The following is a 72,089-nucleotide window of genomic DNA, read 5'->3' as shown; positions in this document are numbered from 1 at the left end:
GAATCAAACAAAAATGAAATACATAGTAAAGGCTTCCAGAAACATCCTTTTCATCATTCTCAATTCAAGAAAAATCTGTGATCATATGGAATTTATAACATAAGGCAAAATGACACATCGGCTGATGGAGCCGCTTACAGGACTGACATTCTATACCCACGACTCTATCTGCAAAGTCTCTAACATCGACCAAGATACCATAGCATGAATACTCTGACTCGGCAACACTCCGGGAGCAAATGGAGCTTGCCAATTCCGCTGGAACATCTTCTATAATGGCTTCTACTCATCTGGGTGTACCTGCGCGGCATGAAACGCAGCCCCCGAAGAAAGGGGGTCAGTACGGAATATGTACTGAGTATGTAAAGCATGAAATACAGTAAAGCGGATCACAACTGAAACAGAGATTTACCAAAAACAAGTATAACTTTTAAAAACATCAATGTACTTGCCTTTAGAGATGAAAATCATGTATGGCATCATCATATATCACATATACATATAACGTGTCCCGACCCTCTAGTGAGGGACTCGGTGGATAAAATCATGCATGTCATCACCATATATCATGTATGCATAACGTGTCCCGGCCCTCAAGTGCGGGTCTCGGTGAATGGAGTCATCATATGTCGTCCTGGCTGCCATCCCCGTATCATCATATCATCATAAACATATGAATACAACATGTCCCGGCCCGCAAGTGAGGGACTCGGTGAACAATGTAGTGGAGTACGCACGAGAACATGTCCTGGCCCGGGACTCAGTGAAGGATACATTAAGGCATGCACGAGCAGAGTAGTGAGAAACTATATGCACATAAAACAACTTTAAGACTCGATGGATAAGTACATAAAGCGACACTTGAAGGATTACAAACAGGTTTCGGGTCAATCCGAGTTAGTATAAGAAAGTTATGGACATTTTAGTACAGAAACCTCTGCGAACGTTTTTAGAAGCTATTTTTGGAAAATCAAAACAATAATCACATCAAGTACCTTTCGAATATCGCTATGGATCAAATCAACATAGGACTTTTGGAACCACACACATGTATCAAGACACAGCAAAATAGTTTTCGGAAGTCAAGAACATTAGCCATCCTAGTGGTTCTAAGAATAGGAGTTTCTTTGAAATCATACATATACTTTGTCTGTTTGTTTCACAAGGATCATGCCAAAAGAAAGAAAGGGTAAGCCTTACATACCTGTTCCACGTCCTATTAGCTACGCTTAATTGTCCAAGCTCACTATCGCTAGTCTACATTCAAGAAGATTTACATAATCATTAGACTCGTCGTCATACGCTTGTCTTAGTCCTTCAAATAAATTCACTTATAATCTACCGAAATTTCAGCCGCATTTCCCTTGTAAATTCAACCAACCCCGAGAATTTAACTCGGCCAAATTATCAATCAACAATCCGAGAATTCAACCTTGCCAAATTATCAACAACAATACCAACAATCATATCTCCAACTTCAACAATTAATTCAAAATGCATTCTAACACTAGCAATCCTTTCTACACAATTCGACGGCATTTCATTTATATTCAATTCAACCACATATAATCAAGCCAACATCAATACTTACACATTTAAGCACTAGCCTGAGAGCTTCCAAACAAGACTCAAGAACATTTTAACAATCCGCGCAATGTTCAAAACGACCCAAACAACATACCACTTCACCCGAAACGTTCCAAATTCAACAAGAACAATAACAACACATTTCCTCTCTTCCAAATTCATAAACTACACCAACAATCTATACATTAACAACTTCATTCTCATAATTATAAGAAACCATACTAATGTTACATTAACTTCTTCAACAATCCCACAACAATTACAACTTCATTTCAAGCCATCAAATCTTCACTTTTATTATGGAATCCACAACAACAACAATCAAAATACTAAATAAAATCAATTCATCACATCCTACCAACATCACTCTTATTCGGCCACACCATACACATATATATTTCATGAATTTCATCCATTTCTACATACTACAACATTCACAAATCATCCATAACACATGTAAAAGAAGATTGAACCTTACCTTTGTCCACTTGTCTTTTTACTTGGCTAGGGTTTGTAGATCACCCAAATGAATGCTTGGATTGCTCCAACAACTACTCCATGTTGTTAAGGACATTCCAATTGGTTGGAATACTAGAAGAAAATATTTTTTCTTGATCAATTCCATGGACACAAATTTTTGGAACCATGGCCGAATGCCTCTTATTTTTTTTCCAAGCTTTCTTGAATTGGAAGATGAGTAATTTTTTTTGTCTTGCTTTGTAAGCCTTGTCCCTATTTATAGTTAGCTCCAACAAATAAAAAAGTGGACACATGCCCCCCACCCTTGGATTTTGTCAATTGGCCAAGACTTGGGTGGGACCCACACATACACCAAGCCACACGACCAACTTGGCCCTTTCATGAACTTTCTTGAACTTTTGTGAAATTCCCGTTTTGCCCCTAGCCTTCCTCAATATTACCATGAACCACCTTGTGAATTTCCCATTTTACCCTTAGCCTTTCTCAATATTTCCATACTAATAAACAACTTGTATATTAAAATAACTTTGGAAAATAGTCTTGCCCTTTGAAATATCCGAATGTACAAAATACGAGATATAACATCCTCCCCCCCCCCTTTGGAACATTCGTCCTCGAATGTTCAACTGGCCTTATGGGGTGTTATAATACTTCGGGAGGGTCCCTATTATAGTTGTCCTTTTCTTCCTGCTCATTCTTTATCTTTCACCCTATTTCCTCTATAATCGAATTCCTCGGTCTTTACATGAGTCCTCATTCCGTGCCATGGGTTTTCTAATCCACTGCTCCAACTTATTATCCTTGTCCTTCCCAGGTCATCCCTTCTCTGTTATTGTTTTGTCCTAATACCTTACCGGAAGTCACTTATTCGGTACGCAATCTTCTCACCTGGCGATCCAGTGTAGCTACAGGCTACTTCTCGTAAGATAGTTCCTCTATTGCCTGAATATCATTTGGGGAAAACACTCTGGAAGGGTCCCCAATCCTTCTTGAAACGATGTCCGATGTCAGATATATATGTTCTTAGGCTCAGGTAATATAGTCTTCGTCCTCAATCCTTGTATAACTCGGCTCTACCTATTCCTTTATGTTTTTGTCACTATCGCTTTTAATCTTACATTCTAGATATTCATCCAATCATGACTTTGTCGCTAATAAGCATAATGGTTATGTTCCTCTCCAAGGCCAGTTATACCAATGCCCAAAGTACGTATATATGTGATGTTTCTTCGCCATTTATTATTCTTCGCAGTCCCGTTACACTTATGGAAACTTATGATCCGAGTTCAGATAAGTTCTTAGCTCGCAACATCTTTGAGCTCTTGCTACAACTTTTTCTTTACATCCTTCCCTCACATCTCTCGACACGAGTATACTTGTCTTTGATTTCTTCATATTAGCAACCACTTCGTCAATCATTATTCCGTGTTAGCTCTCCGGTGTAGACTTCTTACAATTATAATTGGGCATTGCTTCACGTTAACAGTTCATATCATTCCATAGCGTATACTCTCATGTCTGCCTCATGGTACACTTATAGTCATTTCACTTCTACTTCTTTCGGGTATCCTCCTGATGTGCCGTTATGTTTTGAACTCTGGCTCCGAGCTAATAAATCTCCTCTGGACTTGAAAACGTTGTGATTCCTTTTAAGCCTAGTATAATATGTTCTCCCCCCCCCCCCCCTTTTAAGGGGCTCCTTATACGCCAACAATCTCCGAGTATCCTTGTCTACGATAATTACCTACCGCCCTTCACTTTCTTCTTAAAGCGGGGTTCCGTCATCGTATAATCTGGCCTGTCTATCTTCTTGATGCTTACACTCACGTATTTAACTAGATATTTTATAAGGGTATCCAATTTCGATGCCTTCTTTTTCGTCTTTCCATACCTCTATCTTTTGTGACTAACGGTGTCTTGGACTCACTAGTCCATGGAGACGTCGAGATTCGCTATGTCCTTTTTTGAAGTCTTCGATTATACTCTACTTCTTGTCTTTCTTTACAACTCTGTGCAGGACATATCGAAAACTTCTTATCATGAGTTTTCCTTTTATTTTCTGTCTATATCATCATTTTGTCAACATTTCCATACCCCTCCATTCACCATTAGTCCTCTCGCCCATTTAGCTCACTTACACGTAAGTCTTCTTAACCATGCACTTGTATTGCAGCTGTGCATCCATGTTGTCTCGAGCGTCCTGCGACTTTTTCTCTTAGCATAGAATCCTTACAGTTTATCTCCTTTCTATCCTCGCTCATCGAACCTTTGATTATATTTATGATGTTGTGATCGAGCGGTCTCCCATGCACGTCCCTTACAGTTCATTCCATTTCCTCTAAGATCAAATCTCTCAGACCTCACATGAATTCTCATTCCATACCATTAATTTCCCCAATCAACAGTGTCGACCCATCATCCTTGTTCTTTCCTTGATGCGTAATTGGGTTCCTATCGCTAACTCGTTAAGGTATCCTTCTTACTCCCATATGTTCTTCTTATTACTTCGACTAACCCGTTAGTATACCTTTACTATTGTCATCCTTAACCCTCCTTGGGTTTCTTCCTCCTCGAGTATTTTTCTTCTCTTGTTATTTGCAGCATCAGCTCTAAAGTTCATAAAACATTCCTTCAAACGCGCAGATCTGTTCTATTCTTAAGTTACCCTTTTGGAAAGCTCCTCCATGTCCGAGGCATCCGTGTTAATCTTACCCTACGCTTATCTCTTTATATACCTCTCACAGGCTGGGAACCTCTTAACATCGTCGCAAAGCCTAAACATTCTTTCTCTTACCTCACATCCCTTGTCATAGTCACTATTCCTTCAGCCCCACTTATTGAAATTGGTTCTCGAACCTCATACATTCCTCTTTTGTTCCATATTACCACACTTTATCCTTTTCGCGTACCTATCTTTGAGTTTTTTTACCCAAGTAGTCTCGTGCTTTGCCAGTAGTTTCTCTCGAGGACTTCACTCACTGGGGTTTCTTACCTTTCACCTTTTTCCGACATTTTGATCTCCCTGCCTTCCATTTACTCCCTCTCTTTCTTTTCCAAATATCGTTGTATTAGAATTTTCCAATCTTAACCTGTAGTGAAAGTAACATCGGCTTACCTTGTGACACTTGCACCATTTATTTTTGTTGTCACTTAAACTTCAGTACCCTTACTCGATTGATGCCTTCCATACCGTAGCACCGGTTGCTGGGACACACATGCCCACCGATACAATCACATGTGGGATATCATACGCATTCATATATATGTGTATATATAATTGCTACCATCTCGCCAACAAAATACTCCCAAACGCTATTCGAGCTTATCCTAATTCCAGAGCTGTGATGCACTCTCTGTCTCCTCGCCAGTCTAGTCTACCTCGTCCCACGCGACCTCTAATGGTCTCCAACTATCCTGTGTACTCTAGTTTCCCTTAGGCTACTCTAGCTTCTTATTTGTCTCTTATGCCTAAATCTATAAGATTTCTTACACACTTCCCAAGGGGTCACCCATCCCAATATTTCTCTCACCCTAGCACGCTTAACCTTGAAACTTCGATGAAATTCAGTGCATTAATGCTAATATAATCGCGTGCACCTTTCCGCATGGCCTTCATTACGTGATCTGGAGCAAGTCGAAGTCTTACAGATTCCAAGACATTTTCGTAACATGTCCATCCCTTTACAATTACTGTTTTACCCTTTTCAATCCTCAATATTCACCTTTCACTTATGTGTATAACTACCCTTCGTCGTAGATTCCTAGATTCCTGATGGTAGGGAGCACACCTTCATCGCCATTTCTTATAAATACTCGATTATCCATCTCCTTGGGCTTCTGCTCGCCACTCTTATATAATAATCTACAGCAGGACCCATTTGTCGACTTTCGCTGAATCCCCCAATAGACCTTGCTCCTACTACACTTGAAGATAACCCATTTTAATTCTTCAAACTGCTAATCGTCGTTCTCGCTATTATTCTTCCTGTCATGCCAAATCCATAACTCCTCTGAAACAATGCATCCCATTTATTGTCTATTTACAATATTTCCTTTCCACGCTTCTTCCTGTTAGGTGTACCTAACTAAATGACCTGATTTTGAAAAAAATTCTGACAGAGTCTCCTTTACAATTCTTACTTATCCAAAATCAGCACGCAGCAAATACCAGCAATGCCTCACAGGGCATACATACATACGACATATTCCAGCCACCCGGAGCTTCCAATTCCAGGTAACAGAACAAATATATCAAGACTTACCTCTATGACTTTCCATATCATCACTCACCTTCTTCCGTCGTATGTATGGCTTATATAAGGAATCTCATTTTCCTATAACTTGGCTCTATCGCACGATCTAGGACAGAAAGAAGGTCAACGATCCCTAGATGCCCTGCAGCCTCCTGTTTATAAATGTGGCCGGCTTCACACCCATAAACAGGACTCTACTGGACACGACTTTGCAGACAACCCCTAGGACGACCTGCTCTGATACCACTTTGTCACGCCCTAATCTCGCTAGGGTGTGATGGGCACCCGACCCCATATTCGGAGCCGAGCGAACCCGCTGACTCTTATTACATACATAATCTCTTTGGACTTCTAAAATCAAACAAAAATGAAATACATAGTAAAGGCTTCCAGAAGCATCCTTTTCATCATTCTTAATTCAAGAAAAATCTGTAATCATATGGAATTTATAACATAAGGCAAAATGACACATCGGCTGATGGAGCCGCTTACAGGACTGACATTCTATACCCACGACTCTGTCTGCAAAGTCTCTAACATCGACCAAGATACCATAGCATGAATACTCTGACTCGGCAACACTCCGGGAGCAAATGAAGCTTGCCAATTCCGCTGGAACATCTTCTATAATGGCTTCTACTCATCTGGGTGTACCTGCGCGGCATGAAACGCAGCCCCCGAAGAAAGGGGGTCAGTACGGAATATGTACTGAGTATGTAAAGCATGAAATACAGTAAAACGGATCACAACTGAAACAGAGATTTACCAAAAACAAGTATAACTTTTAAAAACATCAATGTACTTGCCATTAGAGATGAAAATCATGTATGCCTCATCATATATCATATATACATATAACGTGTCCCAGCCTTCTAGTGAGGGACTCGGTGGATAAAATCATGCATGTCATCACCATATATCATGTATGCATAACGTGTCCCGGCCCTCAAGTGCGGGTCTCGGTGAATGGAGTCATCATATGCCATCCTGGCCGCCAACCCCGTATCATCATATCATCCTAAACATATACATATAACGTGTCCCGGCCCGCAAGTGAGGGACTCGGTGAACAATGCAGTGGAGTACGCACGAGAACATGTCCTGGCCCAGGACTCAGTGAAGGATATATTAAGGCATGCACGAGCAGAGTAGTGAGAAACTATATGCACATCAAACAACTTTAAGACTCGATGGATAAGTACATAAAGCGACACTTGAAGGATTACAAACACGTTTCGGGTCAATCCGAGTTAGTATAAGAAAGTTATGGACATTTTAGTACAGAAACCTCTGCGAACGTTTTGAGAAGCTATTTTTGGAAAATTAAAGCAATAATCACATCAAGTACCTTTCGAATATCGCTATGGATCAAATCGACATAGGACATTTGGAACCATGAACACATGTATCAAGACACAGTAAAATAGTTTTCGGAAGTCAAGAACATTAGCTATCCTAGTGGCTCTAAGAATAGGAGTTTATTTGAAATCATACATATACTTTGTTTGTATGTTTCACAAGGATCATGCCAAAAGAAAGAAAGGGTAAGCCTTACATACCTGTTCCACGTCCTATTAGCTACGCTTAATTGTCCAAGCTCGCTATCGCTAGTCTACATTCAAGAAGATTTACATAATCATTAGACTCGTCGTCATACGCTTGTCTTAGTCCTTCAAATAAATTCACTTATAATCTACCGAAATTTCGGCCGCATTTCCCTTGTAAATTCAACCAACCCCGAGAATTTAACTCGGCCAAATTATCAATCAACAATCCGAGAATTCAACTCGGCCAAATTATCAACAACAATACCAACAATCGTATCTCCAACTTCAACAATTAATTCAAAATGCATTCTAACACTAGCAATCCTTTCTACACAATTCGACGGCATTTCATTTATATTCAATTCAACCACATATAATCAAGCCAACATCAATACTTACACATTTAAGCACTAGCCCGAGAGCTTCCAAACAAGACTCAAGAACATTTTAACAATCCGCGCAATGTTCAAAACGACCCAAACAACATACCACTTCACCCGAAACGTTCCAAATTCAACAAGAACAATAACAACACATTTCCTCTCTTCCAAATTCATAAACTACACCAACAATCTACACATTAACAACTTCATTCTCATAATTATAAGAAACCATACTAATGTTACATTAACTTCTTCAACAATCCCACAACAATTACAACTTCATTTCAAGCCATCAAATCTTCACTTTTATTATGGAATCCACAACAACAACAATCAAAATAGTAAATAAAATCAATTCATCACATCCTACCAACATCACTCTTATTCAGCCACACCATACACATACATATTTCATGAATTTCATCCATTTCTACATACTACAACATTCACAAATCATCCATCACACATGTAAAAGAAGATTGAACCTTACCTTTCTCCACTTGTCTTCTTACTTGGCTAGGGTTTGTAGATCACCCAAATGAATGCTTGGCTTGCTCCAACAACTACTCCATGTTGTTAAGGACATTCCAATTGGTTGGAATACTAGAAGAAAATAATTTTTCTTGATCAATTCCATGGACACAAATTTTTAGAACCATGGCCGAATGCCCCTTATTTTTTCTCCAAGCTTTCTTGAATTGGAAGATGAGTAATTTTTTTTGTCTTGCTTTGTAAGCCTTGTCCCTATTTATAGTTAGCTCCAACAAATAAAAAGGTGGACACATGCCCCCCACCCTTGGCTTGAGTCAATTGGCCAAGACTTGGGTGGGACCCACACATACACCAAGACACACGGCCAACTTGGCCTTTTCATGAACTTTCTTGAACTTTTGTGAAATTCCCGTTTTCCCCTAGCCTTCCTTAATATTACCATGAACCACCTTGTGAATTTCCCATTTTACCCTTAGCCTTTCTCAATATTTCCATACTAATAAACAACTTGTATATTAAAATAACTTTGGAAAATAGTCTTGCCCTTAACTTACCACGACTATCTTGAAATATCCGAATGTACACAATACGGGATATAACAACACACCTTCGTCGCCATTACTTATAAATACTCCGGTATCAGCCTGTTTGGATTTCCACTCACCATTCTTATATAATAATCTACAATAGAACTCATTTGCCGACTTTCCCTGAATCCCCCAACAGACCTTGCTCCTACTAAACCTCGAATGTAACCTATTTTAATCCTTCGGACTGCTAATCGTCTTTCTCGCAATTATTCTTCATGCCATGCCAAGTCCATAACCCCTCTAAAACAACGCATCCTACTTATTGTCTATTTACGATATTTCCTTTCCACGCTTCTTCCTGTTAGGTGTACCTAACTAAATGACCTGGTTTTGAAAAATTCTGGAAGAGTCTCCTTTACAATTCTTACTATCCAAAACCTGCACGCAGCAAATACCAACAATGCCTCACCGGGCATACATATGTATATGACATATCCCAGCCATCCAGGGCTCCCAATTTCAGGTAAAAGAATGAAAATATCAAAACTTACCTCTGTGACTTCCCATCTCATTACTCACCTTCTCCCGTCGATACTGTGTTTGCGCTGATATCAAAGGTTAGTGCAAGGAATCTCATTTCCTATGACTTGGTTCTATCGCACGATCTAAGACAGAAAGAAGGTCAATGATCCCTAGATGCCCTGCAGCCTCCTGTTTATAAGTGTGGCCGGCTTCACACCCATAAACAGGACTCTACTGGATACGAATTTGCAGACAACCCCTAGGACGAACTGCTCTGATACCACTTTATCACACCCTAATCTTGATAGGGCATGATGAGCACCCGACCCCATACTCAGAGTCGAGCGAACCCGTTTAGCTCTCGTTATGTTCATAACCTCACTGGACTCTTAAGTTACGAAGTGAAATGCATAATGCAAACTTGTCAAAAACTATTCTTTTCGTTGTTCTCAAATCTAGTAAATTCTGAAATCATATGGAATTTGTAACATAATGCATAATGGTTTGTCGGCTTGCAGAGCCGCTCACAAAATTGACATCCTATACTCGTGACTCTGTCTGTTTAGTCTCTAACATCAACCAAGATTCCATAACATGAATACTCTAACTCGGCAACACTCCAGAAAGAAGTGGAGCTCGCCCATCCAGCTGATACGTCTTCTAGCAATGTCCTCTACTCATCTGTGTACACCTGCGTGGCATGAAACGCAGCCCCCGAAGAAAGAGGGTCAGTACGGAATATGTACTGCGTATATAAAGCATGAAATACAGCAAACAAACCCACAAACAGAATAAAAAGTACAGAAAGTAAGTACACTATTCAGAATACCAAAACGCTTACTTTTAAAACACAAATCATGCATGTCGATGTCATATGTCATATCCGGCCCATTATGGGACTCGGTGAACAGAACATGGTCGCCACCCCGTCATTGGCGCCATAACACATCATACTCCAGAATAGGGAATAACTTCGTAAGCCATCACAACGCCATAACATATCATAACACCATAACACATCATACTCCAGAATGTATATACCACATCATACTCATGAATGTACATACATATAACGTGTCCCGGCCCTCTGTTGAGGGAATCGGTGAACAATGCAGTGGAGTACGCACGAGAACGTGTCCTGGCCCGGGACTCAGTGAAAGATATATTGAGGCATGCACGAGCAGAGTAGTGAGAAACTATATGCATATAAATCAATTTTTAAGACTCGATAGGCAAGTACAATAATCGACACTTGAAGGATCATAAACACATTTCGAGTCAATCCGAGTTAGCATAAGAAAGTTATGGACGTTATTCATGACAGAAACCTCTATGAACGTGTCATAGCAATTCGAGACAGCCTATGAAAATTAGGGACATTAATCCTTATAGAACTCTTTTAGTAACAGGAAATCTTTATGCTTTACTCGTTATTCAATCATACAATAAGCTCGACTATACTAAGTATGCTCGTGTCAAGAAGTGAATAAGAATCGTAAACAAGCTCGGAATTAAAGAATAGAGTTACCCCAAGGTGCGTGTCATACCTTACTTAGCTCTAGGACATGCCAAAAGAAAGAAAGGGTAAGCCTTACATGCGTTGTCCGCTTCCTAAGCTAATCTGAACTTAAGTCTCGGCTTTCCCAAAATCTACAACAACGTCAGAAGATAGCAAACATTAGCTATAGGTATTTAGGAACCCGATTCCAAGCTAGCAATTCACCTACAGAAATTTGGGCAGCAATTCCGCTATATTTTCAACCAACCCCGAGAATTCGACTCGGCCAAATCATCAACAACAATACGAATCAACCACATTAACAACTTCAACAATTAATTCAATGTGCATTCTAACATTAGCAACCCTTTCTACATAGTTTGACGGCATTCCATTTACATTCAAATTAACCACAACAACCCAACTCACAATCTTCCAAACTCAATAAGAACAACAACAACAACAACACATTCCTCGCTTCCAAGCTCATGAATTACACCAACAGCCACACGTTAACAACATCATTCATACAAATATAAGAAACCATGCTAGTGTCACATTACCTTCTTCGACAATCCCACAACGATTACAACTTCATTTCAAGCCATCAAACCTTCATTTTTATCATGGAATCCACAACAACAACAATCAAAATACTAAATAAAATCAATTCATCATACCTTACCAACATAGCCCCTATTCGGCCTCAACCAACACACACATATTTCATGAATTTCATCCATTTCTACATACTATAACACTCACAAATCATCCCTAACATATAGAAAAGGAGGTTAAATCTTACCTTTACCCTTTCACTTCTCTACTTGGCTAGGGTTGGTGAATTGCACAAATGAATGCTTTGCTTGCTCCAACAACTACTCCACGTTAAGAAGGGCCTTCCAATTAGTTGGTTGACTAGAAGAAAATTATTTTTGTTGATCAACTTCTATGGCCTCAATTTTTCTAGCCATGGCCGAATGCTACTATATTTTGTTTCTTGAAGTTTCTTGAATGGTGAAGATGAAGAATATGTCTTGCTTTGTAATTACTCATCTATATATATATATATATGTATATATATATATATATATATGTATATATATATATACATATATATATATATATATATATATATGCATAGCCCCTGAAAGGTGGACACATGCCCCCACTCATGGCTTGAGTTAATTGGCCAAGCCATGGGTGGGTCCCACTTGAGCCACACTGCCATGGTGGCTATGTCATGAACCTTCTTGAATTTTCTTTTCCCTTTTTGCCCCTAGCCTTCCTCAATGTTTCCATACCACTAATAACAACTTGTGTATTAAAATAGAACCGGGAAGAAAATAATAGCCTTGCCCTTAACTTATCGCGATTATCTTGAAACATCCGAATGTGCAAAATACGGGAGCATAACACCATAATATATATATACCGTACCGGGCCCTCTAGTGAGGGACTCGGTGAACAATGTCGTGAAACTGTGCACGAATACATATCCTGGCCCGGGACTCAGTGAAAGACATATTGAGGCATGCACGAGCAGAGTAGTGAGAAACTATATGCAATTTTAAAACATTTTCAAAGACTCAATAGAATAATCAACACGAATTACCATTTGAAAATCAGGACAATAGTCGTATCAAATACCTTTTGAATGTCACTCGGAATATATCAAACATCCCTTGACGTAAGTATATCACAAAGCCTTAAGGATCATAGTCATATGTCACTAGTTATTATAAAGTTCCTAAGAATAGGAACGGATATATATCGACTATTAACCAACGTACAGAAAACTGAAGAGGGAGGCTCAATCACTTGAGAATTGTAACATCAAGAAGTGAATAAGAATCATAAATATCACTCAAAGCTTATGAATGGAATTCCCCCAAAGTTCATATCGTTCATCACTTAAATCTAAGACATGCCAAAAGAAAGAAGGGACAACTTTACATACCTGTTGACGACTAATCGCAAAACCGTTCGCTTTGTCGCTCTTTTAGACTAGTTAACATAAAGGTAACGTTATCGTCACTAACTACACTTTCTAGTTCGTAAATCCATAGCCCATCACTTTATAGAACTTGTTCTTTAACCTATACATTCTCGTTTAGGGTTTTCCATTAATTAAGGGCTTAACGAAAACCGGGCAGCATTTCCACTATATATCCGCCTAACCCGAATTTCTAATTGTCCTCCTGTCAACAACAACAACAACAATGTACACATAAAATTCTCACAATTCAGCCCATAACAATTCTAACAACCCAACAACTTCTCTAAATTCACTTCAGCCCACAATTTCCTATAACATCAATTTCATGCATTTTCTTACTTCCAATTTCATCCAATCCAATTTTAATAATTCCATTATAATACTATTAACAAAATTACACCATAAAATAAGAAAATCTTACCAATTTTTTCTCGGAGGAATTTCTACGCTCAATTGCTCCAATTTTACAATTTCTTCTTCTCCAACTTAATATCCAATGTTGCTATCACCTCCTTGAACTTGTAATTCACCTTGGAATTAAATCAAAGAATTTTTTTATTTTTTTTACAACAGCCATGGCTGGCTGTGAACAGTAGCAGCCATGGCTGCTCCTTTTTTTTTTTTTTCTTTCCATCTCCATTTTTGTTCAATTGAAGTGTGAAAGTGATGACTCAATGAGTCATTCTTGAGTTATATATATAGGTCCTCTAAATACTACACGTGTCCAACCTAATAAGTCATCCATTCTTTTTTTTTTATTTAATTCGGGTGGGGCCCGCTAGACTTAATTAAATTAATTTAATTAATCACTACTTCCTACTTAGTAATCTAATCACAATTAATTAATCCCTAATCTCCAATAATATTTTTACACTAAATAAAATTTATAAACAATTTATGTTCTTAAAATTGCAAATTAAAAGATCTCTATTTCGTGTCCGAAAATGATTCTTCATTTAACTTGAGTCGACTTGCTTGCGAATAATTTGACGTATGAACATACGGGGTATAACATCCTTCACCCCTTTAGAACATTCGTCCTCGAATGTTAAACTGATCCTGAATTCCCAATACTTTCTCAAGTGTTCTCTTAGTTAATTATGCCCTTCACATACCCCTTCCGTTTGTCGACTCGCTTTAGTTCATTATAACGCCTTCCAGGTCTTTACATAGTCTTTCCGGTAATATTTCCTCTTTCTGTTGCTTCCCGAGGTAATAACTCCACGTCATTGTCTTTACTCTCCTCTTTACTTCGCAGTCCGTTGTCAGTTGTATTGCTCTTCCGCTGAAATCTTACTTTCTTCTTGTGCTTCTCCTACAGTTATCCCCTTAAGGTATCGTTTCTTTTATTTTACCTCTCAATCTTTAAATAATCTTTTTATAACGCGTAGACGTCCCTCGTCGGTTTATTAGATTTTAATACCCTTGGGGTATCGCATGCCTCTGGTAACCTGTAGACCCTTCACAGGTTTTACGAGTAAAACGAAATTTCCCAGAGGGTAACATTTTGTACTCTAATATCCCTGCTTTACTCCGCTGTGACAGTCCGTATTCTGGAACCCTCAGCATCATGCGTCATTTTCTGACTTTCTTTTAAAGGTCTTTAACTATCACTTGTTTTTACTTCTTGATCTTGATCTTTAGGGTTGGTTATCAAATAGCGCTATGGTCCCCTCATATTATGACTTCACTGTCATCCCGTAACTCGCTTGTTCTGATTGTCTCGATTAAATCGTTTCGTAATTTCCCTTAACGTAACTGGTAATACTTTAGGCATATTATCTCGTGTCGTTTCCTTATTTTTGACTCAAACTCTTCTATTAACTCTTTACTCAAATTGTTCTCTTAGTTTTCCTATCACGCATCATGTTGCAATCTTACAAGAATATATGTGGGTTCTCAAATCAACCCAAGAAATACTTTAGCGTCGCCTCACTAGTCTTTATGCAGACCTTACATTCTTCGCTTATCTCTTTCAATTGATATCAAGGCTCAATTATGGCTCTTGCCCTCAATACTAATTATACCTCTGTAGTTTTGCCTCAAACCACCTTACACCTTCCTTTCATGTATCCAAAATATCACAATCACGTTGTTAGTACTGAATCCTTATTCGCCTTATCAAGTACTCACTTGGTCTCATCCTTAGCATACAATTATTCATAGGTTGCATAACTATTCTTATACAGTTTGTACAAAGTATATCCAATCTTAGCCATAGTCCTTCTCTCTCCTGGTTCATCCCGTTTTGCATATCTTATTTGTACTAAAACTCAGTTGCGGTCTATCTTGTCACGCTCCTTTCCCTTCCTTTATTCGCCATTTGATTTTCTCATATCCTACTATAGGAGAGATTTCCTATCCTTTCTCCTTTGCTACTTATTTGTCACAATATCATTAGCCAATAACTCTGTTGTCAACATCTTAACCTCTAATCCAGTATAGCCTTGCTATCTTTTATAATATCTTTTAAGTTACTCGTTGCCATTTTCTTGTCGTATTCTTCCTTTTTAGGAGCATCCACCTTCTGATGTCATATTATCCAAGATCTTTACCAATAATTCTCTGCACTGTCTCAAATACTATCTTGGCTTCTATCTGTTTATTGTTGGCCTTCAAATCTCGCTAACTTGTTTCAGCAAGGGATCTCACTTAAAGTTTAAGTTTTCACATCAAATGTATTGCAGTGTCAGTTGATTTCACCTTACACTCGCATTTTTCTCATCCGCTTCCCCCCTTTAGGGTGTACCTACATCCTTATCTATTTATTTTCTGCTCTATGCCCCCATTTCCAATTTTCAAATTCATATGATTCTTTTCCAATACATTTGGTTACTGCACCACATCCATGTCTTCCTTTATATCCCCCATAACTTAGATTACCCATGTATGAAACCCCAACACAATCACAAGGCGACGAGAACTCTCGATATATAGTACAAAATCTTATCTGATGGTTGGTACTCGAGTAATATAATTGATGTAGCAATTTATCCGAAGTCACGTTCCATTCATTCCAATCAGTAATTAGCTAGTGCTTATCGTCGTTTTAAATTCTCCGTTCGGTAACACTTATATTCTAATGATAAGTGTCTCAAGCTTTCTCATAACACTATCTTTATCCCAACGGATATCATCTGTTTCTTTTAATATATTTACAATACATCAGTTGTTTCGCAAATCCGCAATCCTTGTCCTTTAAGGATTTCACCATTTCCAAGGTGAAGTCATACACATGCAGTACTCCTTTATGCCTCATGCTCTTTCACCCTTGTTGTATACCCAATGTTAACTTCTAACTTACTCAAAATCATATCAAATTCGTCTTAATAGTGGTCTTGTCTTATCACCTTCTCGTCATACTACACCTTAAGTTCATAGCTATATATTTCCCTTTTGTCCTATACTCATACTTAATTAATTACGTCCGTCTTGCGTGCTTCATTTAGTATTCCTTTCATTTCTCCAGTCTATGTCCATCTTTTATTCTGTACACGAGGATTCTTATGCTACTCTTGTATCCTTCAGAAAAACACTACTTCTACATAACCCCTTTCTTATTTCCATAGTATATTCTGTTCATCCCTATTTGTTCTTATCATACTAGTCATCTCTGGCATTCATTCTGTCCCGTTGCTCATCTTCCTTTAGTTTGGGCTTTCACAATTCTGTCGCTTATATTACTCGTTTTCTTAGCTATACGTCATAACACATCGCTATACTGTAATCCCACTCGCTTTCTTCTTATCTTCTTCTTTCAATTAACTCCTTCTCTTCCTGTGCTCGCTATCACTTTCGTTACCACTTGATCTCCATTATGAACTTTCCCTGTAGAACTTTGTAAGTCTTCCTTATTCGTTCTACATTTGCTTTTCCGTTTCACACTAATCACATCGTATTCTTTAGTTACTTCCTTGCTAGGCTTTACTCATTTCTATAGCAATCCTTATGGTATTCACATTACATCCTGTTCGTAATCCATCATATAACGTAACACTTCTTAATCTTATTCACGATTCTTACTATGTTTTAATTACACCATATGGACTAGGCGTACTTAACCCATCACTCTTTCTGATCAATCTTTACCCTTAATATCTCACATGCTGTCTTATCAATACCTTCATAATTTGTCATAACTCTTCCTACCCCGTACTTTTGTCTCAATCATACTACTACTCCTTTTGACTGTAAACTGGTCGTAATTTACCCCTACTTATCGGTTCACTTGATACCTCAATAAAATGTTCTGTTACGAGTTGCCACCTCTTTCTAAATCATCCCTTAGTATCACAAGCCCTTCCGAATCATCCTAGCGTCTCACCAACAACATATGAAATACATGATCCTAGACAGCCCACAAATTTAAGTTTTCCTTCCACAAATTCCATCTCCAACTAGTTGATTGAGAACTAATAAAATGTTACCATGAGGCATTCTCCAACCACCACCAGAAGAAAACTAGAATCCGACAAGCACCACAGGACTTCTAGTGCTTGATTCACATGGTTTACCTCCAGATTTATTCTTGAGTCGTGAACGAATCATTTAGATCATAAACTACTGGTTGTATGCTTTGTACTTTTCAATAAAAGTGAAACTTAATTACCGGACGTTTTTGCCCTTCAACATAAGCTTTTTCTAAGGTAAAAGTGTGACTGGAAAGCATTCTGGTCCATTCAAATGAATTCCAAACCTTGCTGCTCATATAGGCTTTTTCGAAATAAAATCTTTCAAATAACAATGGTGCCTCTTACGGATGACATGGAGGGTATCTCTTAAAGCTTTAATCCAGCATAATAAATTTTCCCTATCGGTATCGACTTTCAAGACATATTATGAACTTATATCCCATTCTTTTCTTTTTTCTATTTCTGCGAAAATTTGGGCAGAGTTTCCTCTGTATTTCTTACTATCCCAAAACCTGCACGCAGGAAATACCAACAATGCCTCACAGAGCCAACATATATACACATATATCATATCGTATCATAGCCACACAGGGCTCCCGATTTCCAGTAAAAAGTGTAAAGGTGTCGAAACTTACCTCACATATCGCACCTCGAGACGTACCTGATCCTTTAACAATCCGTCCTGTTATACCTTACTATCTACCTACTCTTTCATTCTTCAACTTTACATTTCAATCATATTTCAATATTCTTACCTTATCCAACATGCCTCTTTCGCACCGTTACTTACCTGTGTACTTTGTAGCTTCCAATATCGTCAGTCGCTTCCTTCTGTCGATGTCGTTCTTCAGCTGAAATCAAAGGTTAGTATAAGGAATTTCATTTCCTATGGCTGAGCTCTATCGCACGATCTTAGATATGAAAGAAAGGTAACATCCTAAATGTCCTGTAGCTTCCTGTTTATAGATGTGGTGCACAACACACCGATAAACAAGACTCTACTAGAAATGGTCTGTAGACACTCCGAGGTCTAACTGCTGTGATACCACTTTTGTCACGACCCAGCCCCATAGGCCGTGATTGGTGCCCGAACTGGGCACCCGTATACCAACCTATTACATATAACATCAAACTGAAACTACGACAATACAGAAACTTATAAAGGAACTCCAAAGTTCGTAACATCATCATATATATATATTTCCAGATCAACGGTCTCCTGAGGAGTCACAACTAATCATATCATGAAATAATACGCAAGCCGACAAGGCTTCCATCACATATCAATACCGTATGCATGCCGACAAGGCTGCTACTAGAGACGAACATCATACCACAGCTCATCGTATAGACACAGCTGAATAGAACCCATACACAACCCACACATATGTCTACAGACCTCTAAGGGTACGAATAGCGAAATATGACGGGACAGGGCCCTGTCGTACCCCTGGATAGAATATACATATATATATATCATAAGATTCAAACTAAAAGTCTAGACTCCGAAACAACGGAGCTCTCCAAGACAGCAGAAAGGGAGTCCTAAGCTGGCGGATCACCAAAGCGAGTATCTGCACCTGCTGGCATGAAACACAGCCCCCCCCCCCCCCCCCCCCCCGAAGAAAGGGGGTCAGTACGGAATATGTACTGAGCATGTAAATCATGAAGTACAGTAAACAGGATCATAACTGAAATAAGGAGTACAAAAAACGAGTACAATAACCAGAATACCAAAATGCTTGCCTTTGAGAAACACGAATTACCATTTGAAAATCAGGACAATAGTAGTATCAAATACCTTTTGAATGTCACTCGGAATATATCAAACATCCCTTGACGTCATCATAAGTATATCACAAAGCCTTAAGGATCATAGTCATATGTCACTAGTTATTATAGAGTTCCTAAGAATAGGAACAGATATATATCGACTATTAACCAACATACAAAAAACTGAAGAGGGAGGCTCAATCACTTGAGAATTGTAACATCAAGTAGTGAATAAGAATCATAAATATCACTCAAATCTTATGAATGGAATTACCCCAAATTTCATATCGTTCATCACTTAAATCTAAGACATGCCAAAAGAAAGAAGGGACAGCTTTACATACCTGTTGACGACTAATCGCAAAACCGTTCGCTTTGTCGCTCTTTTAGACTAGTTAACATAAAGGTAATGTTATCGTCACTAACTACACTTTCTATTTCGTAAATTCGTAGCCCATCACTTTATAGAACTCATTCCTTAACCTATACATTCTCGTTTAGGGTTTTCCATTAATTAAGGGCTTAACGAAAATCGGGCAGCATTTCCCCTATATATCCGCCTAACCCGAATTTATAATTGTCCTCCTGTCAACACATAAAATTCTCACAATTCAGCCCATAACAATTCTAACAACCCAACAACTTCTCTAAATTCACTTCAGCCCACAATTTCCTATAACATCAATTGCATGCATTTTCTTACTTCCAATTTCGTCCAATCCAATTTTAATAATTCCATTATAATACTATTAACACAATTACACCATAAAATAAGAAAATCTTACCAAATTTTTCTCGGAGGAATTCTATGCTCAATTGCTCCAATTTTACAATTTCTTCTTCTCCGACTTAATATCCAATGTTGCTATCACCTCCTTGAACTTGTAATTCACCTTGGAATTAAATCAAAGAAATTTTTTATTTTTTTTACAACAGCCATGGCTGGCTGTGAACAGTAGCAGCCATGGCTGCTCCTTTTTTTTTTTTCTTTCCATCTCCATTTTTGTTCAAAAGAAGTGTGAAAGTGATGACTCAATGAGTCATTCTTGAGTTATATATATAGGTCCTCTAAATCCTACACGTGTCCAACCTAATAAGTCATCCATTTTTTTTTATTTAATTCGGGTGGGGCTCGCTAGACTTAATTAAATTAATTTAATTAATCACTAATTCCTACTTACTAATCTAATCACAATTAATTAATCCCTAATCTCCAATAATATTTTTACACTAAATAAAATTTATAAACAATTTATGTTCTACTTAAAATTGCAAATTAAAAGATCTCTATTTCGTGTCCGAAAATGATTCTTCATTTAACTTGAGTCGACTTACTTGCGAATAATTTGACGTATGAACATACGGGGTATAACAATGGTGGTTCCAGCTCGAGGGAAGCCGGTCAGTCTTCTAGGCAGTATCAGGCCTATTCCGGCCACCCTGTGCAGTCAGCTGTGCAGGCTTCCTCTAGTAGGCTATCTAGGCAGAGAGCTTCTGAGAGCTCATTTTCTCGAACAGCAGACAGAGTTGTTCCAGCTGGGTCTTCAGTTTCGGTTTATCAGTCTCTACATACTAAGGCTTGTTTTATATGTGGAGCACTTGGTCATTATGCTCGTTAGTGTCCATCATCTAGGCAGGGTTATCAGCACCAAAGGGCCCTGACAGCTTCAGGTAGCTGCGGTGGTGCTTCTTCGAGAGGAGACGCTCAGTCAAGCCGCGATGGTAGGGGTGGGTCCTAGGCCAATAGAGGTGGGTCCCAGAGTTCAAGAGGTGGATCACAGTCTGGTTGTGGTGGGGCCCAGTGTTATTCATTCCCAGGTAAACTTGAGGCAGAGGCCTCAAATGATGCATTGCAGGTACCATTTCTGTCTGTCATAGCATCTGTCTTATTTTATCCTGGATCCACTTAATCATATGTGCCTGCATATCATGTTGTTGGTTGGGACTTAACTTGTGATAGCATAGCGGTACCTATTCACGTGTCTACTCCAGTCGGAGATTCTGTTATGGTTGATTAAGTCTATCGGACATGCTTAGTTATATGTATTGGTTATGACACGTGAGTAGACTTAATGATACTTGATATGGTGGATTTTGATATTATTTTAGGTACGAACTAGTTTTCTCCTTATCATGCGATCTTGGACTGTCATGCCAAGAAAGTCACTTTAGCCATGCCGGGCATCCCTAGACTTGAGTGGAGGGGTATTCCTAGCCCCGCTCTGAAGAATATTATTTTCCTCTTTCAGGGGAAAAAATTAGTCAACAAGGGGTGTTTATCTTATCTAGCTTATGTGCGTGACACTACTATTGCATCTCCACCCTTTGAGTCCATTCCCATTGTGAGCGAGATCGCAGAGGTATTCCCGTCCGATCTACCGGGTATACCACCCGATCGCGATATTGAATTCATTATTGACTTAGATCAGGGCACTAGACCTATTTCTATTCCGCCATATCAGATGGCCAAGTTGAGAGAGCTTAAGGAGCACGTGTAGGATTTATTGAGCAAAGGGCTCATTAGACCGAGTGTCTCCTCTTGGGGTACTCCTGTATTGTTTGTGAAGAAGAAAGATGGATCTATGAGGATGTGCATTAATTATTGCCAGCTGAACATGGTTACTATTCGAACAAGTGTCCTATGTCTCGTATTGATGATTTATTTGACAAGCTTCAAGGTGCTTCAGTGTTCTCGAAGATTGACTTGCGTTCAGGCTACCGTTAGCTGAGGATCAGGGCTGAGGATATTCTGAAGACAACTTTTTGGACGAGATATGGGCATTTTGAGTTTCTGGTGATGCCTTTTGGGCTTACCAATGCCGCGACTGCATTCATGACTTTGATGAATGACATCTTTAGGCCATTCCTTTACTCCTTTGTGATTGTATTTATTGATGATATCTTAGTGTATTCCAAGAGTAGAGAGGAGCATGAGAGACATCTTCGCACTATACTTGGGTTGTTGAAGAAGAATAGTTTGTTTGCTAAATTTTCAAAGTGTGAATTTTAGTTGGAGTATGTGGCGTTCTTGGGCCATGTTGTGTCTAAGGACGGGATCATGGTTGATCCTCAGAATATTGAGGTGGTGAGGGATTAGGCGAGGCCCACTACTGTGATGGAGAAACATAGTTTCGTGGGGTTGGCCAGTTAATACCGCCGATTTGTGAAGAGTTTTACTTCTATTGCTTCGTCGCTGGCCAGATTGACTCAAAAAGATGTTCCCTTCCAGTGGCCGATGATTGTGAAGAGAGCTTTCAAAAGCTCAAGACTCTTTTGACTTCAGCCCCGATTCTAGCATTACCTGTGGAGGGTAAGGACTTCTCAGTCTATTGTTGTTACACCTCAAAAAAATTTTGTGTCGTCGTATGGTGAATATACTAACGTATTGCAAGAAGTATGCGATGTTTCTATAAGTAAGAAGTAGTATTTAATGGTCCTAGTTGCGATTTCAAAGACATTTGAGGCAAGGGGAGAAAATCTGTTGAAGAATGTCTAGTATAAGTCATGTTTTGGAAAGGGATTTGCAAAGTACCGAGCTAACAATGATTTAATAATGTCTTGGGAAAAAGTTATAATGCTCCTTGGATTGTTAATGAAGTGTTAAACAAGTGCTAAGAAGGTTCCATAAGGATTGGAGAGCAAACGAAACGACGAGAACAGGTTCGGAGAAAAAGTGGATTATACGACCATTTATACGGTCTGTATAATGGTCCGTATAACCGTTACAGTGAAGGTCCATCACCGCTGGAGTTATACGGTCACTTATACGGACCGTATAAAATTATACGAACCGTATAAGGTACCGTATAATAGTTATAGACAGAATGATTTTTGGACAGTTTCACGGTCACTTATATGGACCGTATAAGTGTCCGTATAATACCCGGCGGGCTGAATAATTTGCAAGTATAAATACATGTTCCCACTCTTATTTTCTCATTCTTTCCGCTTCTCCATTTCTCTCAAGACTTCTAGAGGGTTCTACATATTTCATTAACATTAATTCAAGGCAAATCAAAGGTCAACTTCATCAAACCAAGGGAATCAAGTGTAAGGAAGCTCCGTAGGGTTCCTATAAGTCAAGAAATCTCTTGGATTGAAGCTAGGGTTTTTCTTCAAGTGAAGTATTTCTGTCCAAAACCCATTCCTACACAATCAAAGGTAAGTGTTATGATTACTTCATGTCATTTGGAATATTGAGGGGTTGAAAGACTTGGATTATGAAGGAAGGTAGAATATAGAGCTTAAATATGGAAGAAATGGTATTTTTTTTTAATAATAGTTGACATGAATCATAACTCTTGAGATATTGTGAGGATAATCTTGTTATAAATGACACTAAGAATATGGGAGAAACATTATATAAGGATGAACGTAATGTTGTATTATGACCATGGTTATAGATGCCCTTGAAATGGAAGTAGGAGAGTTGAATAATGTATGGTTGATGAAGATTGTTGATTATAATATTATGAGTATTGTTATTGATGTTTGGGAGCTGTTATATCACACGGAGAAAGTTGTAGAAACGAAGGAAATGTTGTCCGATTTTCATTAGCTTTAACCTAAGCTTAAGTATGCTTCCGAATATCTAATACTAGTATGAATTCCTTTGAATGTAGCATTACGAACTTGGAAGGAGACGTAGAGTCGACAAGTTAGAAAGACAAAAAGGTATGTAAGGCTAGTCCTTTTCTTTCATAAAGGCATGACTCTTATATTCTCATTCTCTATATATATTTCCATGACCTTCTTATATCCCCAAAAGTTGAGAGTTCATGGTTTTTAAGAGTTCTTTATGAGCTAGAGATGAGACATGTTCTATGATAACGATGGTGATGATAGTGCTATTTATGGGTCGGATAAACCTATTTTATGATTTGACTTACTTATCTTCCATGACTTTCTTACATTCCGGAAACCACGAGTCAATGTTGATAAGAGCCTCTTATAAGATAAAGATAAGTGATATGTTACGGGTATGATAACAATGATGATGAGTCTAAGTCTAAAGGTTCTAAAGTTCATGATATGATACTCTCATGCGGTTCATGCTATGAATATAATATGACATTTTACGAAGCTAACGATCCTTATTCGATTCTTTGATGTATTCATTATTGCTAAACCCACCTTATAATGTTAGTCCCTTCAAGGTGAGGTATGATCATTATGATTACTCCATAATGGAATCGGGGGTTCTCGACCTTACATTACCCCGATATAGTTATAGATTATCTTTGAGTGCTAACGCACGCTTTATGAGATGTATGTGATGATACGATTCCACCATACCTATATGGCCGGACATGTCACCGCTAATGCGGGCTGCTTATGATTCCACCGTGCCTACATGGCTGGACATGTCATCGCTAATGCGGGCTGCTTATGATTCCACTGTGCCTAAATGGCTGGACATGTCACCGCTAATGAGGGCTACTTATGAGTGAACCGTGCCTAAAGGGCCGGACATGACACCACTAGTGGGTGGCGAGCGATGGTTACCCGGACGCGGGTTAACGTTAATGGTATATGTGGTATGTATGACATGTGTCATCTTTAAAGGTTAAGCAGGTTATATCTTCATCCCATGTTTTTCATGATTTCTTTATTATATTAGTATTATGCATGCCTTACATATTCTAGTACAATGTTCGTACTGACGTCCCTTCTTCTGGATGCTGTGTTCATGCCCACAGGTAGACAGGGAGACGGTGCAGATTCATCGGAGCTATCAGGAGATTTACAGGAGCACTTCATTATTTCGGAGGTGCCATTTTGAGATATTATTTTTGTGTACATATTTGGGCACGACGGGGTCCTGTCCCGTCCTTAAGTCTAGTACACTAGTAGAGGCTCGTAGATACTTATGTGTGGGTAGTATGATCTCATGATTTCGTCTTTGTACATTTGTATATCATTTTGGGTAGCTGAGGGGCTATGTATGTGAATATAGACATGTCCTTGGAAGTGATAATGGTTTCCCTATGGCTAGATGTGTGAGAATAATAAATGCATGCAGGGTGATTAGTATGATGAGTGGTGCTCGGTAGTCAGTTCCGGGTACCCATCATGGCCCCCTAGTCGGGTCGTGACAATTGTGATGCATCCCGTGTGGGTTTGGGTGCCATGCTGATGTATGATGGTAGAGTTATAGCCTATGCTTCTCGTTAGTTGAAGATCCATGAGAAGAATTACCCTACCCATGATTTAAAGTTATTGGTCGTGGTCTTCGCTTTGAAGATTTGGAGGCATTACTTGTATGGTGGCCATTGTGAGGTTTTCATCGATCACCGTAGCTTTCAGCACATGTTTACCCAGAGAGATCTTAATTCCAGGCAGCGCTGATGGATGGATCTCCTAAAGGACTATGACATCTCTATTTTTAATCATCCAGGGAAAGGAAATGTTGTTGTTGATGCCTTGAGTCGCAAGGCCATGAGTATGGGGGGTTTAGCCCGTTTGGTTGTTTCTGAGCGTCCGTTGGCTATGGAGGTTTAGACTTTGGACAACAGTTTCGTTCGTCTTGATATTTCAGCTCCAGGCAGAGTTCTAGCTTGTGTGGAGGTGAGATCTTCCTTGTTAAATCGGATCAGGGCTCATCAGTTTGAGGATGTTTATTTGAGCAAGATTCGAGATAGGGTTTTGAGGAGTGAGGCAAAGGAAGCCCTGATTGATTCTGAGGGCACTTTGAGGATTAAGGGGCAGGTGTGCGTTCCTCGTGTTGGTGACTTGATTCAATTGATTTTGACTGAGGCCCATTGCTCTTGATATTCCATTCATCCGGGAGCGAGTAAGATGTATCGGGACTTAAGGCAGCATTACTGGTGGTGGCGTATAAAGAGGGATATAGCCGATTTTATGGCTAAGTGTGGGAATTGTCAGCAAATTATGTATGAGTACCAACGATCCGATGGAGTACTTCAGAGGATACCCATTCCCAAGTGGAAGTGGGAGAGGATTGTCATAGATTTCGTTGTGGGTCTTCCGAAGACCTTGAGTAAGTTTGATTCGATTTGGGTGATAGTTGATAGGTTGACTAAGTCCGCTCATTTCATTCCAGTTCAGATTTCTTATTCTATGAAGAAGTTAGCCATGTTGTACATTTGTGATATTATGAGGTTGCATGGGGTTCCCATTTCTCTCATATCTGATAGGGATAACATCTTCACTTCCTATTTTTGGAGAGCTTTTCATGATGAGTTGGGTACCCGAGTGGATTTAGTACAACTTTCCACCCCCAGACCGACGGACAGCCCGAGTGGACTATTTATATGCTCGAGGATATGTTGAGGGCCTGCGTTATAGACTTTGGTGGTCATTAGGATCAGTACTTACCGTTGGTAGAGTTTGCGTATAACAACAGTTATCACTCGAGTACCGACATGACGCCTTTTGAGGCTTTGTATGGTAGGAGATGTAGATCTGCAGTTGGTTGGATTGATGCATTTGAGGTTCAACCTTGGGGTACGAATCTATTAAGAGAGTCTCTTGAGAAGGCGAGGTTCATTCAGGCTAAGTTTTTTGGTAGCTTAGAGTCGACAGAAGATGTATGCGGACCGAAAGGTCCGAGATTTAGAGTTCACCATTGGTGACCAGGTTCTATTCAAGATTTCACCCATGAAGGGTTTTATGAGATTTAGGAAGAGAGGTAAGTTTTGTCCGAGGTATATTGAGCCATTTGAGATCCTTGATCGTATGGGCGATGTTGCTTATGAGTTGGCCTTGCTACCTAGCTTGGCAGGCATTCATCTAGTTTTTCATAAGTCTATGCTAAATAAATATCATGCCGATAGTACTTATATTGTTCGTTGGGAATCAGTATTACTCGATAAGAATTTGACTTATGAGGAGGAGCCTATTGCGATTTTGGATAGGCAGGTTCGAAAGTTGAGGTCTAAGGAGATAGCTTTTGTGAAAGTGCAACGGAAGAATCGTTCTCTTGAGGAGGCCACTTGGGAGATTGAGTCCGACATGCGTAGCTGATATCCTCAGTTGTTTGCCGATTAAGGTACTTTTCTGTTCTCCTTCTTTCGTCGCTCGAGAAACGAGCGATGGTTTAATTGTATCTGCTGTAATGACCCGTTTGGTCCATATAGTCTTTTCGGTACTTTTGACCCTTTCCCGAGCTTATTTAGCTCACATTTGACCTGAGGGGATTGTTGACATGCTTCTCGAGGTGTTTGGATATGATTTGGGTGACTTTTTAGCAAATCTAGGCTTAAAGCAAAAAAGAGTTGAGTCAAAGTTGACTTTTAGGTAAACAGACCTTTTTTGGGAATTCATCCATTCTGAGAGGTCCGGATAGTCTTTTAAAACGTGCGTGTATATTTGGTTTGGTTCCCAATATGCTCGGGTGCATTTTGGGACTTGGGTTGAGAAGTTGGTTTTGAGGTATCGGGAGTTGACTCGGTCAACAAGACATCCATTGGGAATTTCGAGGCCATAAGCACGTTCGTAGCGTATTTTATCTGTGTCTGTATATATGGTATGTGAGCAGATGACCTCGGGTGATAGTAAGTATTTCGGGTTGAGATTGCGAAATTTCGGGATTTTCTGGTGTCTGGTGTGCCTACTGTAGCAGCACCAGAACCGCAATGGTGGCACCTCTATAGCAGTGAACATGCCACAAAAGCAGCCTAGTGCTTTCTTGGTTGACCACCGCAGCAGTTTGAGGGGGCGCAACAGCGGGGCGGTGTCGCAAAAGCGGGCAGTTAATTTCATTAAATGAGTGTCAAAAGCCCTAAGTTCCTCATTCATTACTATTCCCAATATTGAGTTAGTGGGAGCTTTTCAAGACATTTCTTGGGGGAAATTCATTGTGGTAAGTCCCTTTACCTTCCTTTCCATTCCATGATTATATTATCACCTTAGGAATCTATTGTCATGCTAGTTTTATTAAGAGCTTGAGGATTAAAAAAGGGTTAAATAGGTTCATCATGTTAGGCTATTAAATCTTAATTTATTGATTGGATTAGCTTCATTAAGCATGAAATTGAATGATTGGAATTTGGGTCTTGAATAGAAGTAAGGCTTGAATGATGATTTTCTTAACCCTAATTTCATGATTCAGATATGTTTAGACTTTTATTATCTCGAGGCTCAACGGAAGGGGAAGACCAAGGTTTTATTTAGAGACCTTGCTGTTCGGCTCTCCAGGTAAGTTATAGTTTACCTTATGGTAAGACTTCGATTAGCGAAGCGTATGTTTAGATGATCTTGTCGGAGAATGCATGTAAACCTTTGGGTGCGAAGTTGGGTTGGATATTATCTTAGGATGGGCCTTGTTTATGATTTGGGGGCCAGCCACCCCATTGTACTGATTTACTTATCTTGTTCTATTTATTTATTGGCTCGTTGCCACGTTGAGATATTGAGAAATAATGACTAGTGTTATATCATGACTATGATATGGTGGTACTTTACTTGATTTAGTATTGAGATGAGATTGTGATTCCATTATGACTTATTATGTAACCTTATTATTGATACTACTTGTGTGCCCTGGGTGGTACTATTTGGATTGAATTGATACATTGATATTACGTTGCATCGTATTCATACTCATTTGCATGATTCATTGATACTGCATGGTTTGGTACTGATGATGGAAGTGAGGGAGTGTAGCCTCCGAGGTTTCTACTGGAGAGCATAAAAGAGAGATAAAAATCCGTGATCATTTATCGGAACATACTGAGTGTACATTGCCCGAGGTTTTTGTTATCGGGAACGATTGAGTGTACGATGCCCGAGGTCTTTGGCGGGATCGTGAGAGTGGTACATGGACTTTGCTGGTCCCCTATGGGTTGTGCTGCTGAGATGTGATGTTCTATCATCAGAGTACATGTGTACGATGCATATGCATTGCATTCATCATACATACATTGTTTCATTGCATTGTACCTTTGATCCTGATGACTTGTTGTGATACTATTGTGATGTAATATTTCGGATTGACTATACTGGGACTTGGCATAGTTGGGTTTAGATGCTATAACATAGGTGATGACTTATACTATGGGCATGGATTCGTGTTGATTTGTACTTGTTGGTTTATGTGTTTATCTTGCTTTCTTATCTTTATATACGTTAGCTAGTCTTAGTCGGCCTATGATACCTACCATTACTTGTTGTTTGTATTGACCTGCACTTGCTGCATTCTTTTAAGAATGCAACGTTCCAGGTGGGATCGACCTCTACTCCTCGTAGCTGATAGTAGTCGAGGATTGCTATTTCAGGTCTTACAGGGTAAGCATGAGGACGCCCGCCGCCTTGAAGACTCTTCTTTTATTATGTCTTTATTTCTGTCCCGAGACATAATATTTGAGACTATTGATGTATTACAATCATTCAGACTTGTAGTATTTAGTTAGTTGCTCTTGTATGACCATAACAAATGTTGGGATGTATTTCTCTTATTTCCGCATTTTCTCATATTATTATTGTGAGACTTACGCTATTCTATCATCTTCCACTTATTGATTTATTTATTCATGTTTTATGATTTGGCGATAAAGGTTCTCTTTCCAAGGTGGGAAAGGTAGGTGCGCTCGCGACTTAGTGAAATTGGGTCGTGACACCGTGAGGGACTGGAGGCTTGATGAGTTCAATAATATTGAGCAGGGTAATCTGTCTGTGGCTGCTTATGAGGCTCGATTCCATTTATTATCTTGCTATGCCCACTAGCTTGCGCCTACTGAGGAGGAGAGGGTTAGGAAATTCGTGAAAGAGTTGAACACTGCTCTTCAGTTGTCAGCTGTTCAGCTTGCAGCAATAGGTGCTTCCTCTCAAGAAGTGGTGGATCATCTTAGAACCGTCGAGTGTGTTAGACAGGATGGTTATAACAAGTACGTGGAGAAGAAGGCCCGAAGGGGTGGTAGTTTCAGTGACTCTTTCTCTAAGGGCCAGAGTTCCCAGGTCTATTTGGGACGCCCTGTTCAGTTAGCCATGTAAGATTCAGTTGGAGGTCGATCAAGGGCCAGGCAACACTATTCCAGTCAGCCAGGGGGTCTGCAGGCCAGAGTTCCAGATTATGGTTGCTATTCGGCTTTCTCAGCTTCTGTCCAGCGTCTAACGCTAGACCGCAGATGCTTTGAGTGTAGTAAGATGGTGCATTTCAAGAAAAATTGTCCCAAACTTAGGCAAGCTAGATAGGGTACTCAGTTTCAGGTTCATAGAGCTCCAGCATTAGGTAGAGAGGGATGATCTTATAGTGGTAACCGTGGTCAGTCTAGGCATGGTGGTCACACAGCTGGTAGAGGTGGCACTCAACCTAACAGAGGTGATTTTCAGTCCGGTAGAGGTGGACATCGGCCTGGCAGGGGCGGAGCTCAGACAGGGCAGGTTGATCGCAATAGTTCGTTGGCTACTGGCAGACGAATTCATTGTTATGTTTTTCCTGACAGGTCGGACGCAGAGGGCTCCGATGCCGCCATCATAGGTAACATCTCAGTCTGTCACCGGATGGCTTCTGTATTATTTGACCTGGGTTCTACATTTTCTTATGTGTTTACATATTTCTCTATGGGTCTTGATATGGTTTGTGATTTTCTTGATGCCCATATATATGTATCTACTTCAGTTGGAGACTCTGTGGTTGTAGATAGAGTTTTTCGATCCTGGGTTGATTTAGTGATTCTAGACATGATAGATTTGATGTCATCCTAGGTATGAGCTAGTTAGCTCCTTATCATGCAACTATGGACTGTCATACTAAGACAGTCACCTTAGCTATGCCTGGGGTGCCTAGACTTGAGTTGAAAGGTAACCTTAGTTCCTCCCCAAGGAAAATTATTTCCTTTGTTCGTGCAAAGAAGTTAGTGGATAGGGGGTGCTTGGCTTATTTGGCACATAGTCGTGATACCAGTGTTGACGGTCCATCTCTTGAGTCAGTCCCTGTGGTACGTGATTTTGCGGACGTGTTTCCCGCAGACTTGCCAGGCATGCCACCGGACCATGATATTGATTTCTGCATTGACTTAGAGCCAGGGACCCTCCTTATTTCTATTCTGCCATATCAGATAGCACCAGCACAGTTGAGGGAATTAAAAGAACAACTTCACGATCATTTGAGTGTCTTACAGTGGGGCGCTCTTGTTCTGTTCGTGAAAAAGAAAGATGGGACTATGCGGATGTGCATTGATTACCTTCAGTTAAATAAAGTCACCATCCCAAATAAATACCCCATCCCTCGTATTTATGATTTATTTGATCAGCTTCAGGGGGCTTCTGTGTTTTCGAATATTGATTTGAGGTCGGGTTATTATCAGTTGAAAATTCCGGCAGAGGATATTCCTAAGACATGTTTCTGGACTAGATATGGGCATTATGAATTTCTTGTTATGTCTTTCGGGCTTACTAATGCCCCAACTACTTTTATGAATTTGATGAATGGCATTTTTAAGCCATACTTAGACTCTTTTGTTATAGTGTTTATTATACTTAGACTCTTTTGTGATAGTGTTTATTGATGACATCCTGGTTTATTCGAAGAGTAAAGAAGATCATGGAAAACACTTGAGGGTTGTTCTCGGGTTGCTGGGGGACAAGAAGTTGTATGCTAAGTTCTCTAAGTGTGAGTTTTGGATTGCGTCTGTGTCTTTCTTGGGACATGTAGTTTCAAAGGAAGGGATTATGGTTGACACTAAAAAGATCGAAGCAGTGAGAGAATAGGCTAGGCCTACATCATTGACAGAGATTCGTGGCTTTGTGGGGTTGGTTAGTTACTATCGTCGGTTCATGAAGGGGTTTGCTTCTATTTCTTCGTATTTGACCCGTTTGACTTAGAAAGAGGTACCTTTTTAGTGGTTCAATGAGTGTGAGAAGAGGTTCCAAAATCTCAAGACTCTATTGACTACAACTCTTATTCTATCTTTGGCCATGGAGGACAAGGACTTTGTGGTTCATTGTGATGCTTTTTGTTCTAGTTTGGGTACTGTTTTGGTGCAGGAAAAGAAGGTGATTGCTTATGCTTCCAGAAAACTGAAGATTCATGAGAAGAACTATCCTACTCACGACTTGGAGTTGGCAGCTGTGGTTTTTGCGTTAAAGATTTGGAGACACTATCTTTATGGTGCCCATTGCAAGGTATTTACTGATCATCATAGTCTTTAGCATGTGTTTACTCAGAGGGATCTTAATTCTAGGCAGCAGAGATGGATGGAGTTGCTTAAGGATTACGATATTACCATCTTGTATAATCCTGGCAAGGCAAATGTGGTGGCAGCTGCCTTGAGTAGGAAATCAGCTAGCATGGGTAGTCTGGCTCGTTTGATTGCATCAGAGCGTCCGTTGGCCAGGGAGTTTCAAACTCTGGCTAACAGCTTCATGATGCTTGGTATATTTGATTCGGGCAGAGTGTTGGCTTGTGCTGAGGCGAAATCATCGTTTCTGGAGCAGATTAAGGCCAGACAGTTCGAGGATGCAAGTTTGAGTAAGATTCGCAATAAAGTCTTATGTGGTGAGGTCAAGGAGGCCATGATTGATGATGAAGGTGTCTTGAGAATCAAGGGGCATTTTTGTGTTCCCCGTGTTGATGATTTGATTAAGACAATTTTAGCGGAGGCTTACTGTGCTAGATATTCCATTCATTCTAGTGCTACCAAGATGTACCGTGACTTAAGGCAGCACTACTGGTGGGCTAAGATGAGGCGTAATATTGTTGAGTTCGTTGCACAGTTTTTGAAATGCCAGCAGGTGAAGTACGAGCACCAGAGACTCGGGGGTACGCTTCATAGGATGCCCATTCCAGAGTGGAAGTGGGAGAGGATAGTGATGGATTTTGTGGTTGTTCTTCCGATGACCTTGGGTAAGTTTGATTTGATTTGGGTCATTGTTGATAGATTGACCAAGTTTGCCCATTTTATACCGGTTCAGATTACCCGTACTGCTCATAATTTGGCCTAGATTAATATCCGTGAGATTGTTCGCCTGCATGGGGTTCCTATTTCCATCATATCCGATAGAGGCACGAATTTTACATCCCTATTTTGGAAGACTTTGCATTCCGAATTGGGCACTAGATTGGGCCTTAGTACAACTTTCCACCATCAGACAGATGGCCAGTCTGAGCAGACTATTCGGGTCCTAGAAGCTATGTTCCGAGCATGTGTAATTGACTTCAGTGGCCATTGGGATCAGTTCTTACCACTGGCAGAGTTTGCGTCTAATAATAATTACCACTCAAGCATTGATATGGCCCCTTTTGAGGCTCTTTATGGGAGGAGATGTAGGTCTCCTATCGGCTGGATTGATGCATTTAAGGTAAGGCCATGGGGTACTGAACTTTGAGAGAGTCATTAGATAAGGTTAAGGTGATTCAGGAAAAGCTCTTGGCAGCTCAGAGTAGATAGAAGGAATATGCGGATCGAAAGGTCCGAGATCTTGAGTTCATGGTTGGAGAACAAATCTTGCTGAAGGTCTCACCCATGAAGGGTGTGATGAGGTTTGGGAAGAAAGTTAAGCTTAGTCCTAGATTCATTTGTCCGTTTGAGATTCGTAGTCGTATAGGGGATATAGCCTATGAGTTGGCTTTGCCCCAAGGTTTGTCAGGTGTTCATCTAGTGTTCCATGTCTCTATCTTGAAGAGATACCATAGTGATGGTTCATTTATCATTCATTGGGATTCTATCTTGTTGGATGAGAATCCATCCTATGAGAAAAAGTTTATTACAATTCTAGAGAGAGAGGTTCATAAGCTGAGGTCGAAAGAGATAGCGTTAGTGAAGGTTTCATGGTAGAACCGTCCCGTTGAGTAAGCTACTTGGGAGACTGAATCTGATATGCGCAATAACTCTCCCTAGCTTTTCACTGAGTCAGGTACCTTTTCCCTTATTTCTCTTCCTTATCTGTTCGGGGATGAACAAGTGTTTAATTGGTATCTGATGTAACGACCTGCTAGGTCGTTATGGGGGGTGACTTAGTAAAATAGACCTCCGTTGGAAATTTCGAGGCCACGGGTGAGTCCGTAGCGTGTTTTTATGTATATGTGCATGTTTAATTTGCATCTGTATGGCCTCGGATTGGTGTTGGGATTTTTGGGTGAAAAACTAATGGAAAAACCAAAGTTGTTAGTCAATATGGACCGCTGCAATGGTTGTAGTACCGCTATAGCGAGTCCACCGTAGCGGGTAGGTGGTCGCCGATGTGGGAGCGGGAAAAGTTAATGAGGTCCGCCATAGTGGGACCTTTCCCGCTATAGCGGAACCGCCGCAGCGAGAAGGGAGGCAGAATCAGCATTTTACATTCTTTATTCTGAACTCATTCCCCACTTAACTCCAAAACAGTTCCCAAGAACACTTGTACCGATATTCTAAGGCTAGGGCTAAAATACTCCTGAAAGGTAAGTCACAACCCTTTACTTTGTTTATTCCATCATCATCTTAAGTTCCATGATTAGTTTAAGGCTCTCTAATGGTGAACGAAGGACTAAAGCCCTAGAACTTAAGATGTTACACCCGAAAATTTTCACGTCGTTTGTAAACCAACGTAAGCTCGGAGAGGTCATGGAACCCTTATAAGGTTAAGTAATACTCTTAACAAGTGTTAAGCAAGTGTCTAAAGGTTTAGGGATCAAGAAAATCGAAGAAAATAAGTTTGTCAAAAAATTGGGAAAAATTAGGTAGAATTTTGGACAGAAATTTTGGGTCAACTTCAGAGAGGTATATCTCCTGGTATATCAGGAAATATGAGGTGTTTCAAGAGCCTAAAATGAAGTTCGTTGAGTGTAGTTTCCAACGCAACAAACCGTTCGTCAATACGACATCGAAGTAAGGAGTTATGGGCGTTTTAAAATGGACTGCCAGAAGCCCGCGAACTTACGCGGAAATTCTAGAAATTATTTAAAAGCCCACCAATTTCCGCCCATTAGCCCCAAACCGAATTGGACTACTATATATACCCCTTAAGTCATCTAAATCATTTAATTGTTCACCATTTCTCATCTCCACGCCTCTCTATAACTTCCCACAACATTCATCAAATATCCAAATCCCCCTAAACATATCCCAAATCCTCTAGAACATTCCTCCAACTTCTACAACATGCACATATATTCCTACAAGTCTATATGACAATTTTGGTCATTTAATTTCATTTTTAGCATAGCCCCAAGTCCTAGGAAGTCCTAGAAACTTCTCCAAACATATTCCAACATATTTCCAAGCCTAAACTAAGGATCAAAGTGAAGATTAAAGTGGTTAAGGGTTTCCAAGTGAGGTCTACTCTTGTCTCCTCTTCTTGAAGATGTTTGGGTGAGTATTATTAAGGTGGAGAAATGTGATGTTTTACTCGTAGCTAGTGATGACACTGAACAAGGATCAGCGTACTTCGAATGCTGCTAACTACTGGCGGTGTTTTTTTTTTTTTTTTTGATGAATAAGTGTGTGTAAACACTTGGGAAATGGGGAGTTGCACTGAGGTTTTTAAAGGGAGTAAGGGATTTTGGTACGGTCCTACTTCGAATTCCCGCTAAAATTTAGCTAGAAAACTTCCCTAGCTAACATATTGCTAGGGATTAGCCACAGATTTATCCTTGCTAAACCACAGTCATTTGGAAAAAGAAATTTGGCGCCAAATTGGAATTCCCACTAAAAATTAGCTATAGAGTTTTCTAGGAAAATGTTCTAGGTAAAGTGTAGCTAGAAATTGGCCCTAGCTAATTCCTAGCTATATTCTGACTAAATTTTCAGTCGAATTTTTTTGCAAGAGAATGACACGTTTCTAGATAAACCCCTAGCTAGTGTTGAATATTAGCTACTGATCTAGATTTCCTAGCTAGAATCCCTAGCTAATAGCCTGTGTAAATTCATTATTCTCACGTCCATTAATGACTATATGAGTATGCACACCTTTCGCAGCACTTAAATATTTCAAACGAGCACAAGCAGCTATCACTTATAAGGGAAGCAGATTTGATGGGTGATGTTTAGGCATATTTATACGCTTAACCGCCATATCATTAATCTTGCATTACGAGCTAATATGTGTGTGTTTGTTGCAAATAGGTGATTTATGAGGGAATTGCATGAAAATCTGACTAAGTGCAATATAGACCAAGGCACAAGCCAAGCGAGTAATCCACTCACCATAGCACTAGCTCAGGGAGTGAAGGGTGCCTACGGGAAGAAATTTTACAAGTCCTAATCCGTTTTGGATGGGCTTTGGAGGGTTATTTCCCAACACTATAAAAGACCCTTTGCACGATTTTTACACAACCTTTGACCGAGGGAGAGCTTGGAGCCACCATGGAGGCCGGGGATTATTGGGTTCTACCTTTTATTCTCTTTACTACTAGTTTTTATATTTTTCTTTGGATGATTTGTTGTATTTTCTCTATGTCTATGTGGAGCTAAACTTCTCGTTCTAGGGTTATGGGTTTTTCATGAATGTTGTTATTCGACGAATATTGATTTTAATTAATTAGTTTATTGTATTGATTTATTTATTTAATCCCGAGCTTAATTATTTGGTTGCTTGATCAACAATCGAATACTATCTATGAATCTTAGATTGAACTCGAGAGAAGAATACTAAGATAACATTAAGGTTAAATAGAGCACGATCTCAACCATGGGCATCTGGGAGCGGATTTGCGTCTAGGATAGAGATATACCTAGTTCGCCTTGCTTGGTTGATATACAGGAAATATAAATGCATTTGTGTTGAGGTTCATGATCATAGAGATATAGGCATGAAAGTAATACAAATAGGCGGCTGGAGGACTCGGGAGATTCTTAGTCACAATATTAACCCTATCAATCAGTAAATCAGATATATTAAGAAGCTGAATCAATTGAAGAATACAACGTGATTGTTAGATAGCCATAGCCCTAGATCGATTTCATCTCATCGATAATATAAAAACCCGCTTTTTCTTTGTTGAAGTTCATCAATTGTTTTCTTTTTAGTTTAATTAGTTTATAATCACAAACTACGAATTTTATCTCTTGTTTAGATAATTAGCATTAGTTTAATTTAGTTGATTGTTAATCATAAGTCCCTGTGGGTTCGACATGCGACTTTAACAAGTCACTATATTACTTGTGCGACCGCGTATACTTGCGTGTGCGTTTGGGAGCAACATGTTTTTGGCACCGCTGTCGGGGACTTAGAAATTAAATTCTTTTCTAGATTAGGCTTTTCTTTTTATCTTTACCAGTTTTTATTTTATTTTATTTTTTCTTTGTTTTGTGTATTTTTATTACATGGCATTTTCATCTGGTCAATACTTGGCATCTGTGGAGTACAACTTTAAAATATATTCTGCTTAACATGATATGATCTCAAATTGTTTTGCTCACACAGCTAAAGAAAAGATTGAGTTCTTAGATGTTACACCTCGAAAAATTTTCTGTTGATGCACAGTGAATAGACTAACGAAGGGCACGAAGTATACGATATTTCAATAAGTAAGGAATGACATTTGATGATCCTAATTAAGATTTCAAAGACATTCGAGGTAAGAGAAGAAAGTTTACCAAGAGAAGGCAAGGCATACGATAGGTATCGAAAAGGATTTACGAGCCCCGAATTAATGATGACTTAGTGATGTTTTTTAGAAGAGTTATAACGTCCCTTAGATAGTTAATGAGGTATTAAAAAAGTGTCAAGAAGGTTCCATAGGAATTGGAGATCGAACGAAACGACGGAAACCATTTCAGGGAAGTGGAGTTATACGACCACTTATACGGTCCGTATAAGGGGTCCGTATAACTCCCAGCAGGGAGATGATTTTCTGGTTGTTGAACCACAACCACTTATACGGACCGTACAATGTTATACGGACTGTATAAGTGTCCGTATAGTACCCGACGGGCTGATTTTTAGTTTTTGTATAAATAGATGTCTTGGGTTCTTTTACTTCATTTTTCATCTTCTACAAGTATTGAGAGATCAAAAACCCTTCTCTAAGCACATTCCACTCAAGTTCAAGAGAACATAAAGATCAAAGACTAGAATCAAGTGTTCATGTGTTAGAAAGCTTCCAAGGGTTAGAGGACCACAAAAGATTCCATTGGAGGTGAACTAGGGTTTTGGTTCAAGTGAATTATTTCCACTCAAGGTTTATTCCTACAACATCTAAGGTAAGTTTTATGATCTTTCCATGTTATTTAAGGTATTGAGAAGTTAAAACACTTGGATTGTAGAAGGAGATAGAAAATGGGTCTTGAATGTGAGAATAGTGATGTTTGTGAGTAGTAGCTTGGGTTGAGTAATGATTCTTGATATGTTATGAATATAATCATGTTATAAATGACATTAATAACATGGGATAGACATTGTATATAAGTGAATGTAATAGTGTGCCATGACCATGGGTATGGATGACTTGAAGTGAATTGAGGAATATGGATAACGTAGGAGAATAAAGACTATTGTTATGATGTTGTGAATGTTATGATTGATGTTTGGGAGTTGATATATGATATGGAGGCAGTCGTGTAAACAAAGAAGATGTTGTCCAATTTTCTCTAGCTTTAGTCATGTATGCTAAGTTATCGCTTTCTAAGGATAGTATAACTCTAATGAAGGTAGAAACGTGAGCATTGAAGGGGAACGAGCAAGTGATAGAATAGTTGAACGGAAAGGTATGTAAGGCTAACCCTTCTTTCATAAGGCATGGTTCTTTGGCCAAATATCTAATCTTCTATGAGCCTATGATGTCCTCCGGATGATGCTATCTTCAAAAGCTACTAAGCTCATAATTCTTGATATGTTACGATTGTACTAAATTCCTCATATGATGAGTAATCCTCTAGGGATAGATGTAATGAACGACGATAGTAATGATGCTAATGATGCTTATGAGCTTTTATGTATATATGTCTATGTATGACTATTATGGAACCCCCTAGCTTATATGGTTGGGTAGAATATATATGTATGTAACGCACGCGCACCTCTGCAGTTGGGTACGGACAACCCTGAGCCTTGGTAGGGCCAGGTATGTATGATACCGAGCCTAACCATGGTCGGGTACGCGAAGCACCGAACCTTCGTGGTCGGGTATGCTATGTAAATTATATGTATATGAATATGAATATATGTATGAATATGAATATGTATATGAATATGATTATGGATACGAAATGTAATGAGTATGAATATGAATACGGGTATGGATATGGATGTATGTACACAATCACGCATTAGAAATGGAAAGTCCCTATGAAAAGCGAGTAAGTGTTGATGACGATGATTCTACTATCTCCCATCCTATGCTATTTCTTACGTTTTCTATTATGCTTTCATAATGATATTGATCATGCTTTACATACTCAGTACATTCTTCGTACTGACGTCCTTTTGTTTGTGGACGCTGCGTCATGCCCGCAGGTGGCCAGGGAGACAGACTTGATCTATAGCCTTATTACTCAGGGACTACATAGCGGAGCTCCATTTCATTCGGAGTTATAGCTTTTGGTACTTATTCTTTTGTGTACATATTTATGGGCATGGCGGGGTCCTATCCCGCCTATATGATATGACATACTCTCCTTAGAGGCTCGTAGACATGTGTATATGGTTAGATGTTTGGCCTTGTCGGCCTATATTTTGGATATCATTTTGTTAGCCTCGTCGGCTTATGTACATTGATATGGGCATAGTTGATAATGATGATATAAATGTATTGTTGTCCAATGGGATTAGTATGATTGATGGATAGAAAGTATGATATAGCTATGTGGCTCACCTAGATGTAAATGTGAAAGTATGATAAGAGGTGCCCGGGTGGGTTAGCACCAGGTGCCCGTCGCGGCCCTCCGGTTGGGTCGTGACATTAGATGAGGTTGAAAGTTTTTGTTTGGATGTTCACTACTTGAATGAGGATTTGAGTGCAAAGGTTGATGCATTCAACACTTAACAGTTTAGTGATGAATCATGTGTAACTGAAAAAGCACTTAAAATCCAAATTGAGGAGCTAAAAGTAAAGTATCAATCATTATACCATATTTTTCTTAATGATGTCAATGTTGAGACAAGTGCACTAGAGTCTTGTGAGGAAGTATAATAATATTATTTTTTATCACTCTAGCTTGTGTATATATGAGGATGTAAATAGTAATGCAATTCATGAATTTGTGCGCATTAGACCTCATTCCAATCATTTTTCTTAATTGTGTTTGGATAGTTAGATAATAATCAATCAATTTGAACCTTTGGTGGAATCAAAGGCTGAGGAACAAAGTGCCTATATTCTTGAATTTGTTGATCCAGAAAGACAGAATTACATCCATCATCAAAATGCTAGGTGTGGACTACTACATTGTTTAACTGGCTCAGTTGGATATACACCTTCACCCCTGAATCATAATCGAAAGCTTGAAGCAAAATTGAGGGTACAATATATAAGTTTGAGGTGGAGGAAAACGTTCGTTGGCGTCGTGCCGCGACGTTAAATCAAGCTCTTGTTGGGAGGCAACCCAACTTTTATTTTATTTTATTTTATTTTTTATATTGTTACGTTTTGTTTTGTTTTGTTTTTGTTTTTGCAGATAAGGGAAGTCTGAGTACCTGAAGTTGAAGCTGAGGAATATGTTTGGGTTTACGTGTGGGGTCGTGCCAACCCTTGACGTTGAGGATCATGTTGCTAGCTAGGCCCTAGCGGGTCTCAGGGATCATGTTGTAGTACTAGTTAATAATCCCCTCTCGGTTTTTGTTTTCCGTTCTTTTCCGAGAGATGTTATTTTGAACCGTAATAATTTAAAAAAATATATATTTTTAGGATTTTTTTTAGGAGTATAAAAGAGGAAGAAGATCCGATATGAGAGCCCATAATAAAAAAACCAATTGAATGCTAGGTGCTTGGGTTTAAGTACACTATTGACAACATGTGCAAGTCTCAAATTTTAGAAAATGAAATCGTGCTGAAAATTAATAACTTTTGTCAAAACGCCTAAGCTCTTCTACTCTTGGATAAAAATTTTGGCTTAAAAATGCTTGCATTAAATTCGTGTCATTGTTTGCTAAGTAGAAGATCAATGTGGATCCATCTTGAACCATGAGTGTGCCATGTGTAGTGAGTGTTTGTGTATATATTCCATGTCTCATTTTGATGTCTAGAACTTGCACGGTATGTCTACAAAGTGAAACGAAGCGTGTTGAATTAGGAGATGATATAGGCATTTCTTTGTTAGCCATAATTTTTTACTATCTATTTGTCTAGCCATATGTAATATTCTTAGTTAACCCCTTTGAGCCTTTAGCCTATTTTCTTTGGTAGCCATGTATTTAACCATCCCCTTTGTTGGTTCAGCCTGTAATATTTGATCTCGAACTCCTAAAGCACTTTAGAAATTTAGCTTTTGAGAGTAAATGGGAAATAGATATAAGGGGAAGTTAAGGTGGAAACTAGAGCAAAATAAGGTTGATGGTGCACTTGTTGAATACCTTAGTGTATGTTAATAGTAGGGAGCAAATAAAGAAAAGAAGAAAAATTTGCTCCTAGCTAGAGACGTATGAAAACATGAAAAGAGTGCTTAATGAAAAAAAGGGGGAAGACATAAGGGAAAGTGAAAAATAATGGTTGAAGAATTGACAAAACAATCGAAAGCACATATGGATGATAGTGTGTCTTAAAGTGTTTAGGGAGGTTAATCACTATTTACCCAAATAATTCCTACCCGTTAGTGTGCCGTGAAATTATGGCACATTTGATACCTTTTTACGAGAAGTTTTACTTGTTTTTTAGCAATTATGTGTCGTTTTGATATGTTATTATTGTTTTGCAGGTAATGGACGAGTTAAAGGACAAAAATATTGAAATTTCATGATTTGGCACTTGTTAGAGGAATTACGGATCGTATATATTTATACGGACCGTATTCCTGGTCGTGATTATTGGAAATTGAAGCAGAATGTTGAAGTTGAAGATGCTAAGTTACGGACTAGTTTTACAGACCGTATTTAATTATAAGGGCCATATTTCAGCTCGTATTTAGTGGATGCAACTGAGACAGAAAAGTCGAGTTTGAAGTTGATAAGGTACGACTAGGTTTCCCGGACCGTATGTTTTTATACGGCCCGTATAATGTGTTCGTGATTTTCATTGAAGACTTGAAAAATTCCTAACAGCATAAACTTATACGGTCCGTATTTTATTATACGGACCGTATTTAATGTTGTCGGGGATATTTTTGCAAAAGTGTAATTTCATGTTTTTGGAACCTTATAAATATTTCCTTGTAGGGTTTTATTTATTATCAGTTTTCAGACATTGTCTTTTATGACATAGAGCATTAAATACTTCATTGTTTTAGGAGCTTTTGGACATCAAGACAATTACTTTCATCTTATTTTAATCAATAGTAAGCGATTCTGAATTCTTTATTACTTTGTTCTTCGTTCTTCAATATGAGTAGCTAAACTTAATACTAAGGTTGTGAACCCAAAGATGGGTGTTTTGTGATTGGGAATTGAGATTGATATATGCATAATGGGTATTTAGGGTTTACATGCTCTTCATTGTTCATTGTTATTTGATGGTTGCAAACATTAACTTAAGCCATAAACCTTAATTTATCGAAAAAGGGCCTAAAAAACCCTCGAACTATTAGAATTGGTACAAAAATACCCTCCATCCACCTTTGAGCCCCCAAATACCCCGGGCGTCCACCTATGGGGTCTAATATACCCATGCCGTCCTCCTACAGGATCTAATATACCCCTGTCATCCACTAGGGGATCTAATATACCCTTATTTCTAACAACCTCATCTCATTTATGACATGACAACATTTAATTGGTTACCCATATAATTAACTAATCCAATTAATTTTAAATTTTGTTGACCAGATCGCAACCCACTTACCTGACAAACCCTACCCACCCCAAATTAAATGAGGCTAAAAACGAAGCAATTTTATCAAATTATTACTTATTTCTGCTGGAAACAATAAAATTTGTGGTACGCTACTGCTTAATTCAAGCACTAATACCAAGTTGCATAATAGTTTATTCGCTATTCGCTCAGTTATTCTCATCCAGCTAATAACCCTCTAAAAGGAAGAGTAATTTAAAAAAATAAAAAAAGGAAAAAATAGTTAAAATTAGCCAAGAAAATAAAACCAGTATGCAATAAGTGATGAGTAACCATTTCCTATAGCACTTACCAGGAAATACTTATGGTATACTTGGGGCGGATCGGGTTAGTCGAGTAGGTGGGTTGGGATCCTGTCAACATAGTTTAAAATTAACTAGATTGTTAATTATGGGGTAACCAATTAAATGCTGCCACATCATAAATGAAACGGGTTTGTTAGAAATAAGGGTATATTAGACCCCGTAGGTGGAGGGCAAGGGTATATTAGGCCACATAGGTGAACGATAGGGGTATTTGGGGGCTCAAAGGTGGATGGAGAGTATTTTTGTACCAATTCTAATAGTTCGAGGGTATTTTAAGCCCCTTTTCCATTAATTTATTTGGGAAGATAAACTAGGATTTGGTAAGAACTAGTAACAAGAACTTGGGGCATTAACCCTCGTTAAATAGATTCACTTAGGAATAAGAAGAATTTACTTGGCACAATTAATCGTTCTTCATATCAACTCTTTTATATTTAGGCAAATCACAAAGAGAAATAGTCCTTAACTATCGGGAAATTTTAGGAATTCATTAAGAGGTTAAGTGCATTCTTACAATGATCCATTAGAAGTATATCAATATCAATACCCACAGTATACGCTCTATCTAAAGGGGGAGACAACATTAGTTTCTTTAATCATATTCATTACAATCAAAGCAACTAGTTAATAAGCAACCAATCTTTTACAAATCAATGGAACACGAAATTAAGACCTCAAGAAAGTATCCAGCTACTTTAGTAACCTTTTCACACCCTATTCCCTGTGGGATTTTCCCCCAATCTTGTTGGGTTAATATATTTGACAGCGTCCGCTTTACACCATTTGTTAGGTGTAATTTGAGCGTATCACCCGTCCCCTAGCCGACATTACAACCATTTAAGTCCTACTTGATCCTATGCTCAATATGCTTTTGTTAATATAGTATCACATTATAGGCAAGCCTATGGTACGTTGTATGAGCATGCAAATTTCTTTTGTTGAAAGTGAGTGTAATTTTTTCTATTAATTGCCCTTGTTGTGTGCTAATTGCAAAATTTTGGGCAATTCTCTTGAAGGTGAGGGCACATAATTGGTAAGAGATTGGTGACATATTCGATTCCTTTGTTAGGCGGCAGGATCGTTTTTGCCTGTGTATTTACATGAGTGAGTCAGTTTTAGAGATTGGGTTGCTTCAATGAAGTTGTTGCCATGTTGATGTTGTGCGTGGGATCTTGCTCTTAAATGTCAAATATGTTGTAGTGTCCTTATTTTAATGTAGACCTGTTCAATTTGGTAGTGTTCAACATTCATAAGTGAAGTTGGGTGTGTTTAGTATTTTGTTCGAGCACGAACAAAGGTTTAAGTATGGGGTGGGTGATGTTAGGCGTATTTATATGCTTAACCACCGTATTTTACCCACGCTTTACCTTGTTTAGAGGACGGATTAAGCTAAAATACACCTAATTATCATTAATCTTGCATTACGAGCTAATACGTGTGTGTTTGTTGAAAATAGGTGATTTATGAGGGAATTCCATTAAAATCTAACTAAGTGTAGTATATACCAAGGCACAAGCCAAGTGAGTAATCCACAAGCCATAGCACTAGCTCAGCGAGTGAAGTGTGCCTACAAGAAAAAAAATTAAAAGTCCTAATCTGTTTTGGCTTTGGAGGATTATTTCCCAACACTATAAAAAGACTCTTTGCACGATGTTTACACAACTTTTGACCGAGGAAGAGCTCGGAGCCGCCATGGAGGCCGGAGATTATTGGGTTCTACCTTTTCTTCTCCTTACTACATGTTTTCTTATTTTTCTTTGGATGATTTATTGTATTTTCTCCATGTCTATGTGGAGCTAAGCTTCTCGTTCTAGGGTTATGGTTCTTTCATGAATGTTGTTATTCGAATATTGATTTCAATTAATTAGTTTATTGTATTAGTTTATTTATTTAATCCTGAGCTTAATTATTTGGTTGCTTCACCAATTGCATACTATCTCTGAATCTTAGATCAAGCTCGAGAGAGGAATACTAAGATAGCATTAAGGTTAAATAGAGTAGGATCTCAACACCGGGCATCTGGGAGCAGATTTGCATCTAGGATAGAGATATACCTAGTTCACCTTGCTTGGTTGACATACAGGAAATATAAATGCATTTATGTTAAGGTTCATGATCATAGAGATATAGGCGTGAAAGTAATACAAATAGACGACTAGAGGACTCGAGAGATTCGTAGTCGTAATATTAACCATGTCAATCAGTAAGATATATTAAGAAGTTGAATCAATTGAAAAATACAATGTGATTGTTAGATAGCCCGTAGCCCTAGATCAATTTCATCTCATCGATAATATAAAAACCTGCTCTTTCTTGGTTGAAGTTCATCAGTTGTTTTCTTTTTAGTTTAATTAGTTTATAATCACAAACTACAAATTTCATCTCTTGTTTAGATACTTAGCATTAGTTTAATTTAGTTGACCGTTAATCATAAGTCTCTATGGATGTTGACTCATCTCTGGGTTGTATGCGAAGTGACTGGCATTGCACGTTGAGTCATCTCTAGGCTGTGTGCGGAGTGAGAGACACATGGCCTTCGCGGGTCCCCCATGGGTTGTGCTGCCGAGACGTGATGTTTCATCATCGGAGTATATGTGTACGAGTATATGCATTGCATACATATCATATACATCTTATCATCTCTCTTGGTTGATTATGATATGGACTTGTGATTGAAATCTCTGAGACTAGGCACAATTGGGTTCAGATGCGTGATATGGTTGTGATTGATAGATTTGGAGTTGATATACTGAGACTTGGCATATATTTATATTGTATTTTGTTGTCTCTCTTATGTGTTGAGTGTAATTTAGATTGTAGTTGGATTTGATATGGATGGATTGGTATCTAAACTGTCTTATCTTAATCAACATCGGAATATGGATATCCGTCCTTAAACTCTGATGTGAACGGTTGCTCTATGACGTGTTGTGGTATGGTACGAGATGTGTTATTCTGATTCAGACACGTGATCAAGTTCAGTCTCTAGTTATGGCCTAAGGATTCGATTGTGTGGAGTTCCGATTAGACTCAATTGTCGAGTGGAGTCACGATTAGACTCGTTTATTATGGGGGTTCGTGAGAAAGGGGAAAGATAGTTTAGAGGGTTACAGGATCTCCATGCTTCAGTGTTGGGTGCTCAGAAGTGACAAAATGCATTAATGGCTTAACAATAGTGGTTTTCTTCATGATATGATTAGTTTAGAAAGGGAAAAATTACTATCTGCCGCGTTCTTCAGAATAGGGTTATGAGATGTACGAGGGTGGATTTTATATTTGATTGGGGAAGGTTAAGCGGGTTTCAGCGCCACAGAATGGTACTGATGGGAGTGCTCGTCTGGCTATAGTTACTATAGAGGATTGAATTTTGTGGGAATAAGTAGGCTAGGTTTGGTAGCGACTGTACTTGTAGGTTCACATGATATCTCGGGGATATTATGCCAAGGAGTCATTCTTGTTATTAACTCGTAGATGATAAAGCACTACTCTATTATTAAGTGAATGATATGGGCATATCGTTTGATCGATAAATTCGACTGAGTTGTAGTCTTCTGAAGAGTTAGGATTTTGTATGGCCCAATATAGCAGGGACTAAGCTTCCCCTTCTTACCAAATCTCTTGACACCCTTCATAGGCGAGACTTTAAGAAATACCCAGTCATTAATTTGAAACTCTAAATTCCTTCGTCTCACATCTATGTAAGACTTCTAGCGACTCTGAGGCGTTTTCAACCACTCCTGAATTAACTTGACTTTCTCCATGGCCTGATAGACCAAGTCTAGTCCTAACAACTCTACTTCACCAATTCAAACCAACCAATTGGTGATCTACATATGCGCCCATACAAAGCTTCATACGATGCCATCCCAATACTAGCATGGTAATTGTTATTATAAGAAAACTCAATAAGAGGCAAGTGATCTTCCCAATTTCCTTTGAAATAAAGGACATGCACCCTCAACATATCCTCATGAGTCTAGATGGTGCGCTCTGCCTGGCCATCTATCTGAGGGTGAAATATTTTATTGAGATTAGCCTTTGTACCCAATCCTTTCTGAAAGGACTCTAAAAATTTTTGCTGTGAACTGAGAACCGCGATCTGAAATAATGGACACTGGAGTCCCATGAAGTCTGACAATTTAATGAAGATACAACTTGGTAAAGTCCTCCGCTGAATTTGTGGTCTTAACTGGTAAGAAGTGTGTTGACTTCGTAAGTCTGTCCACAATCACGCAAATTGAATGATGCCTCCTAGCTTACCGAGGTAAACTTTCTATGAAATCCATATTTATCATCTCCCTCTTCCAAACGGGAATATCCATATTTTGGGCCAAGCCACCAGGCCTCTGGTGTTCGGCTTTCACTTGTTGGCAATTTGGACACTTAGCCACAAAATCTGCTACATTCTTTTTCATATCATTCCACCAATAAATCTCCTTAAGCTCATGATACATTTTTGTGGAACCTGGGTGGATAGAATACCTAGAATGGTGAGCTTCTAACATAATTCGCTCTCTGAGCCCATCTACATCTGGAACACATAATTTGCCTCGATGTCTCAAAGTACCGTCATCTCCCCCTTGTTCAAAAGTCATAATCTTATTCTTGTGAATCCCCTCTTTCAGCTGCAACAAGTAGGGATCTTTATACTGTTTCTCTTTAACTTTAATGACTAAGAAGGAAAGAGCCCTATTCTGAACAACCACACCGCCATCCTTGGAGTCCAAAAGTGAACTCCAAGACTGGCTAAATGGTGAACTTCCTTGGTCATGACTCTCTTGTCTGCATCAATATGAGCTAAACTTCCCATGGAACGCCGACTAAGAGCATCGGCCACTACATTTGCCTTCCCTAGATGATAGAGAAATCCATATCATAGTCCTTAAGAAATTCGAGCCATCTTCTCTACCTAAGATTCAACTCTCTTTGCTTGAAAATATACTGCAGGCTTTTATGATGGTGAAATTATCCACATGCACTCTATACAAGTAGTGATGCCATATCTTAAGTAAAAAAACGACAGCTGCTAATTCTAGATTATGAGTCGGATATTCTTTTCATGAGCCTTAAGCTGTTTAGATGCATGAGCCACAACTTTACTATGCTGTATTAAAACACATCCAAGACCAACTCCTGAAGTATCACAATAAACTATGAACCCTTCAGCTCCTTCTGGTAGCGTCAACACTAGAACAGAAGTCAATCTCTTCTTCAACTCTTTGAAACCCTGTTCACATGCATCTGAACATTGGAATTTGGCCTTCTTCTGAGTCAACCTAGTCAACGGAGCTGAGATAGAGGAAATCCCTCAACAAAATGCCTGTAATAACCTGCCAGACCCAAGAAACTTCTGATGTCTGATGCTGAGGTGGGTCTGGGCCAGTTCTTAACAACGTTGATTTTTTGAAAGTCCACTTTAATACCTTCGTCTGAAATCACATGGCCTAAGAATGCCACTGACTTTAGCCAAAACTCGCACTTTGAGAATTTTGCATAAAGCTTACAATCCTTGAGTGTCTGCAATACTATCCTGAGATGCTCTGTATGGTCAACCTCATTACGAGAATACACCAATATGTCATCAATAAACACAATGACGAATAAGTTGAGATAAGGCTTGAAGACTCTATTCATAAGATCCATAAAAGCTGCTGGTGCATTCGTCAACCCAAACGACATGACAAGAAATTCAAAATGACCATAACGGGTTCTGAAAGAGATTTTCAGAATATCAACCTCATTAACCTTCAACTAACGGTAGCCTGATTTGAGGTCAATCTTGGAATAACACTGAGCACCTTGAAGTTGATCAAACAAGTCATTGATTATGGGAAGAGGATACTTGTTCTTAATGGTGACCTTATTCAGCTGGCGGTAGTCTATACACATATGTAAGGATCTATCCTTCTTTTGGACAAACAACACCGGTGCGCCCCAAGTTGAGACACTTGGCCTTATAAATCCCTTGTCAAGAAAATCCTTCAACTGAACTTTAACTCCTTCAATTCTGCTGGGGCCATTCTATACGGCATAATAGATATCGGCTTAGTGCCGGAAAGTAGATCAATTCCAAAGTCAATATCCCTATCGGGAGGAACTCTAGGTAGATCATCTGGAAAGACTTTTGGAAACTCACTGACAACTGGTACTTACTGAAGAGTTGGAGTCTGGGCATCTGTATCCCTAACTCGGACTAAGTGGTAAATATACCCCTTGGAGATCATCTTTCTAGATCTAAGATAAGAAATAAATCTGCCCCTGGGTGCTACTGAATTACCTCTCTATTCTATGAGTTCATTGGGAAAATCAAAGGTTACTATTTTAGTTCTACAACCCACTGAGGCATAACAGGACTCTAACTAATCTATACCCATGATTACATCAAAGTCTACCATTTCTAATTCTACTAAGTCTGCTATGATTTGCGATGATAGACTAACACTGGACAACTCATATAAATATGTCTAGCTATAACTAACTCCCCAACTGGTTTGGCTACTTTAAAGGGTTCATGCAACTATTTATCCCAAACTTCTTAACAATATAAGGGGTTACATAAGATAGAGTGGATCCAGGGTTCATAAGAGCAAAAACATCGAAGGTGAAGACTGTTAGTATACCTATGATAACATGTCCGCGGGCCTCTGTATCCTAACGTCCTGAGAGTGCATACAGACGGTTCTGACTACCGCTCATATTTCCAGACTTTGCTGCCCCACGCCCCTGCTGGGCTTGGGAATTTCGAAGAGCTGCTGAATTAGTGGATTGAGCTACATTACTGTTACTTTCGGTATTCTGTCTTAAATCCCACATAAAATGACCTGGCTGACCACACCCAAAACAACCATCCATGCCCGAACGACATACTCCTAAGTGCTTCTTACCACAAGTGTTGCAAGTAGGGTGTTGGAAACCACGGTCGGTCACGCTGACCAGAGACTGTGAGCCTATTGTTCTGAAGTTTCGGCCTTTCTAATTAAGCTTGGACATCTGAGATGGGGCATTAGCTGTAAAAGGAGCAGTTCCTGATGACCTATTCTTAAAGAAATGACGGTTTTCACCTGCTTGACTAAAGTTACCAGGAGACTTAGCTCTCTTGTTGAACTCTCTATCTTTCTGCTTCTGCAGGGCTTCTTTGTTATGTTCCGTGTTTTCGTATAATTGGAAATCGAGAAATAATCAAGACTTGTGTATTATAAGGAAATATTTTGATTTTAGTAAATATGACTATGTTGGTTATGGAATCGTTAATGATTAAGACATCGGGGAAGGCCAAGGGTAAATTTGGAATTTCAGAAATTTGTTTCGGGAATTACAAAACGGGACGTTTATCGAATTGGGCCAAGAAAAATTAGAACACAAAATGAGGCCCAAAGTTAGTAGGGTGGCCGACCATATTAGCTAGGCACAAGCCCTTTTTAATGATCATGTGCCATGCACATGATCTATATTTGGATATATATCACTTAAGCCTCTTTGAATTATCAAGAATCAAGATCAAATCAAAAAAAAAGAAGGGGCACAAGAACAAAGCTCTCGGCCGAATAGGAGAAAGGAGAGAAAAAAAAAATTCGCAAGCCTTGTGTTTGCTCCAAAAATCTTGATTTTTGCATAGTTGTGAAGTACTCAAGACCCTCTTCAACGGGGTACAATTTGTTTGGCACAAGAGCGACGTTTGCGACAAGTCGGGTTTTCAAGAAAAGGTGAGAATTCTTCCACTTATGTGTTATGGAATTGATGTGAATGTGTTAAGAATTGAGAATAGACGAGAATCCCGTAACTTTGATGTGTGAATGAAGCCATGGGTGTGTGTATATTTTGCATTGTGGCCGTGAGCCTTAGGAAGGAGAAGGAGTGTGAATTTGATCTTGTTTAGTTTGTATAATGTGTCGTTGTGACCTTTATGTCATAAATGATTGATTGATGAATTGGATTGACGTTGGAAAATGATTTCGGAACGTTATCGGAAAGTATATACCTTTGGTATATTTGTGTATATCATTGTATATCGTTGATGCTAAAGACTTTAAATGTGACATGTAGTTGATGTTAATGAATTCGGAATGAAACGACGCAAGTTAGAATGTTCGTCGTGACTTTTGATGTTTTGAATGAAATATGGAAAATAATGAATTTCGGGAACTTTCGTATATGGTTTGGAATATATTTGGGATCTGATTGAATGATCTTGAATGAGTAAATGAATATAATGATGTGGATATAGATTTGAAGTTTTGGAAGTTTAAATGAAAAGTTGCCAACTTAGGTAATAAGGTGGAACTTTGAAGCTAGAGTGGTTTGATTATGATTTGTGTTGTTGTTGATGTGTGGGCTGTTGTTGTTGATGTATTTTGAGCCGAGCTAAGTCTCGGGGATGTTAGATTTATAGGGGAAATGCTGTCGAAATTTCGGTAGGCAAAAATGAAGTTAAAGGCATTTTTAAGCCTAAGAATCTCAATTGGTAACTTTGACCATTTGCAGATTTCAGACGAGACGGGACTTGACTTTTGGGAGAGCGTAAGACGTTTGTAAGGTATGTAAAGCTTCCCACTTCTTCGTTTGGCATGTCTTAGTGTGATAGGCGAATATTCGAACTTCCGGAGCATTTCTGCTCCTCGAAACCCGATCCACAAAAAAGTTACTATTCATTCAATTCAATTGAAGCCTAAGGGCTCTATTTTGGCTAGAATGCCACCAATCGTCCGAAACCTATCGAAATGTGGTCGGGTAACTTGGAAATGATTATGTATGAACTTTTGGCAACTAAATGTTCGTAAATTATGTTCGCCACCTCAATTTGACTCGAGGTGGACCCGCTAACCCCGAGACGCCCTATTTGTCTTATTAGGCTGTCCTTTTGAATAAAGTTTGATATGATACTTTCGGTTTTGGAACTTCCTCCTACGAGATATGTTTTGAATATTATGATATGCTAAGTTACGTTTTGAGCCATACGTAATATTTTGGAAACGTTTTGTGAAATGAAACTTTGTATCGACTAAGTATTCGATTATTTTGTACTATGAAATGACTTATGAGACTACTAAGTTTTGAAAGGCTATTTTGAAATATGAATTGCATTTGTTTGCTCACGACTCCGCTCGTGCCTTGTTATGACTTCGTTCACCGGTTCCCGGGCCGGTTATGATTCGTGCGCCTTATGATGATTCGGCCGTATGCTGTGTTGCGGTTCCCGAGGCTTCGCCATAGGGCCGGGTTCCGTTTGGAGTTATGCTGTGATATAGCTCGTGATGCGATACGCTCACCTATGTTTGTGTTTGTGATCGGGGATGTACGGAGATTTGAAACTTTCTGGTGTTATGCTGTGTGTGGCGCCAGCGTCGGAGTGGCGACCACGTTCTTAAGCGTTTGCATGATTTCGTTTGCATTATGTATACGTATATGACTTTGATACGGATTTTGACATACTGGGTTGTACTCCACTTTGTCATCTGATTTGCTTTCGGTTTTGGCCCATATTTCTGTACTCCGTGCTTTACATACTCAGTACATATTTCGTACTGACCCCCTTTCTTCGGGGGCTGCGTTTCATGCCCGCAGGTACAGACATTGGTGATCCTCCACTGTAGGCTTCACTTTCTGCTATTTTGGAGTACTCCTTCTGATCCGGAGTCCACTTTTGGTACAGACTCCTTTTGCTATGTATATGCTCTGTATATTTGACGATTTGGGTACGGCGGGGCCCTGTCTCGCCATATGTCTTTGTTTTGAGTTCGTAGAGGCCTGTAGTCATATATGTGGGGCGAGGGTCCTATATATGTTTGTTTGATTTTGTTCTTTGGTCTTAAAACGGTCCGTTTGTTTTGATGGCCCTAAATGGCCCTTATGCTTATATTTGCACTTCTGACCGGCGATGTCTATTCCGCCACTCCGTTTGGATTTGATATGACATTTTGATTTGTGCGACCGCTTAAGACATATTTGATAAAGATTCAGTTTGATATGACTTTTATGAATTTTTAGAATATGCTCGGATTTGGTAAATGAATATGCGGTTTGGTCTGGGTACCCAGATAGGGTGCCAGTCGCGGCCCACGGGGCTGGGTCGTGACATTCTTCTTCCTTCAACCTAGTCCTGTTACCTTGCACAAATGCTAGTATCTTCAAAATAGTCATCTTGTCATTCTGAACAGCCATATTGGCTTCCCTATGCAATTCGGGTTTAAGCCCAAGTGCAAACCTTCTAACCGTGGCTCTCATATCCGGGACCATGTGAGGAGCATGTCTGGATGAGATAATAGTCTTGAACAGTCATGTCATTCTTCCTTAGATTCTCAAACTCAGTAGCCTTGGCTTCCCTGACCTCAATTGGCATGAAGTGCTTAATAAAAGCGTCTGCAAATTCATCCCAAATAGCGGAAGGTGCATCTTCCTCTCGGGACAGTTCTCATGTCTCATACCAAATATGGGCCATATCTTGCAGATAGAAAGCTCCAAATTCCACTGCCTCTGTATCGGTAGCATGCATCACACGAAATATCTTCTGGAGTCCATCAATGTAATTATGCGGGTCCTCATCCTTCTTTGACCCTGTGAACACTGGCGGTTTCATCCGCAGAAACTCTTGAGTCCTAGAACTGTACGACCCATTACTAGCACCTGAGCTAGGGGTCGTTTCTTGTCACTTAGCCTGGTTTGCCAAAATCTGAGTAAGCAGATGAATAGCTCTTCTGACGTCCGCGTTCGAAGCATTGGGAGGTGTAGCTGTAGCATTAGTTGTGGCAGTTGTCTGAGCCTGACTGTTCTCTTCTGTTGCTGCATCAACTTTAGCCTTCTGGCTAATAGCTGTATTCCTCTTGTTGTACTTTCTTTTCGGAGCCATTTCTGAAATACGTAATCCACACGAGTTAGAAGAATTCCTAAAAGTACTGCTCTAACTACCCGAACTAGAGTATGAAAGAAGTGAAACAAATCCTGAATGTCTTAGTGGTCAATTGTTTATATGTGTGGGGCCCTCACACATATAAAGGCAACCCCACTAGACACGGCTTCATAGACTCCCTAAGACACTTGAATCTAGTGTTCTGATACCAAGATTTGTCATGTCCCGAACTATGACCTAGGCATAACAAAACACTCGGTGCCTAACTGCATGTGACCAAGTGAACCTATAGGCTGGCTGAATAAACATGTGATATCAAAACATGTAATAATAAGAAAATAAAACCAACACATGTTGATCTACTAAAATGTATGACTGGAAACATATATAAATACGGAAATACTGATTATGTCTGAATGTCTGAATAAATAGCCCACAAGGCTACAACATAAAAGACTGCTAAAATCTAACTAACTAGACTAGATTTATAAAGACTCTAAAGATAAATATCTAAATTCTAGGAACACTGAAGTAGGATAACACCCCGGAGGAACTGGGGCTCACTAATAGCTGATACGAGTGGGTCCTAGCTAGCTGGATCGTCGACCTGTATATCGTTGCCTGCATTGCGAGATGCAGGCCCCAAGTAATTAAAAGGGACATCAGCACATTTGAATTGTACTGGTATGTAAAGAAACTGAAAGAAAGAATATAAGTACTGAAACTGAAACTGGACTAAACAAGAAAGCAAGAGTCTGAAGTACTCGCTATTCTGAATGAAGAATCACCTGTAAAACTGTAAATATAACTGTGGCCTAGGGCCCAAATAATGTTCACAAAAATTGTGGCCTCAGGCCCAAGCAATACGTATGCATAAACTGTAGCCTAGGGCCCAAAAATACAGATACAGGTGTTTAACATTAACAATTTACAAGACTGAGACTAGCTATAGCTGATAGCATGATAACTATTTCTGATTATCGGACTCATGCAAATAACTAGTTATACACTGACTGAGACTCATGTGATGTTAATACACAAGTCTATAATGATTACGTACTGAGTTCATGATATTCAAAGTGATCACCATGAACGAATTATGAAACTATAACCCTAGAAGATAGCAGTTCTTAACTGGCTAAACTGTGTTCTGAGTCAAATTACTGATAAGCATGTAGAATGAGGCATAGGGAGAATCATAAACGTTCCCGAATGTAAAGACTTAGCCTCGCATACCTTAGCTGCTTCGAAATCCACAATAAAAGTCTTAACTTTGAGAAGAATTCAAAAATCTTGTGTCTCAAACCTTGAATATGGGTTTTCTTGAAAACCCTAGGTCACGAACAATGATTCCCTAATTAGGTTAGATGAACATATGATTTAATCCACTTGGAACAGGTTAGGATAGCTTACCTTAGTGTTCTTGATGGTGGAGGAGAAGAGCAGATTGTGCTAGGGTTTAGGGACATGTAGAAATAAAAATTAGAACAGAACCCAGATATTTATAGGTTCTAGTCCGTATTGACTTTCACAGGCTGAATTACGGTCAGTAATTCAATTTACAGTCAGTAATTCTTGGACAGTAATTTTTTATGTCTCAAAATAGAATGCCTGTTGACACCTAATTTTTGACCTCCCCTAGTTTGTTTTAATTGCTCAAAGTACTTGAATATTAAATGGGGTAATAAGTTGTTTTTCTTTTAAAAAAAAAATAGGATGATTTTATAAGCTATGCAGATAATATTTTACCTTTACTGTTTGGTAAAATAATTTTTGTAATAAACCATTTGGAAATTACTTTACAGCACATAGGGCCACAATTGAAAATAGGAAATTCATGCTTTAATTCAATTAAGTCTAGGCCTGTGAGTTCAATGTTTCGTGAAAAAAATATTTTTGCTTTTAAATTAATTGGTTGCTTAGCCTTTAATTAATTTGCTTAGTAAATCAGTCCCTTTAAATTTTTACATACTTATTAATTTTCATTTTTTGTTCCCTATATATATACATTAATATAGGTTCATTAATATATATTCATATGTATAATATATACATATATATGTACGTTAGTATATTAATATATTTGTACACACACACACACACACACACATATATATATATGTATACACAAAATTGGGCCGCCCCTCTCTTCTTTTAAATGGGACCGAGTCTAGCCCAACAGGGCCAGACCTGGCCCAAGTTGTTTTCTAAAGGGGCAAAGCCCCATCCCCATTTCTCAATTGGCAAACAAATGACCCTTATAGAGTTGGAAGGGTTTCCTCCTAGCCGCCGCGGGGCCACCTTCTTTTTCCTCTTATCATGTCGCTATTTTTGGCAAAGATTCAGAGCTTGTAAGGCTTTAACAGGCCTGGTGGGTCGATTTGTCATACCCCAATCCTGATAGGGCATGACGAGCACCCGGTCCTCATCAGAGTCGAGCGAACCCTCAGACATCCGCTCTATCAAAACCTGTCATTTCAAAAACTTTTAAGAACATAAAACTTTTCCAAATAGAAATCATCTAAATTATATACTCTTTTAAAGTACACAAATGACTCAACTGACATCACTCTGTCGACATCTCGATAAACATACCACAGGACATTGTCTGCCGAAGTTTCTAAGAAGTAAACTGAACATTATGAGTCAGTACAGCTCCAGAATGAGGTGGAACTTGCCAATCCCAGCTGACGTCCAAGCATCCTAGATATACACTTAACCTGCCAAACAATCTGGGGCTGCGGACATGAACGCAGCGTCCCCAGGCAAAATGACGTCAGTACGGACAATGTACTAAGTATGTAAGGTGGTAACAAGTCATAATCATAATTTGACTTAGGAGAGAAGAAATCACAATCTAACTGAACACCTGCAGCCTTCGCTGGAAGAAACATAAATATGCACACGAAGTCTCAACACAATCTTTAAGTAAATAATGCAATCCAACACACATGCCGCTTCCGACATGTTAACAGAATGGTCCTTTCGGACTGCCGCTTCCGGCTAGTATCACAATAGTCCCTTCGGACGGCCGCTTCTGGCATAATAATGATTTCCCCTTCGGGCAGTAGCTTCCGGCTTTATAATGATGGCCCCTTCGGGCAGCCGCATCCAGCTTAATAATGATGGCCCCTTCGGGCAGCCGCTTCCGGCTTCATCACATCACAATCATTTCAACACATACTCAATCCACAAATATCAATTTCAATCATATCATAAGTCACTAATCCATTCATCACAATCCAGTTATTAGCCTTAGTCTTTCATAAAAGGTATCAAATTTGTATCTCACTAAACTCAGGAGGGCATACTTCCAGGTTTGAGGGTAGAATTGTTATGAAATTCTTACTACCTATATTCTACTCAATTTTATCTTATTGCCTTACCCAAAGAATAAATGATCATGTCAATACAAAGGGATAATACTATGGAATGTAAACATAAATCGTAAATGAAATGAACTAGTAAAATCTCGCACCCCCTTCGGAGTGGTTTTGAAAATAAAATTTTATGTTTCCTTTAGTATAAAACCCATTTCCTCGAAATCGTTAGTAGAACCATATACACAACTCAACTTGGCGCCTATGGGTGTTCCCTTCCGAACAAAATAGGAGTATAATATCAATAAGCCATCACAAGAAGCATCTAGACCTTACTTGCCTAAGAATGGAATCATATGGGGTACATATAGAATGAATAACAAAAGGATCATGCCAAAAGAAGAAAGGTTTGCCTTACATACCTGGAAGCTTACATTTCACTTTTCAACTTACTTCTTGCCTTGCAATCTACGTAAGATCATTCATAGTCTCGTCATCTACATATAAAACCATTCATACTATTGTTAGGCCCGTTGTTATATACTCATCCTAAGCCTCCAAATAAATCTTTCTAGAATCTGCCGAAATTGCAGCAGCATCTCCTCTGTTTATATGCCTAGCCTAAAACCTCAATTCAACAACCAACAACAACAACAACAATACCAACATCAACAACAATATTATCAACACCAAAATATTCCATAAACACCCCACACGATGTCTGATCCAATTTCTCGACCCATAAATTCATTATACACTCATGTAGTAACTTTTCCATCGTAGATAAGCTTAAATCAATACTAATGAGGAAAGATTCATACCTTTCACCCGCTGGAATTGCAATATCTTCGATTACTACCTTGAATCCAAGCCAAGTTTCGCCGCAATTCGATATTATAATCGCAGCCATGTGTTGTCCGAACTTATATTCGGGGATTTCACTTCATTTGCGCTAAAATTCTACAGACGGAAGTTGGAGGATTATTCTAGAGAATTTGGAAAATTTTGAGAAGTGTTGGGCAGAAAAATGAGGGGTAAAACCCCTCTTATAAGATGCCAAATCCGGGGGGTCACTGTAGCATGTCGGTACTGTAGCAGTATTGTAGCATGTGTTTCTGTTCTATCAGCCTAACTTGTAACGTCCATAATTCTCCACTCCAATGTTGTATCGACGTGCGGCTTATTGCGTTGGAAAGTAGACTCGATGAAATTCATTTTAGGATTTTGAAACACCTTAAAACTCCTCATATACTAGGAGATGTTTTTTCTCCATGTTGGGCCAAAATTACCCCTCATATTCTCTTCCAAGTTCCAACAAATTTAATTTCCTTAATCAACTTGCCCTTCAATCCTTCCATATCTCACTATATGCACTTAAACCCTTATAACCTTAAGTTAAACACATATATAGGCTCACATACCTCCTGAACGGTAACTCGAATCTCAACATACGAACTACGGGGTGTAACAGATTTGTTTGCTGGGTTCTGTGGCTTGAGTTTTGGGTTTGGAGGGGAAAAATCTCCAAGTTTAAATCTCGATTAGAGGCTTCACTTGGAAAAGGTAAACCTCTATTTCATTTAGCTTGCTTATTTATGAGTATTGAAGCTGTTAGTATAATTATCTTTTGATTTGAGTTAGGTTTATACATGTTAGGTTAGGCTACGTCTATTTATGTTCTTGTTTGTTGTTAGTCATGTATTTTAATATTTGCTTAGCTTCCAGTTAAATGTGATTAATTAAAGTTCATTTAGGCTTAATATGTTAATTTAGGTAATAATTAGAAACTAGGTGATAATTTTTCTCTTTTTTAAACTCTGTTTGGTATTTTTTTTTTCTGATCCATTAAAAAGATTTGTTTGCTTGTCAGATGTTTGATAATAATAGGATATATGGTTAGTTAATTCATATAGGTTGGACTAAGAGTACCATGATTCACCCTTAGCTAATTGAGGTTTCATTTTAAAAAGGCAGTTGGTTTTTTTATTATGTCCCATCTAAACTAGAGTGTCCTTTAAGCTAAACTTTTAAACTAATAAGGTAAATAATGGGATGAACTGAGAGAGGTTTTGTTTAATAGCTAAAGTTGAGTAAAATTTGGCACACCTAGAGTAAGTTAGATGTCTAATTTAAATGTTCTTTCATAAGTGTTTGAGTGAAAAGAGTCTAAGCTTTGTTGCTTTTCCAAAAAATGTTCCTGGGATGATAGTCTGCTAGCTTAGGGGAAGGTTAGATGTATATATATGGTTTGGACACAATGACCTATCTCTGTATTTGCAAATGTGTTAGCTTTTGTTAAATATCTTTGTGCATGTTACTTACTTTGTTTAAGTCTAAAACTTAGTAATAGTTTAACGATTAATAGAATCTGAATTAGTAGTGTTATATCCCGTGTTTTCACACGTTGGAAAAATTTAGGAATAATCTTGACTTGTAAGAAATAAGGTCATAGTTGATTTTTATTGAACATAGGAGTTGCGCATGAAAGAATAGTGTCGTGGAAGTGTGGGATAAGGCTAAGGGCAATTTTGGAATTTTGGAAAATTAGTTTCGGGAATTACAAAACGTGGGCTATAAATTATTGGGCTAAAAAAATGATGAAATTGAGGCCCAAACAAGGGACCATGGCCGGCCAACATGGCTTTGGCCCAAGCCCATTTACATGGTCATGTGCTTGACCATGTGACCAATTAATAAAAGAATACTAAGTCATATTATATTCATTAGAGAGCTAAAGAAATTAGAAGGCAAGAAGCAAAGCAAAACAAGAGAAAAAAAGGGAAGAGGGTTTCGGCTTGGCCCTAGAAAAATTACCACCAAAAATCTTGCTCCAAGAATTTTTCTCTTGTTGAATTCTTACTAATTCAAGGTCCCTTTGCAACTTGGTGTAGTTGGTTTGGAAGGAAGAAGTCCTGTTTCTTCAAGTTGACCCTATATTCAAGTGAAGAAGATTGAGTAAAAAGGTAAGAATTTATCCCTTATTATTGTGTTATGAAGTATTGTTTGTGTTGTAGTATGTAGAAATGAGGTGATTGTATGGAAAAATGGAAGTTTGCAAAGTGGGTATGGAATATAGAATTTGGCCGTGTGTGTGTCAATGTGTAAGTGAAATGAGTTGAAATTTATGTTGTATTCTAGTTGTGTTATTGTGATGCTTGTAATGTAAATGAAAGTAAAATGATATAAGTTTGCTATGAAATGGAGCGTAGAAGTTTATGTCGTTTTAGAATGATTTTACGACATTATGGGAATGAAGTTATTAGGTTGTAAATTATGATGGGTGTTGATGAATTTGGAAATTGGAAACATGTTATGAATATGTATGCCAAAGATTAGAAGTTTTGAGGGAATTATGACTTTGACGGAAAGTTTGTATATTATGTATATCGTGTGTATAACTTGAGGAAACGATATGAAACGCTTCTAAACTATGTTGTGATGATCTAGTTTGATAATGAATGTGAAATCATTGAAATTGGTTTGGAAATTGAAGTTGAAATGAAGATGATGGCATTATGTCGGCAAGTAGAACTAGTGGTACCATATTGTGTTTCTAATGTTTGTTGTTGATGTTAATGTTGTTGTTTGGGTTGTTGTTGATGGTTGTGAGCCGAGTTGAATTCTCGGGGATGCTATATGTATAGGGGAAGTGCTGCCGAAATTTCGGTAGACAAATATGAGTTGAATTGAATTCGTAGCATCTATAACTTACAATTGGTAAACTTGACCATTTGCAGATTTTTGACAAAACGGGAAGTGAGTTTGGAGAGGCGTAAGGAGCTTGAAAGGTATGTAAAGCTACCCCGATCCTTCTCTTGGCATGCCTAAGTGTATTAGAATCGGATTCGGGCCTCAAAAGACTTTCTGCCCATCGGAATCCGCAAGTGAAAATATCACTTTTCCTTTCAGTATGATTAAACTCTTTTGGTATGCTTTCTTGGAAATTATGCAAACTTTCTCTAAACTCCATGGAAAGCTATAGAACGTCCGTAGAACCTTTGTAGGTGACCCCATAAGCTTAAAACATGTAATTTGAGCCCACCGCCTTGCTTGTCCCGAGGTGGGCCCGCTATTCCCGATTTTGCCCTTATTGTACTTAAGTCCTATTTTCGAGCGGTTTTTGAAAGAAATGTTTGACTACCATTCTAATTACCTAACAAACATTGTTTTAAATATTCCATTAAGTCTGATAAATTGTTTTTCCACTCGAAACGACTTCAGAAAGGTTATACTCTGTAATTCATTATGATATCTGAAACTCGTTTACTATGATTCCTTCCGTCTTCATTGGATCGGTTTGTCTTTGATATGCCTCATCGAGTCTATGGAAACATTTATGATATTTTAATTGCATTAGTCTCTCACTACTCCATTCGTGGATGCCCCAATGTTTCCCACACTGAGCCCGGGCCAGGATATGTTGTCAAGCGTAATCCCCTGCATTGTTCGCCGTGCCTCGATGTGAGGGGGCAGGTATACCTGTACATGGGTTTGTGGAGTATGTTGTGCCATGTACACATGTTCTGATATGATTTGCTATGGCCATCTGATATGATATATTATGTTACGGGGTTATGCCCTATTCTGATTCTTCTGTGTTATGGCACCAGCGTCGGGAGGGTGGCCACGTTCTGTCTGCCTAGTACCTTGGCAGGGGCCGGATTTGATATGACATATGTTTCTGTACACACTCTGCATGTTTTGAAAATATGTGTTTGATACTTTGGATTTTCTGCTCACTTTCTGTATGTTCTGTACCAGTTATGATCTTGTTTCTGTAATTCAGGCTTTACATATTCAGTACATATTTCGTACTGACCCCTTTTCTTCGGGGGTTGCATTTTCATGCCGCGCAGGTACCGACGACAGGTTTGCTAATCCGTCCGCTTAGGATCTTATTCTGCTATTTTGGAGCGCTCTTTTATTCAGAGCCATCTTTTGGTATAGTCTGTCACTTCTATATATGTATATTCTCGTTCATGGGTACGGCGGGGCCCTGTCCCGTCATATGATTCTGTCGGTCTGTTTAGAGGTCTGCGGACATGTTTGTGGGTTGGGGGTCTTTCTGTACAGTTGTGTACTTATGTTGTGTTTGGGCGATCCCATTCGCCGCGGCGGCCAGTCCGCATATATTTAAATGTTGCTTTGTTGACCCTGTGTGGCCTTTGTTGGTATTTTCTGCGTGCAGGGTATATGGGATAGTCCGTAAAACAAAGGAAACTCTGCCGAATTTTTTTTTGGAAATTAACTAAATTTAAAATAAAGCCTTGTCAGCTTCTGCTATATATTAAAATGCGTTTGATACAATTTGAGATAGCATTTGATAGATGCGTTCCGGTGCCCAGATCGGGCACTAGTCACGGCCTACGGGGTTGGGTCGTGACAAAAGTGGTATCAGAGCGGTTCATCCTCGGAATGTCTACAGACCGTGTCTAGTAGAGTCTTGTTTATCGGTGTGTTGTGCACCACACCTATAAACAGGAGGCTACAGGACATTTAGGATACTACCCTTCTTTCTGTCTTAGATCGTGCGATAGAGCTGTGTTATCAGGATGATTCCTCCCTAACGAATTGTTACATTTGCAGTTATGCCTCCAAAAAAGGCGACAGCGGCCCAAAAGGCCAAGGCAGCAGCTGTGGGAGAGACTAGTCGGGCCCAGAGGGTTACCAGGGCCCATGCCCATATTGCTCCTGATATTTTGCCCCCGACAGAGGGCTCTTCCACACCGCCACACGTAGAGGAGATTGGAGCAGCAGCGGCTGCAGGTCGAGGGGCGGCCCCACCGCCAGCTCCCGCAGTTCCAGTACCTGAGCCCCCAGCTCCACGGCCAGGCACTGAGGATCAGACTATGAGAGAGGCAGTCCAGCTATTGACCAGACTTGTGGCGGGACAAGTTCAGGGGCAGGGATTGGGAGGTGACCGAGCATATAGGCGTGACAGTTCGAGAGCTCGTGAGTTCTTGACTTGTGGCCCTCCAGAGTTCTTCGGGACAAAGCCTGAGGAGGATCCTGAGGAGTTTATCAGGAAGATGCGGCGCACCTTATAGTTGATTAATGCTTCCGTGACAGAGTCAGTCACATTGGCTTCGTACCGGTTGTATGATGTAGTGGCTAATTGGTACGAGTCATGGGAGTTATCCAGAGGCAACGACGCTCCCCCAGTAGTTTGGGATGATTTTTCTCAGGCTTTTCTTAGCCATTTTCTGCCTCCGGAGTTACGGCGGGCCAAGGCTGACAGATTCTTATTGCTGAGACAGAGGGGTCGCAGTGTTCGAGAGTACAGTATGGAGTTCGACTCATTGGCCCGATACGCACCTGCTGTGGTAGCTACTATGGCTGACAGGATGCACATGTACATTATGGGGCTGGACCGTCATTTTGTCGACAACTGTTTGGTATTGGCTGCTCAGCCCGGCATGGATATTGCCCGGATTCAGGCGCACGCCCGGGGCATGGAGGACCGGCATAGGGAACGTCAGCCTGATAGGAGTCATGATCGGAGACAGCCCAAGAGGGCCAGATCATCTGGGTATTCTGGAGATTTTCGGGGCAGACAGCCTCAGTAGCCGCAGCAGCCTAGCAAACATCCATCCCAGCCAGCACAGAGCGCACCTCCACAGCCTATAGATCGCAGATTTGATAGCCCAGGGTATTCAGGAGCAGGTCAGAGCTCCAGGGCTTCAGGTTCACGGACAGATAGGGGTTCTTGTCAGACGAGGCCACCTAGGCCTCAGTGTTCTTATTGTGGAAGATACCATCCTGGGGAGTGCTACAGAGCCACCGGTGCATTGTTTTCTTGTGGCTGTCAGGGCCATTCTGTGAGAGATTGCCCGTATAAGGGTAGTTCGGGTGGTGCAGCGCAGCCTACCGGATCAGCCGCCGGGTCATCATCTTCGTCAGTGGCTATGCGCCCTACAGGGCCGGGTATTTCAGCACCGGCAGGTCGCGGCAGGGGCCGTGGTGGAGCTTCTGGTACTAGCGGTCCTTCGAACCGCATTTATGCTTTGTCCAGACGCCAGGACCAGGAGGCATCGCCTAATGTCGTTAAAGGTACATCATTGGTCTTCTCTCGGTCTGTGTATGCATTGATTGATCCAGGTTCGACTTTGTCATATATTTCGCCCCTTGTTGCTAGTAAAATTGGTATAACGTCCGAGCCTATAGAGCCATTTGAGGTAGCTACACCGATCGGGGACTTTATTGTAGCGAAACAGGTATATAAAGACTGTTCTGTAACTGTATGTGGCCGAGACACTAAGGCAGATCTGGTGGAATTAGATATGATTGAATTTGATGTTATTATGGGAATGGACTGGCTAGCCTCCTGTTATGCTAATGTTGACTGCCAAAATAAGGTAGTTCGTTTACAGTTTCTTGGGGAGCCAGTTATAGAATGGGCAGGTAATACTGCATCGCTGAAAGGTAAGTTTATTTCATACCTTAAGGCGAAGAAAATGATTAGAAAGGGTTATATTTATCATCTGGTTCGGGTACAAGACTTGACAGCAGAAACGCTGACTCTTCAGTCAGTTCCCGTGGTTAATGAATTTCCAGATGTATTCCCAGATGAGCTTCCAGGCCTTCCTCCAGAGCGGTAGATAGATTTTACTATTTATTTGCTTCCAGATACTCAGCCGATATCTATTCCCCCGTACAGAATGACACCGGCAGAATTGAAAGAACTGAAAGAGCAGTTGAAGGATCTGTTAGAAAAAGGCTTCATCAGACCCAGTACTTCTCCTTGGGGAGCCCCGGTATTATTTGTGCTTAAGAAAGACGGGTCGCTGCGTATGTGTATTGATTATCGGCAGCTGAATAAGGTAACTATAAAGAATAAATACCCCCTCCCCAGAATTGATGACTTGTTTGATCAGTTGCAGGGCGCCAAATATTTTTCGAAGATAGATCTTCGGTCAGGCTATCATCAGGTACGGGTACGAGAGGCTGATATTCCTAAGACAGCATTCCGGACCAGATATGGGCAGTATGAATTCAGAGTTATGTCTTTTGGGCTGACTAATGCTCCCGCGATATTCATGGAATTAATGAACCGGGTATTCAGGCCGTTCTTAGACATGTTCGTAATTGTATTTATCGATGATATCCTGGTTTATTCTCGGTCCGAGGCAGAGCACGTAGATCATCTGAGAGCGGTACTTGGGGTACTTCGGCATCGGAAATTATATGCAAAATTTTCTAAATGTGAATTCTGGCTGGCTTCAGTGGCATTCTTGGGACATATTATTGCAGCTGATGGTGTCCAGGTGGACACACAGAATATTGAAGCCGTGAAGAATTGGCTTAGACCCACAACGCCCACAGAGGTACGTAGTTTTCTGGGATTAGCAGGTTATTATAGAAGATTTGTGGACAAGTTTGCTTCGATTTCAGCGCCTTTGACAAGGCTAACTCAGAAGGGAGCCAAGTTCCAGTGGACTGATGCTTGTGAACGAAGCTTCCAGTTGCTGAAAGAGAAGCTGACTACAGCCCCAGTTCTGACTCTTCCAGAGGGACCCGATGGATATGTTATTTATTGTGACGCTTCTGGCGTGGGATTAGGTTGTGTATTGATGCAGCACGGCAGAGTTATAGCTTATGCTTCCCGGCAGCTCAAAAAGCATGAAAGGAATTATCCTACCCACGATCGGGAGCTTGCAGCGGTAATCCATGCTCTGAAGATATGGAGACACTACTTATATGGAGTTCATGTTGATATTTACACAGATCATAAGAGTTTCCAGTATATTTTTAAGCAGAAAGAGCTTAATTTGCGGCAGCGGCGGTGGCTGGAGCTATTAAAAGACTATGATGTGGATATTCTGTATCATCCGGGCAAGGCTAATGTTGTTGTAGATGCACTTAGCAGGAAATCTATGGGCAGCTTAGCAGATTTACAGCCAGACAGGAGAGAGATAGTACGTGACATTCACCAGTTGGCTAATCTTGGGGTTCGTCTGGCCGATTCTGGCGGTACACGGATTTCTGTCCGAGGGGTTTCTGAATCATCTATTAAGGAAGATATCAAATGGCATCAATATGAAGATCCTGTTGTAGCTCGATACAGAGACACTGCCCATGAAAAGGAGAAGACTCCGTTCGAGTTTACACCAGACGGAACCTTACTATACAGAGGCAGGTTGTGTGTACCTGATATTGCAGGACTTCGGCAGCAGGTTATAGGCGAGGCACATTATGCTCGCTATTCTGTTCATCCTGGATCTACGAAGATGTACCATGATCTTAGGTGCCTATACTGGTGGGATGGTATGAAGCGGGATATCACAGAATTTGTCGCCTAGTGTCCAAATTGTCAGCAGGTCAAAATTGAACATCAGAAACCGGGTGGACTGTTGCAGGAAATGGAAATTCTGACGTGGAAGTGGGAGATCATTAATATGGACTTCATTACAGGTTTGCCTCGCACTCCACGGAAGTATGATTCCATCTGGGTTATTGTTGATAGGCTGACTAAATCAGCCCATTTTCTCCCCGTCAGAACTACTTACTCCGCTGAGAATTATGCCAGGAGTTATATTAAAGAAATTGTGCGACTTCATGGAGTTCCTATATATATTATCACTGACATAAGTGCCCAGTTCACGGCGAATTTCTGGAGATCTTTTCAGGAGGGATTAGGGACTCAGGTGAGTCTGAGCATAGCATTCCATCCTCAGAGCGACGGACAGGCCGAGCGCACTATACAGACACTTGAAGATATGTTGCGGGCCTGTGTTATTGATTTCAGAGGTAGCTGGGAGGATCACTTGCCATTGATTGAATTTTCTTATAATAACAGCTACCATTCCAGCATCCAGATGGCTCCGTACGAGGCTCTGTATGGCAGGAAATGCAGGTCACCTATTGGCTGGTTTGATATTGGCGAGACAGAGTTAATCGGCCCAGATATGATCCAGCAGGCCGTTGATAAGGTGAAACTTATCCAGGAGCGACTATTGGCAGCCCAGAGTCGACAGAAATCATACGCCGATAAACGGCGTCGTCCTTTGGAATTCCAGGTTGGTGATTGGGTATTTCTAAAGGTATCACCTATGAAAGGCGTAATGCGGTTCGGCAGAAAGGGTAAGCTTAGTCCGCGTTATATTGGGCCTTATCTGATTGTGCGGAAAATTGGAAATGTCACCTATGAGTTAGATCTGCCATCTGATTTGGAAGCGGTGCATCCGGTATTTCATGTGTCTATGCTCCGCAAATGCATTGGTGATCCCTCCAGAATATTTCCTGCGGATGCTATTCAGGTGACGGAGCAATTATCTTATGAGGAGCAGCCCGTAGCTATTTTGGACCGCCAGGTAAGAAATCTCCGGAACAAAGATGTAGCCTCTATTAAGGTGCTGTGGCGGAACGATAATAGGGAGGAAATGACCTGGGAGGCCGAAGAGGAGATGAAGAATAAATACCCTCATTTGTTCCCTATGCCCTCAGGTACTCTCGAATCTTTGTTAAATTCCATTTCAATAACGAATGTGCTGTCTATAAACAGAAACTCCCCCGGAGCCTTTTCAAATCATATAAGATTAATTTAACATTCGAGGACGAATGTTCTAAAGGGGGGGAGGATGTTATATCCCGTGTTTTCACACGTTGGAAAAATTTAGGAATAATCTTGACTTGTAAGAAATAAGGTCATAGTTGATTTTTATTGAACATAGGAGTTGCGCATGAAAGAATAGTGTCGTGGAAGTGTGGGATAAGGCTAAGGGCAATTTTGGAATTTTGGAAAATTAGTTTCGGGAATTACAAAACGTGGGCTATAAATTATTGGGCTAAAAAAATGATGAAATTGAGGCCCAAACAAGGGACCATGGCCGGCCAACATGGCTTTGGCCCAAGCCCATTTACATGGTCATGTGCTTGACCATGTGACCAATTAATAAAAGAATACTAAGTCATATTATATTCATTAGAGAGCTCAAGAAATTAGAAGGCAAGAAGCAAAGCAAAACAAGAGAAAAAAAGGGAAGAGGGTTTCGACTTGGCCCTAGAAAAATTACCACCAAAAATCTTGCTCCAAGAATTTTTCTCTTGTTGAATTCTTACTAATTCAAGGTCCCTTTGCAACTTGGTGTAGTTGGTTTGGAAGGAAGAAGTCCTGTTTCTTCAAGTTGACCCTATATTCAAGTGAAGAAGATTGAGTAAAAAGGTAAGAATTTATCCCTTATTATTGTGTTATGAAGTATTGTTTGTGTTGTAGTATGTAGAAATGAGTTGATTGTATGGAAAAATGGAAGTTTGCAAAGTGGGTATGGAATATAGAATGTGGCCGTGTGTGTGTCAATGTGTAAGTGAATTGAGTTGAAATTTATGTTGTATTCTAGTTGTGTTATTGTGATGCTTGTAATGTAAATGAAAGTAAAATGATATAAGTTTGCTATGAAATGGAGCGTAGAAGTTTATGTCGTTTTAGAATGATTTTACGACATTATGGGAATGAAGTTATTAGGTTGTAAATTATGATGGGTGTTGATGAATTTGGAAATTGGAAACATGTTATGAATATGTATGCCAAAGATTAGAAGTTTTGAGCGAATTATGACTTTGACGGAAAGTTTGTATATTATGTATATCGTGTGTATAACTTGAGGAAACGATATGAAACGCTTCTAAACTATGTTGTGATGATCTAGTTTGATAATGAATGTGAAATCATTGAAATTGGTTTGAAAATTGAAGTTGAAATGAAGATGATGGCATTATGTCGGCAAGTAGAACTAGTGGTACCATATTGTGTTTCTAATGTTTGTTGTTGATGTTAATGTTGTTGTTTGGGTTGTTGTTGATGGTTGTGAGCCGAGTTGAATTCTCGGGGATGCTATATGTATAGGGGAAGTGCTGCCGAAATTTCGGTAGACAAATATGAGTTGAATTGAATTCGTAGCATCTATAACTTACAATTGGTAAACTTGACCATTTGCAGATTTTTGACAAAACGGGAAGTGAGTTTGGAGAGGCGTAAGGAGCTTGAAAGGTATGTAAAGCTACCCCGATCCTTCTCTTGGCATGCCTAAGTGTATTAGAATCGGATTCGGGCCTCAAAAGACTTTCTGCCCATCGGAATCCGCAAGTGAAAATATCACTTTTCCTTTCAGTATGATTAAACTCTTTTGGTATGCTTTCTTGGAAATTATGCAAACTTTCTCTAAACTCCATGGAAAGCTATAGAACGTCCGTAGAACCTTTGTAGGTGACCCCATAAGCTTAAAACATGTAATTTGAGCCCACCGCCTTGCTTGTCCCGAGGTGGGCCCGCTATTCCCGATTTTGCCCTTATTGTACTTAAGTCCTATTTTCGAGCGGTTTTTGAAAGAAATGTTTGACTACCATTCTAATTACCTAACAAACATTGTTTTAAATATTCCATTAAGTCTGATAAATTGTTTTGCCACTCGAAACGACTTCAGAAAGGTTATACTCTGTAATTCATTATGATATCTGAAACTCGTTTACTATGATTCCTTCCGTCTTCATTGGATCGGTTTGTCTTTGATATGCCTCATCGAGTCTATGGAAACATTTATGATATTTTAATTGCATTAGTCTCTCACTACTCCATTCGTGGATGCCCCAATGTTTCCCACACTGAGCCCGGGCCAGGATATGTTGTCAAGCGTAATCCCCTGCATTGTTCGCCGTGCCTCGATGTGAGGGGGCAGGTATACCTGTACATGGGTTTGTGGAGTATGTTGTGCCATGTACACATGTTCTGATATGATTTGCTATGGCCATCTGATATGATATATTATGTTACGGGGTTATGCCCTATTTTGATTCTTCTGTGTTATGGCACCAGCGTCGGGAGGGTAGCCACGTTCTGTCTGCCGAGTACCTTGGCAGGGGCCGGATTTGATATGACATATGTTTCTGTACACACTCTGCATGTTTTGAAAATATGTGTTTGATACTTTGGATTTTCTGCTCACTTTCTGTACGTTCTGTACCAGTTATGATCTTGTTTCTGTAATTCAGGCTTTACATATTCAGTACATATTTCGTACTGACCCCTTTTCTTCGGGGGTTGCATTTTCATGCCGCGCAGGTACCGACGACAGGTTTGCTAATCCGTCCGCTTAGGATCTTATTCTGCTATTTTGGTGCACTCTTTTATTCAGAGCCATCTTTTGGTATAGTCTGTCACTTCTATATATGTATATTCTCGTTCATGGGTACGGCGGGGCCCTGTCCCGTCATATGATTCTGTCGGTCTGTTTAGAGGTCTGTGGACATGTTTGTGGGTTGGGGGTCTTTCTGTACAGTTGTGTACTTATGTTGTGTTTGGGCGATCCCATTCGCCGCGGCGGCCAGTCCGCATATATTTAAATGTTGCTTTGTTGGCCCTGTGTGGCCTTTGTTGGTATTTTCTGCGTGCAGGGTATATGGGATAGTCCGTAAAACAAAGGAAACTCTGCCGAATTTTTTTTTTGGAAATTAACTAAATTTAAAATAAAGCCTTGTCAGCTTCTGCTATATATTAAAATGCGTTTGATACAATTTGAGATAGCATTTGATAGATGCGTTCGGGTGCCCAGATCGGGCACTAGTCACGGCCTACGGGGTTGGGTCGTGACAAGCAGTTTACTTGCTTTTCACATCACGACTTGTTATGGACCAAGACTGAATAATTAGTCCTATTTGATTAACCTGCAATGGTAGCCAGCTCTCTCTGAATTCAACTCCTCTAAGTCTAACTCATCATAATAATGTTAGTAGGAATTTATTGTTTGGACTATATAGTTGATTCTGGCAGAATCTATGTGACTGCATTCTGAGATTTTGTCTATAAGATCTGGGAATGTACTTGATAAATATGATGAATTGTGGATTAGATATGGCCCTACTTAGCAAACTAACTGTTTATCTACTGTATAACATCTATAGTAGTCATGGTTAGCTGTTTGTTTCATCCTAAAAAGTGAAAGTTTATGTCATATGGAGTTGTGCTTTGACTTTGATTAATGTGCCTTTATGTGACCTAAGTCGTGCTTTCTTTAGAAAGAGGAAGGGAGAAAATAAGCATGCTTTGAATAAACTGCTAGAATCTAGGATGCAAATGTGTTTCTTAACTAAGTATGTTCACATAAGGTAACTTGATCTTAACTTGGCTAGGTATATCAGTTGTAGCAAGTTTACTTTAACTTTGTCTTGATCAAATTTGCTTCTGTGTGGGTTCAAACTGTTTGTGCTGTTTTTTTTTTTTTACAATGTAGCCTAGCTCATTTTGCCAAATTTAGAGGTGCCCTTTTGTGAGGTAATCAAATGAACAATTGTTGTGCTAAGCCTACTCTAGGCAAGATTATTTTGGGAGGTCTGTC

This window comes from Lycium barbarum, chromosome 12, assembly GCF_019175385.1.
Source record: "Lycium barbarum isolate Lr01 chromosome 12, ASM1917538v2, whole genome shotgun sequence".
Classification (NCBI taxonomy): Eukaryota; Viridiplantae; Streptophyta; class Magnoliopsida; order Solanales; family Solanaceae; genus Lycium; species Lycium barbarum.
The sequence above is the reverse complement of the archived record's forward strand: the minus strand, read 5'-3'. Positions refer to the sequence as shown.